This window comes from Varanus komodoensis, unplaced genomic scaffold (genome assembly GCF_004798865.1).
Source record: "Varanus komodoensis strain SLA01 unplaced genomic scaffold, ASM479886v1 scaffold42, whole genome shotgun sequence".
Lineage (NCBI taxonomy): Eukaryota > Metazoa > Chordata > Lepidosauria > Squamata > Varanidae > Varanus > Varanus komodoensis.
Genome location: NW_025335972.1, coordinates 6,543,262 through 6,614,436, shown reverse-complemented (window position 1 = coordinate 6,614,436; position 71,175 = coordinate 6,543,262). Strand labels below are relative to the sequence as shown.

Here is a 71,175-nt window from a genome sequence, read left to right as displayed (position 1 = left end):
GTAGGTTCTAGGTGGCTTGTTGAGCCCAGCAATGCTTCCCCAGTTCTCACATAATGATAACTGATGGCGTGCACCTGTATATTCAAACTGGTGGCCAGTGCCACAACAGGAAGCCTTGTGGGAAAATTCACACAGAGTGGCTTCTTTTTATATGCAAACCAGGTCAACATGTGTTTAACATACCTGAGTACTGTCTGCTGCAATAGAAAAGCAATAAAAGGGACCTTGTATTTGTAATGAGTTTAAAGTTATATGCCTTTGCTTTTTTGGTGATTGGTAGATGAGAGGGAGTGAGAGGGAGGGTTCACTTAAAATTTTACCACTATAAACTTGAAGAGTTTTACAGTCTAAAAGAAATTACCTTTACCTGGGAACTTCTCAGCCTCTCAGAACTTTTTATCCAAAGAAACCGTCAGAGCTGCAGGTCACATCTCTATTGTGTAGGGCCTATTGTCAATATTAGTCAACCATATGTAGGCTATTGGAATGTATCTGAACTTACCTCCAGACTGGATCTAGACTTTCACTGCCTGTGTGGCCAGATGTTCTGCTGTCTATCTTAGGCTAGAAATTACTTTGCAGTAAATGGAACAAAATACGCTCTTCTGAGAGAATCAAATCCATTAGCTTAATGAGTCACACAGAACTGGATGAGAAAGATGCCAAGCAGCCCCAAAGCCCAAGATCTGCTGTCTCTTCTGAGCAATACTGTGATGTTCTAGAATAAAATGGCTTGGAACAGCAGCATCCAAAGTGTCTAAACACACCAAATTCACCCACCACTTTACACCAGATGAGAATGATTGACTAAACAGCTGTATATCAACACATTCCGTATTCTACGAGTAGTACTGCTGTAGGCCATTTTTGCAGAAATTTTCTCATAAGGTTCAGTGTACATAAGATTAATCTGTTCTGTAACTATTTTTTTTAAATCAGAAACATGTGAAGCAAAGTGACAAAGAACAACAAAGATCGCAGCCATCTCCCCACCCCCCACCTCAAGCACAACCGTGATTGCGCCCGTCATCCCTGCATGCGCCCGTCATCCCAGCGCGATGGGGTGGGGGGAGATGGGCACGATCACGGTCGTGCCCATGCAGGAAAGACGGGCACAATCATGGGTGCTCTTGCAAGAAAGATGGGCCGACCTCGGCCATCTCCCCCCCACCCGCCCCCAGCACGATCGTGGCCATCTCCCCACTTGGGTGTGGTGGGGAGATGGCCACGATTGCAGTTACTACCCAATGTGGAGTTCGTGTTCTGAGTCAAAATTTTTATGAAATTTTTGTTCGTGACCCGATTTGGTCATGAACCAAGGCGTTCGTGAGCCGAGGCGCCACTGTAGAAGCTCCCCCAGACAGCCACCTCAACCTGTCCTCCTAGGCTTATTGCCAATGACCAGGGCAAGGTTGAAAGCAAGGGTGTGGGATGAGCATTCTTGTCCCTGAAGATGAGAAAGTGTGAACCCTGGCCTGGATTGAGAAAAAGATTCACGAGGTCATTTGCCTGGGCCCAAGCATGGCTGAGTCCAGATGGGGAAATGTGATGATCAGGACATGTGTTAGTGAGAATCTTTCCTTCCCCATCCCACAAAAACGAGCCAGAACTGGGAAGTAAGGAAATGTGTGGCCCTTTAAACTGGGCTTGCAGATACAGGTCTTACCCAGTTTTCTGGACATCCTCAATATGCGTGTCCTGTGCTAGAGCCCTGTGAGCAAGAGGGGCTATATAGAAAAAAAATCTTTATGCAGGTCCCTTCCTTGTCAGAAAGTGGGAACACTGTTTAATGTTGTGCACGTTTCTGAGCCACCTCCATCTGCCTAACTGCCCTCCTAGGCTGGCAGCGCCCCTTTTTGTCAGAACTAACTGAGTGCATTTGCAGTTGCAGGGGAGTCAGATGAGCAGATGGATGATGGATGGAAAAAGGGGGAGAAAATGCCCAAAGGAAAAAAAGTTGAGAATTTTCAGGGTAGGAATCTTGAAAGGATTTCCAGAGAGAAATAAAGGAAAAAAGGGAAAAAAAAGGCAAAGATATAGAAGGAAAGGTTTTCTTTTATATTTTTGGGAACATGGCTGGAAAACTCCTGGAAATTTGAATGCTTGTGTTTGTTAGGCACGACTCTCCAGGCTATAGGTTAGCATGACAGGACTAGCGTATCAGGATGTCTATCAGCTGTCTCAGGGCATTCCCTCAGAAAATGGAAAAAGCTTGCCAAAGGCGTAATGGGCAAAAGCTTGTCTAAAAGGTGTAAATTAAAAAGATAGACTTACTGCTAACTGATCTGCTTCTGTATATCGCTTGCTTAACTGCTGCTATGTGATTTTGTAACTTCCCATTGTTGCCATTGTTCTCATTCTTGTCAAAAACTGATTGTATTGTTCCCCATTTGCCGAAAGCTGACTGTGAAGGTATAAAAATCTCGTTCCAACTCTGTTAGGACTGCATTCTTACTAGAATGTTGGTCCCTGCAGGTAATAAAACTCTTTAAATTTACCAACTGGTCTCTGGTCTCATCTGCAAAACCGCGGGATGCAACAGTGTTTAGCAAATATCCTGAGCAGTAGCAGGCTGGAGTTCGGTGAGAGAAACGGAAAAATTCAAAGGGGAAGACGGATTGCAGTAAGCCATTAGATGGCCCAGAGGCAGGGGGGTGGGGGTTGCAGGGCCTGAGAACAGCTGGTAGCTCTGGGCACAGGTCTTGCTCTTTCCTTCCCACATGACGGCTGCTAGGGGAAATCCACCTTGTCAGGCATGTAATACATACATTTTTGTCTCCCTTGGCTGGTTTGTTTTCTCCCCGTTGAACATAAAACTGTTTGGAATGTGGGGTTAGACTGAAAGGCGTTAAGAATGTTTTGCTGGATGTTGTGTATGTGCCATATGTGAATGAGAGTATGTAAGGTGATGCGCTTGGCAGGAATGCCTTGATTTAAGGGGTGCTTGGTGCCTGGTGTGTGAGAGAGTGTTCTTAAAAGTTTTGGTGAATGGTGATTAGGTGCTTTTGTGTAGAATGGGGAAATAATGAAAGAAATGGGTAAAGAATGCAGCTGCTGAAACTTTTGAGTAAAGAAAAGGAAAACAAACAGAAAAAAACGCCAGAAAGGTCTCAGTGAGTCTGACATTCCAGCTCTCATTGGAAAGGAAAAGTGTTGCTTCACATCAGCTTTTCTGGAAGAGAGCCCTGCCTCTTAGTCTCTGCCAGGAAACAAGGCAGTTCATCTGTTTCTAGTAAGCTGATAAAGTATGGAGTTGTTGATTATGTGGCAAACACAGGCTCTCATCTGTATTTTAGCTAATATCAATCTTTGGCCAACATTTGGTTACAATCATAAAACTTTTAGCTTGTGGCGGGAAATCTCTGTTCAGGACCGGAGAGAACGAACATTCACATTCACATGGAAGTGCGGTGCTCAGTCCCAGGAACCCATTGGGAGCAGCCAGGAAACCCTTCTCTGACACAGAAAACACCAGCACTGATGGGTAGCTAAACTGCTTTACAGGTCAGGGTCACATACACATGGCAGGGAGGAGAAGGAGATTCTCAGTGGGCGTTCATCCGAGAACAGTGGGCGTTCATCCGAGAAGCCTAGAAACATTCAGAAATCATTGCAGACATCAGGAAAAATATCATCACACATCCAGATAAAACAGTCAGGAGTTACTGAATTTAACAGGTTTTGTTATACCTGACTCCCCAGGATCCTGACATAATAGAAATACCTATCAGCTTTCTCAGGGCATTCAGGATAGGCATGACTCCTCTAGGCTCCAGATAGGCATGACACGGCCAAACACTAGAATAATCAGCTGTCTCAGGGTATGCATGATAGGCTTAGCTCTCCTAAGCTCTAGCCCATTCAAATGTCTAGTAACTGCCTCAGAGAATTCCCTCAGAAAATGGAAAAAGCTTACCAAAGACGTAATGGGCAAAGATTGCTTAGAAGGTGTAAATTAAAATATAAAACTTACTGCCAAAATCTGCTTCTGTGTATCTGCTTCTGCTTCTTGCTCAACTGCTGCTTATGTGATTCTGTAACTCCCCATTGTCACCATTGTTCTGATTTCTGTCAAAAACTGATTGCATTGTTTACCATTTACCGAAAACTCACTGTGAAGCTATAAAAACCTCATTCCAACTCTGTTCAGGGCAGCATTCTAACCATGAATGTTGGCCCCTGCAGGAAATCCTGCAGGTAATTAAACTCCTCTTTATTTTACCATCTGGTCTCTGGTCTCATCTGCAAAACCGCGGGTTACAACAGTTTCAATGTTGGCTTTTTTCTATCTGAGGTTGGAAGTTCTGGAAGACCATGAAGATCTGGCCCAGTATTTGAATTATTCAAACAAGTTGCCTTGCTTCATCTCCTGCCACATTTCAGAGCAAATTGCCAATCATTGCAGATCAGATCCCTCCCTCCCCCCTCCCCAATTCTGCAGGGTTGTTCAATTCAGGTTCTTTCTATGGGAAAAGGATCCCCACATCTGATCTGCAATTATTTTATCTTGATGTTTTTCCTGATGTCTATGTTGGGGAAATCCGAAGAAATCTTTATAGAAAAAGGTTGCTTACATGTTACTTTGCAATATAAAATCAAACTGCAGTTTTCTTGCTCCTCTTGACCAGAAAGGAACTAGAAATATTCACCAAGCTGCACATGCTTTGGAGAAGCAGGCAGCCTCAGGCCCCTATTATATATGCATTTTCTTTCAGAATTAGACAAGCCATGGGGAAGTGGTGCTTTTTTTCCCAATGTGAAAATTCCTAGGCAGCCCACCTTTGCCTTAAGCGATTCTGTATCTCTAGTTGCAAAACCCATTACATTTTATACCTGTTAGATTGCTATAACTCCTGATGGTTTTATCTGTTACCCAAGCCTTCAATGGGTCATGATGTTTTTCCTGATGCCTATAATTATCCCTCAGCACTTCTCACCCATTCAGAATCTCATCACTGCCTTGAAACTGTGCGGGTGACTCACAACTTATGAAAAACTCTCTCTGTGTTTATTTATTTATATTTATTTATTAAAATTAATATTTATTTATTTTTATGCCGCCCCATTCGCCGAAGCCTCGGGGCGGCTTACAACAAAAAATTAAAATAACATTTTAAAATATATACAATAAAATACAAATATATAATATAAAACATACACTATAAAACAAGCCGCCCTGGCCAAATAAAATTCAATAATATTAACATTTAAAATACTGCTTAAATAAAAAGGTCTTCGCCTGGCGCCGAAAAACAAATAACGACGGCGCCAGGCGGACCTCTCTGGGGAGCGCATTCCATAACTTAGGCGCCACCGCTGAGAAAGCCCTCCTCCGAGTAACCACCCTCCTAACTTCTTCCATGGAGGGCTCCCGGAGAAGGGCCTCTCCCGCCGATCTCAGGGGGCGGCTGGGCATATAAGGATGTAAGCGCTCCTTCAGGTAACCAGGACCCAAGCCGTTTAGGGCTTTATAGGTCATAACCAACACCTTGAATTGGGCCCGGACTTCAATGGGAAGCCAGTGAAGCTGACGGAGAACTGGAGTCATGTGAACATAACGTCCAGTCCCCGTCAGCAGCCTGGCAGCTCTATTTTGGACCAATTGAAGTATCTGGACCGTCTTCAAGGGTAGCCCCACGTAGAGCGCGTTACAGAAGTCCAAACGGGAAGTCACCAATGCATGTGGCACTGTCGCAAGGCAGTCATTCTCCAGATAGGGGCGCAGCTGATGAATTAGCCGAAGCTGGAGGAAAGCGCTCCTCGCCACTGCTGTTACCTGAGCTTCCAGTGAAAGCTCTGGGTCGAGGAGCACTCCCAAGCTGCGGACCTTGTCCCTAAGAGGGAGTGCAACCCCATTCAGGACAAGGTTCAATTCACCCTCTCCGAAGCCCGGTCCACCAACCAACAGGACCTCCGTCTTGTCTGGATTGAGCTTCAGTTTATTGGCCCTCATCCAGCCCATTACCTCGGCCAGGCACCGGTTCAGCACAGCCACTGCCTCACCTGGATTGGTGGAAAACGAGAGGTAGAGCTGGGTATCATCAGCGTACTGATGGTTCCGCAGCCCACACCTCCTGATGACCTCTCCCAGCGGTTTCATGTATATGTTGAACAGCAAAGGGGACAAAATGGACCCCTGCGGTACTCCATGGCATAGCTGCCATGGCGCAGAGCCATAGTCCCCCAGCACCACCTTCTGGAACCGGCCATTGAGATAGGAGCGGAACCACTGCAAAGCAGTGCCTCCAACCCCCAATCCTGCAAGCCTATCCAGAAGGATACCATGGTCGATGGTATCGAAAGCCGCTGAGAGGTCCAGCAGAACCAACAGGGACGCACTCCCCGTCCTTCTCCCTGCACAGGTCATCATACAGGGCGACCAAGGCAGATTCAGTACCGTACCCGGGTCTGAAGCTGGACTGCAATGGGTCCAGATAATCAGTTTCATCCAAGAGTGCTTGGAGTTGTCCCGCCACCACTCGTTCTAACACCTTGCCCAGAAACGGGATGTTGGCCACTGGTCTATAATTAGTGGCCATCTCTGGATCCAGTGACGCCTTCTTCAGGACCGGTCGGACTACCGCCTCCTTCAAAGGGGCAGGCACCCGACCCTCCCTCAGAGAAGCGTTAACCACTTCCAAGATCCAGGTTCCAATCCCGTGCTTGGAATCATTTATTAACCAAGACGGGCAAGGGTCCAAAAGGCAAGTGGTTGGACGTACTCGCCCAAGCACCTTGTCCACATCATTGGGCCGCAGTAACTGAAATTCATCCAATAAATCTGGACCAGACGGCAGCGTTGGTGTCTCCTTTGAAACCTCTGAATCAATAGTGGTGTCCAGCTCGTGACGAATCTGAGCGATTTTCTCCCTGAAATGCCTGGCAAAGTCGTCACAGCGGGCCTTTGAGGGTGGAATCAGGTCTTCCTTTGGACCTGGACGGACCAGGCCTTGCACCACTCGAAAGAGCTCCGCCGGACGGCATTGTGAGGAGGCAATGGAAGCGGAAAAGAATCTCTTTTTTGCCGCCCTCACCGCCACAGCATAGGCCCGATAGTGGGCTCTTAAGTGTGTTCGGTCAGATTCATCTCGTGATTTCCTCCACCTACGCTCTAGTCGTCTCCCAACCTGCTTCATCGCCCTCAATTCAGGTGTATACCAAGGGGAAGAGCGGGCTCTGCCCGGTGGGAGAGGACGCTTAGGAGCGATCGTGTCTACAGCCGTGGTCATCTCCCCATTCCACAGTTCGACCAGAGCCTCGACAGGAGCACCCGTCTTGTCAGCCGGAAACTCCCCCAGGGCCTTCAGGAATCCTTCTGGATCCATCCGGCTCCGGGGGCGGACCCACATAATTGGGTCCGCACCCTTACAGAGGGAGAAGTCGCTCTCGAGCATAAACCTCACCAGGAAGTGATCTGACCATGACAGGGGAGTCAAGCATAAATTACTCACCCTCAGACCACCCTCTTCCTGCCCCATCGAGAAAACCAGGTCCAGAGTGTGTCCCCGTTCATGGGTGGGGCCGATGACATGTTGAGACAGCCCCATGGCCGTCATGGAGGCCATGAAGTCCTGAGCCGCCCCGGTCAGACTAGCCTCGGCATGGAGATTGAAGTCCCCCAGGACCAACATCCTGGGGGTCCTCAACACCAGGTCCGAGACAGTCTCCGTCAGCTCAGGCAGGGAGACTGTTGGGCAGAAGGGTGCGCGGTACACCAACAGAATCCCCAGTCTGTCTCGGTCGCCCAACACCAAGTAGAGACACTCCAGCCCTGGTCTCGAAGGGACCGGAAGTCCCATGAGGGAGATGGAGGCTCGGTAAACCAAAGCGACCCCCCCTCCCCTCCCCTCCGGCCGTGAGCAGTGCTGGACCAGATACCCGGGCGGGCACACTTGGGAGAGGGCAACATCCCCCCCCTCTCCCGCCCAGGTCTCCGTTATGCAGACCAGGTCGGCCCCCTCATCCACAATCAGGTCCTGGATGAGGGCAGATTTGTTATTGACCGACCTGGCATTAAGCAACAGCACCGTCAGGCCGGAGGGGCGACTGACGAGACTCCCTGGCACCCTCTGGCTGGGAGCAAAATCAGAAGTAGGGACAGGTGTCAGCCATCTGTCCCTCCTTCTTCTATGCGGACACGTTAAGCTCCCAACGCTGTTACGTCCCCTGCCCATAACCACCTCAATGGCGGCACCCGTGCGCTCCCCAGGAAACATAAGCGGCAGCATGGCCAGGGACGACTCCATAAAAAGATTTAAAATACTACTAAAAACACACACACACACACACACACACTCACCCCTCACTCACAGCCCAGCAGGAGGGCCTACCATCGCCAAGCGCAAGCCCCTGGCCAGCCCCGCCCCCTGCTCGGCCACCCGAACGGCGGCGACCGTCCTTTGGCCGACGCCCTTTGTAGCCGCCGGCCCTGCGTCCCCCGCCTCGTCCAAAGCACGCCTGCCACACGTGCTGGGGCGTGGCGGAGCAGCCAAGTGGGCGGTGGATGGCGGCGCGGTCTTACGCGGCAAGGCAGCGGCTCCCCTCCGGCGCGGCGCGGTCTTACACAGCGAGGAGGCGGCCCTCCTCCGGCGTAGGCTGCCGGGCGCAGTTGGTGTTGCTGTTGGCGCGCTCCTCCCGTGGGCTTTGTAGCTGCCGGCCCTGCGTCCCCCGCCTCGTCCGGAGCACGCCTGCCACACGTGCTGGGGCGTGGCGGAGCAGCCAAGTGGGCGGTGGATGGCGGCGCGGTCTTACGCGGCAAGGCAGCGGCTCCCCTCCGGCGCGGCGCGGTCTTACACAGCGAGGAGGCGGCCCTCCTCCGGCGTAGGCTGCCGGGCGCAGTTGGTGTTCTGGAAACTTGTAGTTGGAGGGCATACCTCTACCCAGCAGCACTGTTGCACAGGTTTGTCTCTGCAGAGGGGTTTACTGGGGTATTCTCACCAATAAAACTACTGAGGTTCGAGGCGAAGGTGTCCCACTTTAGATCTGAGCATACCTTCCCATGGATGTACTTGTGGGTGTTCCTGACATCTGCAATGATTTCTCAATGTTTCTTTGTTTCTACATTGTTCACACATTATTTCCCGGTGGGAAGCTCATTCTTCTCCCAGCCATGTATATGTGACCCTGACCCCATGAAACACTCTTTCCATGCTCAGTTCCATGTAGTTGGTTCTGCATACTGATTACCCATCAGTGCTGGTGTTTTCTCTGTCAGTGTCCTGGCTGTTCCCAATAACTGCTGAGACTGAGCATAGCACTTCCATGGGACTCCAAACATCTATTTTTTCCGGCCCTGAAGAGAGATTTCTTGACATGTGTTTGTCATATTTTTGTTTTTCCTATTACCAAACATTCCTTCGGTGGATTGTGAAAGCTGGAGGAATAAACAAAAGAAAAGCTAAAAAGAAAAAAAATGTATGAAACAAGCAAGGGTACAAGAACTGAATATGTGAAAACAGCCAACCATATTAAACCCTACAAGACCCAAAAGCAAGTCGGGAGAACAAGGAGGGGGCTGCCTGGTAAGTGTATTTAGGATTGCAGCCCAGGCCATGACTTGCTTTCGACAGGGGCAGAAAGACTCTGTGTGAGGACTTGCCCAGAGGTGGTTTAAGATAACAATGATCTAGGGTGGTGTTCGGAAGGATAGGCGGGCAGTTGTAACCCAGGCATCCAAATCCACTGGTAAGCACTCCAACTGGATCCTCCTGAGATCAATGGGCTGTGCTAGTGGGCAGGAAGCATTTCCCAGGGAGGCTGCCTTGGAGCGGATGTGGGTTCCCCCCCTCAGGCCTCGGAAGGCTCTGGGTTAGCATTTGTGACCACCCTACCCAGCAGACTATGTCACTTGTGCAACATGCCCATGTCCACTACCCTGAATTGTCATCCTCATAGAAACGTAGAAACATAGAAAAACAGAGCGAGTCAGAAGGGGGCCTCCCGGGCCATCTAGTCTGACCTCCGGCACCAGCCAGCTCCGCTCACAACATGCCCACCATGTGGACATCCAGCCTATCCGTGAACACCTGCACCGATGGGGCCTCAATGACCTCTTGTGGAAGCCCATTCCACACCCTCGGGGTCCTGACTGTCAGGAAGTGCTTCCTGGCATTCAAATGGAACAATGGTTCCCTGAGCTTTGCTCCGTTGGAGCTCATCCTGCCTTCCTCTGCAGGGGAGAACAGGTCTCTACCCACCTCCGTGTGACACCCCCTCACATACCTGTATGTCGCCAACAGATCCCCTCTGAGTCTCCTCTTCTCCGGGCTGAAGAGACCCAGTTCCCTCAGTCTCACCTCATACGGCATCCCCTGCAAACCAGCCACCATCCTTGTGGCCCTGCGCTGCACTGACTCTAACATGCCTATATCCTTTCTGTAATGAGGGGCCCAAAACTGAACACAATACTCCAGTTGCGGGCGCACTAGAGTCGCGTAGAGTGGTAGTAATACCTCTCTTGACCTAGAAGCCACGCTTCTGGCTGTGCAACCAAGGGTGGCATTCGCCCTCTTGACCACGGCATCACACTGCTGACTCATGTTCAGCCTGCAGTCAACCAGCACCCGGAGGTCCCTTTCACAAGTGCTGCTCTCCAGCCACTTGTCACCTAACCTGTACTTATGACAGCTATTCCTATGCCCCAAGTGCAAGACCTTGCACTTATCCACATTGAACGCCATCCTGTTGTCTCCTGCCCACTTTCATAGTCTGTCCAGATCCTTTTGGATCTGGAGTACCTGCTCCTCAGTTGTGGCCTCTGCTCCAGTTTTAGTGTCGTCTGTGAATTTGATCAGCAGACTGTTCCCCCTTCTTCCATAGAGTTCCCCCATCATCCAGTTTGGCTTCCAGCCACAGCACTGCTTGGAACTTTCCGTGGTGATGACCTCCTTCCTGCACATTTCTTGAGCAACCTGACCCAGCTGGCCCCTGCTCAGGAACTGACTCAAAGGAGAACCTTGCACCCAAGCTGCATCCCAGGGAAGCCAGTGCATGAAGCATTACAGGCAGACAGTGCAGGGACAGGAGTGCTTGATGTGGCCTTTGCTAAGCCCACAGAATTCCCAGACTTATTCTTTCCAGATGTTTCAGATGATACTTCCCAGCATTCTTTACCTGACCACCAGCTGCCTCAGTGAGAGCAGCTGATGTCCAAACTCGCGAGGACACCAGGCTGGGGAAGGCTGTTCTGCACTGAGGCAAGGCCAGGTCAGGCAGCCCCTGATAAGAGGAAGGTGCAGGCCAGGCTTCTCATCCTTCATGTCCAGATCGTCCTTCATGTCCGAAGAGTCGCACGTCTCTCTGTATTTCTCCAGGATTCTGCGTCACGCCTTCTCCAGCACCCCTCCAATCACTTCCCCAGCACCTTTCAGAAGGCTGGGGCAGCTAGAGGAGCTCTGCGTGAGAAAGCGACTGGGGGATGGACCTGGAAGGTGTGAGATGCCGGTGCTTGTGCTTCCCGCTCGGGTGCATCACCAAGGGACAGCCGTTCTCCTTCACAAGACAGACAGCCTCTTATTTCTGTTGGTGGGATTGCAGCGACTTCTGAGCATGCTGACAAACCTCCCATCTTCTGAGGGTGCTAGAAGCGCTCAGAGCTCCACGTGACCGAAGCTGTTCCTTGCACATGCTTAGAGCCAACAGGAGCGGGAGGTGGACGGGGTGGGGGGTGAGTAAGAATAGGAAAGTACAGTCGAAAGAGTAGTTTAGGCTTGGAAGGGGCCTTGGCTTGAACAGTCACCTAACAAACTTAAAACAACTGCATAAAACAGAAAGTGTGTGGAAACAATTTATACTTTTAGGCTCACAAAGGGAAGGTTAATGAAAGGACGCGGTTGACGGGAAAAGGCACCAGATTTGAATAGGGTAGAATTTCTGCTGGTAGCAAGAAATGGGGCTGCACACTTGACGTGCATGCTAAGAGGAAGCGAGGGGCGTACACCTCAACGCAATTTTGTTTTTTAAATGCATCGTTTGATTTTCATTTACAATTTTTACAGTTTTTATTTTATGGTCACAGACTGGGAAGATTAAAAAACAGATAAAATGACAGTATAAAAATTAAAACACCGTTAAAACAAATATAATTTAAACAATATTTTCCCTCAAGCGGGTGACCACATTTTTTCCTAATCCGCTTTGCAGTCATTAAAAGACTGGCAACATTTCTAGTAACGTAAGAGGATACATCCCTTAAAAAAATAGATGCCAGAGTGGACGAATTATTCCACAGAGATCTGTTATTAGTGGTATCATCAATTTCTCTCTGTATCCCCTACAAAAACTGCAGTAGAGGAGAACTTGTCCCACTGCTTCAACCGCTCTTGTACGCTGGGCTTATGAAACTTACTGAGAACCAACTGGGGCCGGTTAATCATTAGACTACAGAGAAAAGAAGACCACGCAGACCAGTCCCAAATCCAGTTGATTTCAGTGTGGTGGAGCCCACCTCCTAACTCTGTTGAGCTGGGGCTTAAGCAGTAAAGAACCCATCTGAGCTTACAGATCCACCCAGATCTGCAAGCTCATGTGAACGTGGAGCCACCTCTCACACACTGTGGCCCTGCGCCCAATTGTGCGAGGCCAGCCCTGCCTTGAGCAAGAGGCTTCCCCCAAGAACATGAGGAGTGAGAGAGCTGGCAGTGGAGGGAAACCAAGCGCGCTCCAGATGTTTTCAATTGCAGCCTGCCGCACAGGCTGCACACCGGCGGATCCTAATGACGGGTTACAACTTACGTCGTAAGCCGTCCAGAGACACAAGTAATTGGGTGGCATGCAAATTTTATAAATAAATAAATAGAATGACAGATGATCAGAGTTGCTGTGCAGAACATCTGGGGGGCATCAGGTTGCCTGCGCCTGGTGTGTGAGGACTCCTTTCCCTGCATCTGGAAAAGTGTCTGCTTGTCAGGGCGAGGGACATGCAGCAGCTGCTGCACCTCACCCTGCTTTGCCTGCAGCCATCTGCTCCAGAGGCCCCTCCACGTATCTGGGAGCTCTGGCGCGGTGCCCACACAGAACACACTTGCTACTGTCTGGGCACACACTACTGAACGAAGCAGCTTCCACTGCGTAAGAAGCGTGATCTTGCCTCACTCGCAAATGCAGCTGTATCTGAGTGTGGGAGAAAAGAAGGGCTATAAATGTAACAGAGTAAATCACATGCTGCATCCTTCCCGGAGGTGTTTGGGTCGGGGGAGGTAGTGGCATCCACCCATTACGCTCCACTGAGTGGCCCCTGCTTTTGTCTTGTGGGGCAGTCCTGACAGATGGTGGGATTCCTGCGGAAGGGCTGTGTGTATCTCTGCTCAGTTTTCCCACCTCCCTGTCCACCACGTGCCTCCCCCCCATGGGAGCACGGCGACTGCATCTCGCTTCAGCAAGCCGCCCTCGCCATGCCTCCCTCACTCCCTGCTCCTTGGGGCAGAGGGGAAGGAAGAAGAGAGTGTCCTGAGAGCAGCTCCCTGCGTCTCCCGCAACTTGCTCATCTTCCTTGTGTGGTTGCCTTTCCCATCATGCATTGAAGGCCCAGCAGGGTTGAGTATACCAATAAAAACCAGCCATTATTTACCCATGCACAAGAGAAACTTGTCTTTCTCCGTACTCCCAGCCTTCTCTGCAGGGAGCATGTCTCAGTGCAGAGAAACCACTGTTAAGGCTTGAGTACGGATTCTGTGTGGGTTAGTAATGAAAACAATAAAGTGAAGCAGCGGGGGAGGATGTTTAAATGAAGGAAAAAGGGGAGTCTTTCAGTTGCTAGTCTCTTCTTAAGTAAAGCCCTTTGAAGAATTTATTCAGAATTTCTCCGGAATATTCAAGGATTTGCAAAAAGTTCTCCCCGCTTTTGTACCACCAAGAATAGAGAAGGACTACTAGGATTATAGCCCCAAATCTCAGGGAGGTCACCTGCCCTGCCACAGTGCTGTCCATAGGTACTTGCTTCACCAAAGGTAGGGGGACTCTGAGGTATTCTGTTACATCTACACCCCCCCCCCCCAAATAGCTTCACTCCTGCTGCCCTCTCTCCAATCTTTCTGCCTGGGGATTTTTTTCTGAAATAGAAACATAGAAACAGAGTGAGTCAGAAGGGGCTTCCCGGACCATCTAGTCTGATCCAGCTGGCTCCATTCATGACATGCCCACCATGTGCATGATTAGCCTATCCATGAACACCCTCACTGATGGGGCCTCAGCCACATCCCATGGAAGCCCATTCCATACCCTCGGGATCCTAAATGTCAGGAAGTACTTCCTGGCATCTAAATTGAACCTTGCTTCCCTGAGATTCACTCCATTGGAGTGCGTCCTGCCCTCCTCTGCAGGGAAGAGCAGGTCTCTACCCACTTCCATGTGACACCCCCTCACATACCTGTATGTCACCAACAGATCCCCTCTGAGTCTCCTCCAGGCTGAAGAGACCCAGTTCCCTCAGTCTCGCCTCGTACGGCATCCCCTGCAAACCGGCCTCCATCCTTGTGGCCCTGCGCTGCACTGACTCCAACCTGGCTATAGCCTTCCTGTAATGAGGGGCCCAAAACTGAACACAATGCTCCAGTTTTGGGTGCACCAGAGTCATATAGAGTGGTAGTAATACCTCTCTCGATCTAGAAGCCACACTTCTGGCTATGCAACCAAAGGTGGCGTTCGCCCTCTTAACCACGGCATCACACTGCTGACTCATGTTTAGCCTGCAGTCAGCCAGCACCCCGAGGTCCCTTTCACAAGTGCTGCTCTCCAGCCACTTGTCACATAACCTGTACTTATGACACCCATTCCTATCCCGCAAGTGCAAGACCTTGCACTTATCCACATTGCATGCCATCCTGTTGTCAACACACAGCACTGGTCGACTGGCAACACTGGTGTCAGTCAGATAGAAGAGGGACCTCTTACAGCTTTCCTTTCCTCACTTGTGATTTATACTTGTGAACTGTTGACCAAAAGGTCCATGTCGTGGTGTGCATATGCCTTAAATACACAACAGGGGAAGGTTTTCTTTTAAAGGATTTATTCTCAAGAATAACCAGCTGCAAATTAATCATTCCAGATGGCGCACCTGAGCAGTCCTCAGTTGGCCCTTTTATACATTGAACATTAAAGCGTTACACATAACACAGTTAACACTTTCCAATAAGTTACAGAAGTAAAAAGTTGCAATGGCTTGATCTTTCCCACTTGCATACCAAAAAAGATGCTCCAGAGGAGAAGGGAGGACAAGGTGCTATAACACAGAAGAGGAGGGGGCTAGACTGGACTGGTGTGAATTGCCCTTTGTTTGCGTTGCTGCTCTCTGTCAGGCGCCAACTAGCTTTCTCAGGACTGGTGCCTGGTCAGTGTCCGCTACATTTCAAGGAAGCACCCATGCTGATTTCCAGAAAGGAGGGTTTTTCTCAGGCCTGGTTATATGTCAGTGATTGCATGATTTGTGCATCAGTTTCTCCCCTTCAGAGCTACGTAAGCCATGCATGTGGCTTTTATGCTGTACTTATCTAGTTTGCATCTCATGTCTAGGTCAGCCCTATGGAGAATGAGGGTAGGCTCCTTTTCCTTTTAGGAGCCCCATGATTCCCCCCCCCCACCTTGCCTAATTTAGTCTTGTAGAACGTATGTTTAAGAGGTAGAAACAAGTAAATCAGAAACAGGAGAACAGAATGGAGTCTGTCTTTTAAGCAGGAAACCAAGATCTTCAGTAGCCTCACCGGCCATGTCTACTCCTGGAACACCTTTGATGGTGAGGTGCACACATGTCAACCTGCATCTGCTTCTGGGACCCGTGGGCCAATCAGTGTCCCATGTGGCATCCTGTGTCTGCTTGTGGGGCAATCCTTGCCGGTCACATCACCCTGCGTGGCTCAGCACATTGTCACCTAGCGCCCTTTCATAATAAAGAGTTGGTTTCAGCTCCTCTTCCTTCATTTCAGACATCCTTCAAGGTAGTCTGCAGATCTTTCAGGCTGGACAGTCACCGACCGCTCTTTTTGGATGAGAAGTCACAGGCACAGATCTGGATCAAGGTTGCAAGAGGGCTAGGAAGGCTGCCCTCTCAGTGCCCCTTCCTGGACACTCAGGAAAGGGTTTGTCACTAGGATCACTCAGAATGGTCCTTATCTGGGCATAAGGAAATTTCTTCTTTTGCAGACCTTTGGGATTGGCAAGGCAGCATAATTTTGTTTGTTTGTTTTTGCTGTTAAAGCAAAACTTGAACTTAGGTCCAGGAATTTATTCCAGTGGAAATTAGCTTTTTCTGCAGGGAAGGGGTTGCCAGCACATCACACTGGCCCTATTTTCTACAGGTTCAGAGGTTTCTTACACTGTAACATAACTTCACTTCTTTTGGAATTTTCACTGGACATAGCTCCCGGAAACAAAACAAAATCCTGTCACTCCATTCAAGACTTGAAAGGTTCTTTGGTGCAGCATATTTTTGTGAATCAAAAGGCTTCTATGCATTTCATTAAGGATTTACAGTAGTTTCTTGAGATGAGGTGGAGGTGCACTGCCCTTTCTTTTTGACTTTATACATTTGTCTACATTCCAGTTCTCACAAATTGGGTACATACAGCAAAAGTGTTAAGCTTTTATAAGAAAATTTGTTGTAAGTCAATCAAGCTTCTCACCATCCTTAATAGGGATCTTAGCACAAGCAGGCAGCTCATGCTGCCAACTCTCATTGTGGTACAAAACACACCCTTCAGTTGCTTGGACTCTTTTACTTTTTGGTACATCTTTAACCAAGGGAACCTCTCATGTAATCACCACTCCAAGCACTGGTAACTGTAACTCATGCATTCACACAAAGACCATTCTCAATCTGACCTTCACATGAAGCAAGAATTCTTCTATGCTTAAAGTTTCATCTTTCTTATCTGAATATTCAGACCTGGTATTTCAATAGCCAGTTTGCAGTCTCAGGATTCAAAACATGGATTTAAAAGTTACTCAGGGTTGTTGTGGTGGTGGTTTCACCCTCCCACCCCCAGCCTGTAGTCAAGATTTTTAACAGAGTTTTCTGTTTTAAAAAAATCATTTCTCCACAAAGTTGTTTTTCACTTGGCAATGTAAGCTTTGAACAACTCTCAAAGGCACTAGCCATTTCCTTATGCAGTTCAGGAGCTGCATGCGTGTGCTGCTTCTGCAATTCTCACAAGTGCTGATTTTTTCCAGAGCATCTCTATGTTCCTAACAGTATGACTGACTACAAGCTTTTCTAGATTGTTGGGGCTGGCCATTTCCCACCTCCAGGAAAAGCTGTAGTTTCACTCAAGCCCCTTTCTCCCCCCTCCCCCCCCATGAGCAGCAATTTCTCCAACACCTGCTGCATCGTTTTACTCGTTTCACCAACCAAGATCCAAACTCTCAAGTGTTAAGCCTTACATTCATTATCCAAGAACCTCAAACTTTCCCAATACGCCAAGCACTTCAGCAATCTAGATTTTCAAACACATGCTCAGTGGTTCTGCCCCCATGCCATCCAGTCAAATCCACTACCTCACTCCCTCTACAGGATCACCATGCCAACCAAACTTGGAAGCAACGCACCCTAGAATGGAAGCACCTGCCCACCAGAGCTCCCCACCCACACACACACAAAAGCCAAGGATCCCCTGCTAAGGCTTCCTCACACACTGTCAGAGAGAACAAGTCCTGTCTCGAGCCCCTGCTGTTTCTAATTCTGGCATACAAATGTGCATATGCTTTTATCTAAGTTTCTACTTTCTCACAGGACCCTCACACAGGATATGCTTGTTAAGGTCACCCAGTTTGGGGTAGAACCTTTGTTTTAAAATCAGCTAAGACCATTGCATTAAACAATAGACAAAAGCATACAACAAACCACAAGTGGGCCATGTCACAAATACTAGGGTTTTTTGTTTCTTTGGTGAGATATCTCCCTCCTGAAGCCTGAAAAGTGTTCACAGCACATATTAATGGGGCCACTTTCGCACGCTAGAAACATTGCCCATCCTGCTTGGTCTCGAAACGTGCCCTCCGCTTCTTGCAGCCTGCACAAGTTTACTCAGCAGCCTTCACCTTACACTCAAGATTTGGTACCTGCACTCCGCTTCTTCCAAGCAGTTGATGCACACACTTGCAGCCTTCATCCTACAACCACTTTGGGGTGCACACTCTGCTTCTTGCAGATGGTTTATGTGGGCTTGAGGATCCAATCATCCCTCAACAGTCTTCACCTTCCAAAAAATGAAGGGTACTTGCCCCCTACATCTTGCAGGCAGTTTATGTGTGCTCACACGTACAACTCCAACCTTTGCCTCACCACCAGTATTACACAAGCCTTTCGGAATAATGAGACTAGGCTACCCCAGCTGGCCTGCATTCAGCCCCTCACATTTGTACAAAGCACATATTGCCGCTCCAGCCAGCTCAGTAGCCTTCCTCACCTTACGACCACTGAGGTTTCTTTGTCTCCTACTGACAGCAATCCTCAGTTGCTACTGTGTAGCCCTTTCAGAAAACACCATGGCCACGGACAACAAACCTCACATGGACCTTTTCCCATTCTGAAGTCTTAACCTCCAGCAGCCTTGTTCCATGCCGAACTAAGCAGCTGCCTTCTTGGCCTTTTAGATAAATAGGATTCTCACCAAGGTGCTCTTCTTCCCCCTTGGCCTATTATTTGTAGAAATTCTTCACTTTAGGGTGTTGCGGCTTGGTAGACGATCCAGCTCTGCTGCCACAATCAAAAGGGAATTTCCCAGAACCAAATCGGTTCAGGGCCAGCCTGGAGTTCACTCGACTGGGCAGGGCAGCAGAACAGCTCAGAGTAAACCAAGACAAGTCCTCCTGGCTTGCTCACCAAATCGCAATCCCATGCCAGGTTAAAGTCTTTGACAAACCTGATTCTACCCTATCTAAGATTCCCATGTATCCCAAGCAATTAAAGTGACTGTCACCTTAACTCAGTCATCTTGAAAAGGACATATACATAGACTAATCATCCTGACTTTGGAAGACAATCTCCCTGGACTGAGGGAGTAACATGTTCAGGTCTGGGGTGGAACCTGACTAGCAACCTTCACATGTATTCTTTTGGTTTTCAAATTTTTATTATTTCCTATACAGGTTTAAACTAAAAGAAACAACAATTATTTCCAAGGCATCGGACATACTGGGTTGACCCCTTATTCTACTTAAAATTAATAACCATATTCAATTCTACATATAGTCCCATTTCTCTAACCAATGATAAAAAAAAGATTCCAAGTTTGGTAGAAGTATGTATCTTTCTTCTCCTTCAAAGACAGAGTCAGTCTATCCATTTTTGCACAGTCCAAAATCTTTTTTAGAATCAGCTCTTCAGTCAGTGGTTCTTCACTCCTCCAAAACTGAGCAAATACAATCCTCACCGCAGTAATTACATGTAAGATCAAATATATACTTTGTTTGTCAAAATCATCAGGAATGATGCCTAATAGAAATACTTCATGTTTGAATATTAAAGATTTTTGTAGCATTTCCTCAAGCCATTTTTGTATTTTAACCCAATATTTTTTTTCCTTAACAAAAGTCCACCACATACTGTATGATAAAATGTAGCAGGTTTTTGTTTGCATTTCCAACATCTGTTTGACATATTTGGAAACATTGTTGCTAATCTATTTGGCGATAAATACCATCTATGAAACATTTTATAAAGATTTTCTTTATATGAAGTTGCTAAAGTTATCTTAATATTTCTTTCCCACTGCTTTTGCCATTTCTGTAACTCAATATTATATCCGAAATTTTGTGCCCAAGTTATCATAGTTTCCTTAACCTTCTCATCTTCTATTTTCATATCCAAGAGAAAAGTATTTAATCTTTTAATCATTTTTTCATCTGATTTTAAGATTATTTGGTCAAACATTGTTGTTCCTTATAAAACCATACATTCTATAATCTTTAGCATGTCTCGATTGTATTTGCACCTGGTACCACCGAGAAAGATCAATGCCCTGTTCCTGTAATTCTTGATTTGGTTTCAGTTTTCCATCATTATCTAAGATATCATCGCACCTCACAATCATGCTAAAGTTCAAAGCGTTTGGATATACAAGGGCTTCCATAGAAATCTACGCATGTATTCTTGAATGGAGGTTCCAACGGTCCTTGTTGCCAGGAGAGCTGGTTGCCTGGAACAGAAGGCTCTGGCCTTGCTCTCCATGGTGACTGGGATGTGGAAGTATGCTTCATCTCTGCACCCATCCATGTCTGGGTTTCACTGGTATGGTAACTGATATTTCAGGTATTTAACTAGCTTAACATGAGACCATCCTAATATAAGTGGATTCTGATACCTTCTCAACGAACACTTCATTACCATATTAGAAAATGCCAGTTTAAAAGTTTGCAGATTCAAACAAAAGGACAGTATAAGGGGGACTTACGTTGCAGCAAAAAGTATGAAAATGGTGATCCTAGAAGGTAGCTCTAGTATCTGTGATTCTTCTGTAAGTTTGTTAGGTCTAAACTTCCTCAGTTCCTCGGGCTTTATTGGTGTCCCCTGTTCAAACTATGTCTAAAAAGTAATTTATCTCAGGAGTCTTCTATTGCTGACAGGGAAGGCTAAGAAGAACAAGCAATCCTGAATGATGCATCGATCAGCTAAGGTCTCCGATCGATATGGCAAAGGCCCTTTCGTGTGCACTCCTTGAGAGTGTCCTCACAGGCCATCCCTTTTAGCCCCCACTTCCTCTCCTGGCCTAGAATTCTCCAGAGGAAATATTGTTTGGATATGACAGGGAAGTATGAACCATAGGTAGGCAAGTCCTGGCCCTCCAGATGTTGCTGTTATTATTAATTTCATTTCTATGCCGCACCCCCAGCTGAAGCTCTCTGGGCAGTTCTCAACAAAATGCAAATAAAAGGTACACCCCTGTAATCCCCGAACACTGAACATGGTAGATAGAGCTGCTGGAAGTTGAAGGCCAAAACATCTGGAGGGCCCCAAGTTGCTCCCCCTGTTTGAAACAAGCACATTCCAGAAGTGGGGAGGCAGCCGTAAGCACCCTCCCCCCCCCACCGGTTGCCACCCTCCAAGCCTCCTTTGCAGGTGATGCTCAGAGGAAGTCCTCACATATCAAGGTAGTGTCTGGGTACATTCACTTTGCAGGAAACTTACCAGTTTATTAGGATGGGTTTATTTGTAGCATGCCTTTCAGAATAAAAATCATCACAAGGAAACATCATGACAACAAGGGATCGATTGTCCCACTGGGGATGGGTAAGGAATGTTTCCTTTGGTCACATGAGCTTACAAGCATGGGCAGGATCAGGCTCACTCTAGAGCAATGAGAGATTAATTTCAGACCTGTCAAAGCTAATTTGCTTTTTACTAGGGAAAAAATATACTGATTTATTTGCATTATAGCCCACCTTCTTCCTTTTTAAAGAACTCAGGGCAGCTTACATCATTCTCCTTGTGCTCTCCATCTTATCCCCACACCAACAACAACCCTGTGAGGTAGGTTGGGCTGAGGGTCTGACTGGCCCAAAGCCACCCAGTTGGCTCCATGGCTGAGTGGGGACGAGAACCCAGATCGCCTGAGCCCCGGGCCTGTGCTCCTAACCACTGCTCCACACTGACTCTACACCACAAATCCACCAACAGAACCAAGCACAAAAGAAATGTATGTTTAAACTGAAAGAACAGGGTGCCTGTGAGCACATTCTGAGTGCAAGGTTTGGTTTCACTACGAGAATGAACTGAGCTCACTGGTCTTTGCACACACAAGTACACTCATAGTGGCCCTCCCACAGCCTGCCTTCCTCTTAGCAGCTCAAGTGAGGTGGAGAAAAGTTGTTTTACTGTTCTTACTCTTCAGTGGTTGAGAATCAGAAGCCCTTACCAATGTATGCAGGGATACAGGGATAGTATCCAGATACTGGATATCTCCCAGTATGTTCTGATCTACTACTTTGGCTCTTAAAAGCAGGTTTAACTCAGATTTAGGAGGTAAGTTTAAACTCATTGATATCAGCTAGATTTGGGTGCTGGTGTGCACCTTTCTTTTCTCACCAGACTGAACAGATAGGAAGAGGATATTGGATATGCAAACAGGATATTAGATATTCTCAGAATGTTTCCATTGGCACAACAATGGCAATGCCATGGCTGGGCATCCCATTACGGTGAATGAGGACTGTCCCCTTGGATTCCCTCTGTGCACTTTCTTTCCCCTCTTTCTTCTTTTGGCTCAGTTTGCATATAATGAGCTTGTTCCTCACACTGTATTCATTACTCATGGCCTGAGGCAATGCTTGGAAGGGGAAAAGTCCCCAGCAGGTGGCACTATATAATCACTGATCTCCAGATCAGATGCAAGAACCAGGCAAACAAATAAACATAAGAAAGAAAATGCAGTGTAGAAGTTCATTATCATTTGACCCATTGTGATAAATAGTCTTCGGCACCACTTGACATTGGGCCCATTTGCACTGAGTTGCTTCTGAGCTGAATATGCAACCAACAACTGGCCCAATTTTTGGTTCTTAAGTGATGTGCAAACCTGGGCAGTACAGTTTATTTGTAAGTAAAACAATATAAAGTTGACCTCATAACTAATCTTGGGTTAACTTTGGGTTGATTAGCCCACGGACAACCCATCCTGTCCAGGTTTGCACATCACAAAGCAACCTATGCCAACCAAAGTTGACATATTCAAGCCAATAGATGCACATGCATGGCATAGTCTTATTGGCAAACCAGGTCTGTGTCAGTTTATGTCCAGCACCTTTATGCAGGACAAAGTACGCAGTTGTTACAGAAAGCGGAAACAAACCAGAAATATGAGTTGATGAGCTGATGAGTGTGCCCTTGTTGTATGATGTTTAAACTCGTGTTGTTGTTCTTGTTTTGTTTTGTTTCTCTCCCCACTTCAATATCCCAAAGGCAGATCAGTGTGCATGAATTATACTTCCAAACATTAGAAGTAGGCAAAGCCTCCATTTCAGGCCTCTCTGCTTATGATAACCATAGTTTTCACCCAGTCCAGGTGGACGTGACAGCTACTTTGTCCGATGCTGAACTGATTTTGTGTTTGCACGGCCATGGACTGAGGTCAGGCTAGATTTTACTCAAATCAGTGTTGAGTGCCAAAAGCCCAGCAAGGTCCATATTAGTAGAATCACGCATGTGCTGCACCATCCACCAACACAGCTGAAAGCCAGCACTGATTTAAAAACTGCAGCTGTTACAGGGTGAACCAGCCATGTGAATTGGGCAAATCCTTACAGCACAAAGCGCTGACTTTGAGCTGAACTGTAACTGGTTGCTAAACAAAGACAGGATTGTCTCACAGATGCAAAGAGGTTGGCTGCCCATTGTTCAGAGAGCAGGCTGAGAAAATACATATTGTTATGCGAAGAGAGTGAGGGATAAAGGAGCAGAAAATGGATGGTAAAGAACATTTTGTTGTTGATGCTACCCTTTAGTGAAGGCAATTAAACGGTATGTTCCCTGCGCAGAATTGAGTCGTTGCTTTTGTAGGGTTGAGAGCTGCTGCCTTGGGCCTTATGCCTGAGAAGACTTGCTTAGAAGTGAGTCCAGCTTCAGCCTTAGCCCTGCCTACTGCTGGAGTGTGGCTCCTGAGACCCTTCCCAAGTTGGAATTCAACCCCTGGGCCAAAACAATTTCTTCACCCTTGATATACATGAAACTACAAGCAGGAGCTCTGCAGGTAAGATGGTGCTGGTCTGCAGGTGACTCCCAACTCTGCCTCTCCTTCCCAGCTAATCTGGGTAGGGCAGTGGATGTTCTAACTGGTGTCTGGGCTCAATAATTAACTGGAGGAGTGCAGAAAACTCAGACTCCATCCAGATATGCCAACAGAGCTGTTATTGGATGTTTGTGCACCCAGTCAAATAGTTTGGTCTAAAGAGCACAGCATCCCCCCTAAAGCATCAGCTTTATGCTTTCAGAGGGCTCAAGGATCCAGCAGCATGGCCTCCGAATGCCTTTTATCAGCTTGGCCTGGTATCTCAACTGCTACCTTATCATGACAGAGAAAGCCTTGCTGCAATTATCTGCATTCCTTGCTGGATCCCTGTAATGCATAATATGTGGGACTGCTTTTGAAAGTGGTATGAAAACTTCAGTTCATTCAAAACATTGCAGCAAGATTGCTAACTGGAACAAGATGGTATCATTGCAGACTAGTGCTCTGGCTGCCTCTCCATTCCTAGGCCCAAATCAAAGTGATGGTATTAACCCTTAAAAGGCTTGGAGTTGGCATACGTGAAGCATCTCCTTCCATATATTTTTTCATGTTTAAGCCCTCAATTTTGAAAACACATTTGTGCTTTTTAGATCCTTGGTTGATGTTATCATCTGCCTTTCGTTTTTACTTTGATTTTATTCCAAGGCTGCCTTAATGTGTATTCATCTTTAAATTAGCTCCATTTGCCCATGACAGTGACAAATCATGGGCTAATTGTGGGTTAATTAATCCACAATTAGGTGATAATGTCCAGGTATGAATGTCATGGAACAACAGTAAGTCTGATTGGTGGTTATATATATGCAAAATGGGGGTGACACAATCCTGGCATGGACCACAACAAATCATGGCTAATTAACTCATGTTTTGCCACCATTAGCTACCAACCAGGTCATTACATTTTATTGTTCTTGTATTCCATGGTTTTACCTTCATTTTCTGAACTGTCTAAAGAGCTCCAGCTGTTGGACAGTATAGGGCGAAAGTTAATAAAAGAAATAATACTACTATTAGGACTAACTCAAGTGTCATGAAATTAGCAAGCAAGTTTTTGCATTCTCCAGAATTCTTTATCTAGCGGTATGTTAACCAAACAAGAAGTGGGGAAGGAAGAGAAAATGCTGGGTATAGTATTAGTACCCAAAGCCAGTTTGTCAGAGTTGAATATGGTAGTTGTACAATACCATCATATACATGTCTACTCAAAATAAATTCCATTAAGTTGTATAAGGCTTGCTCTGAGAAAAGTATGTATAGGATTTCAGGTGTAATTGGATCAGCCCCTGTTAGATGCAGTATGTTTTCAGAACACTGAGACCGCTGTGCCAAATAACACTGACTGCTGCCTCTTATTTTTGAATCTATAAAAGCTACCCTTTAGTTGGATTTATCTTCAGCTCAGATCGCAACTCATGTGTCCCCTGCATGAAACAGAGCAGAAGGGCAACAGAATAGTCTGTGCACTGCCAAAACTGGAGATTAATGTTAGGTTAAAAGAGTCATTAGAAGCCACAGTGGATGGCATTACCTAGTGGCTAGAATAAAGTCGTATCTCCAGGTGGTAGAAGATCAACTTCCTCCGGTTTTAAGATTCCATTTCTGGGTCATTTGAGCCACAATCCTATGCAGTTGTAGAGTCAGAATCAAAGTCAGAGTCAGTAAGTTTATTATATTTAGCCATGGGCCATTACAAGATAACAAGGTAAACATCAGACTAACAAATAAAACCATAAATCAAGTATATCAAAACATAATACTAAAAGAAGGACCAGGCATAATTCATGATGGTGTCCCCTTTAAAGCCTCCCAGCTTTTATCTTTTTAGCTGCAAGAGCAAAAAGAGAAACTCAATAAGAGACATATGGATCAGCACGTGATAAGAAAAACAATAATTTCTCAGAATCAGAGTAAGCATTAACAGCAGGTAGCATACGAGTCAAAAATTTTCTCTAGGTTTACAATATAAAGAACAGTTTAGAATATAATACAAGAGGTTCTCCTCTTCAGGTCATCCACAGGTAACAGACATGTTGCTCCATTGGAATATGAGTTGTAAGACTTTTTCCTGTCTAAACATACAGAAGATTATGCTCTTGACAAATAAATTATAATCTGATGAATTGGTAGAAGGTTCAGGACAGAGTCCCGACTGCCGTATGCATGAGGGTGCTGCTCTACTCATCTCCTTTTTGTGGCTTTCCTGTGAGCAGCGGGGGTGACGCTGTGTAAACAGAACACTGGACTAGATGGACCCTTGGCCTGATCCAGCAGAGTTACTCTCATGTTCTTAAAAGAAGACAAATAATTAAGGATAAATCACTGAGTTTGCACCCTTAACTGATTATATGTCAGGATAAATTACGATAGGATAGATCTCGCCTTTTTAATTAATTAATTAATACATTAAAACCCCCTTCCGGTTGACTGATTTTGGTATTCTTCAAAACATACAGACAGCCTAGGACTGATCCATTGGGAAAAACACTGACCTCTCACTTTTCTTTATTTTTTATATTAAAGAAATTAAAGTCTGCATCTGGTTTCCCTCTTAATACTTTGGAATGTTGGGTGATCCCCTTCCTCTTTGCAGTGCTTCCCTTGTGTTTATTTTCAGTTTGGTTTTGGTTCTCTATAATAGTAGACTTGCAGTTTTGATGTTCCAGCTAAATCTAGCTCCCTTGCAAAGAAATGCTCCACTGCACCATGCACCAGACTATTACTGCAGGGGTTCCCTACAAATACTGCCATTGTTGTTGTTGTTGTTAGTCGTGAAGTCGTGTCCGACCCATCACAACCCCATGGACAACATTCCTCCAGGCCTTCCTGTCCCGGAGTCCACTTAAGCTCACACCAACTGCTTTCAGTGACTCCATCTAGCCACCTCATCCTCTGCTGTCCCCTTCTTTTTTTGCCATCTATTGTTCCCAGCATTAGGCTCTTCTCCAGGGAGCCCTTCCTTCTCATTAGGTGGCCAAAGTATTTGAGTTTCATCTTCAGTATCTGGCCTTCTAAAGAGCAGTCAGGGTTGACTGACTGGTTTGATCGTCTTGCAGTCCAGGGGACTTGCAGGAATCTCCTGCAGCACCACAATTCAAAGGCCTCAATTCTTCGGCGCTCAGCCTTCCTTATGGTCCAGCTTTCACAGCCGTACATTGCAACTGGGAAAACCATAGCCTTGACTATACGCACTTTTGTTGGCAGGGTGATGTCTCTGCTTTTTAGTATGCTGTCTAGATTTGCCATAGCTTTCCTCCCAGGAGCAAGCGTCTTTTAATTTCTTGGCTGCAGTCCCCACCTAGCCTTCCTTAACTGAAACCATTGGATTGGGCAACATATTAAAACAACACATTTATAAGAGTACTCTGTGTGTGCAGGGGGAGGTGGTGAGTAGGAAATCCACATAGTACATATACCAAAACATTCCTTTCAAATCCCTTCAAGATAATTTGGTTCCCCGTTTGTCCACAAGTTGGCACTGTTTATATTCTAAGCCAACCTGTTCTACTTTATTCCCTTAGCTCAGCCTTCCCCAACTTGCTGACTTTCAGATTTATTGCACTGTAACTCCTAGAATCTCCCAGGCAACTATGCCGAGTTGACACAGTTAAACTAAACTTTTAGGGGAAGACTTTGGCAGGTTTGGGAAGGGGAGCAATTTTCTTCTGGAAAGCAGCATGTGAGGAAAGATTTAATACCTCTTCCTCCCCTTCAGTTCCAATCTGAATTTTTATCCAGTTGCCTCCTGTAAGAATTTGGAGAGGAGGGAGATCCAATTTTGTTCCCTGCTACAGTTGCCTCCTGTTCTGCCAGGTCAAGCCTACCATTAGCAACTGTGAGGCAGGTGCCTTGAGCAGCAGCAGATCTTGGTTGACATTGAAGTGAAGCAAAGTAAGAATGCCATTTGGATTGCCTGCCTCTGGTGCCAAATTGAAGTCAGAGCCCATTTGGGTGATCTCATACACGTTTTATGGCCTACTGGGCTTACACTACTGAGATGAGTTGCCTGATAAGAATATAATTTTGCCTACCGGGCAAATTATGTGGCCATGTGATTCCCACTTCACCTCAAAACACTAATCTGCCCAGTAACTACCAGTCCTCCTTTCTAGACTGATACAGGCATTTAGCCTTCAAGCAAATGGCCATGATCAGAGTTCTTGTACGTGTACAAGCAGAAATCCAGTATCTTAGCAACTTCTGCTTCTCCCCAAACCAGCATTTCTAGAAAATGGAGGTGAGTGCATAGGAGAGTTTGGTTGGGGAACAGCAACGACTTTACTCGTGGGACCTTGAGGAATGTTGCCTGGGGGGCTACCACATTTTCTGTGGCTGCAGCTTGGCTCTGGAACGCCTGTCTAGTATCCTTTTTATTATCATTTAGGTGCTGGTTAAAGATGTTGATTTGTGCAATTGCACTTTGACTGACTGATTATATTGATGGTCTTATTGTCTCTGACTCTCTGTGATTTTAGAGTCTTGGGTTTGATGTTGTTTATGAGGCATCTTGTGTTTTCTATCAACTGTTAGCTGTCTTGGGCTCTTTCTGAGGGATGGTGGGATAGTAATCAAAGATATCAATAACTTGTTACTTGTTACTGTTGGCATGCAGAGGTGCAGGAACTAACAGGTCAGGAGTGAGTCCAGAGAAAGAGGGCAGAGCAGGCCCATGGTGCTGGGCTATTCCACCGCTGCTGCTGCTGCTTGAAGCCCCTTTGTGGCTCCTGACCAGCAGAACCACAGAATCATAGAACAGATGGGTCAGCAGGGGCCAAGAAGGCCATCGAGTCCAGTCCCTGTTAGTGCAGGATGGCAGTTACATCATCCCTGTCAAATAACAGTCCAATTGCTTCTTGAAAGACTTTAGTGCAGAAGGGCACACAAACTCTCTTGCGAGCTTGTTCCACTGTTGTACTGCTCTCACAGTCAGGAAATTCTTCCTTGTGTCTAGCCTGCACCTGGTGTACTGTAGTTTACGTTCATTGTTCTTTGTTCTACAATTTGGGATGAGTAAGAATAGTTCTCCTCCTTCTTTGTGACAGCCTCTGTGGTATCTGTAGAGTGCTATCATGTCACCTCATAGTCTTATTTTCTCAAGGCAGAACAGGCCCACTTCTTTCAGCTTCTCATCATAAGACTTAGTTTCCAGGCCCTGTATCATTCTTGTTGCCCTCCTCAGAACTGTCTACAGATTAGCAGCATTCTTTTTAAACCTGGGTGCCCAAAACTGAACACTCTATTCCAGGTGAGGTCTGACAGATGCAGAGTAGAGGGAAATTACCACTTCTGTTTCTGGAAGTGATGCCTCTGTTTATGCATCCCAAAATAGTGTTTGCCTTTTTTGCAGGTGCATCATATTGGTGGCTCCTATTTAGCTTGTTGTCTCAGTGTGGGAATTCTCAGGGTGGTTCCTGGGCATCATTCCCAGCTACTAGAAGCCCTCTTTTATTGTAAATCAGCATGTTGCAATACTGATAAAGTGATTCATTTCCCTTTAGGAAATCTCTTATAAGAAAGATTTCTTGACTTAGGCTGCAATCCAATGCACATTTACCTGGGAGTAAGGGCCACTGAAAGCAGTGCAACTTCCATCTGAATAGCCCTCTACAGGATTGTACTCTGCTTACCTTAATGTCCAATGCTCTTTCTGGAATGATGGGATAATAGAGTTTTCTTGGCTTCCACATGATTGGGCTTGGGTTTGGTATTCAGCCCTTTCAGTCATGAATCACTGAATTCTTCTCAGCATAACACAGATTCTTCCATGGATTCCCTCCACGATTCTGGCCAAGGTATTGCACACACAGGAAAAGTGGAGAAACAATATTTGCTATCCGGATAGGGGAAGGAGAATTAAATATGGCAGAGGTTGATGGATCTTAAAGCTATCCTTCCAAGGTGTAAGTTAAATGAGAGATAAAAGTTCTGGGTTTTGTTCAGGTGATTGGGAAATGTTGCACGGTAGTGAAAATTAGGGGCAAGAGGAACAACATGATGTACTTTTCCCTGCTCTGCATTTTAGTAAGTCAACTCAGAACTTGAAATACAAATAGGTTTGGGAAGGAGCACTTCCCAAACTTCATCGGTCATTGTCTGTCCACTTTCTACAAGTGGCAGCACCTAGAACATGCAGGTTTTCTCCCAGCCTCTCGGCTGCTCCATCTTCACCGCGCGCAGAATCAGTCTCGAGTCCTGGATGTGATAAAACTACTTGCTGGTCCGCAGAGACTGTGGAGAGAGTGGCGGCCCGATGGCTCCGAAGGCTGTCCCGCTCGCCTGCCCTTCTAGCCCTGCCGATCATTTCTGCTCTCGCCTCCCAGGATTTTGATGAACCGCCTCCTCCTCCAGCTGCAAGTACTCAGATGCTGGAGCGGCTGAGCTCCGGGAGCTGCCTCCCAAGCGCACGTGAAGAGCCGGGTCGCAGCCGTCCTGCTCTCCTCTCCTCCCCTCCCCTCCCCGCCTGCCTCCCGTGCTCTTTCCAGGAGCTCAGCTCTGCGGGGCAGAGGGCGGAGCGGTGACCGTGTGCCCGGAGAAAAAGGGAAAGCGGCACGACGGAGCTCGGGAGCATCCGCGACGAGAGACACCGTGTGAGTAGATACCCGGCGGGTCAGTTTGCTTTCTCGCCTCAAGGGCGCGCTGGGTCTCTGCCCCGAGGCAACCGCCTCCCACTGGCTGCCCACGCCTTGGAACGGTTCCGCGCCTCCCACCACCACCGGCTGCGAGAGAGAGACTGAGCAGAGCTGCGCGGCTCCCCGCCGCGGTGGGGGCGGCATCCGAGCTGCTGGGACACTCGCTGGCCGCCCCCTGGCTTGTACTTTGCCCTCTCCTCTTCCACGCCTCTAGAAGGGGGCGGAATCTCCGGGGGGTCCTCCCAAGGCAACCCCGGGCAGTCTGCCCTCCGGCAGGGCTGCTCCCCACCCCCATTCTCAGGGCTGGGAATATTCCTCCGTACGTTTCTTGGGGGGAAAAAGCTACGTTTGTGCGCTTGTCCGTTTGCGTTCCTTGTCAGGCTGCCTGCCCCTCCCCGCCCCTCCCCTCCCCTCCCCACAACTCACAGGCCTGGATTCCAGAGGGATATTGCCACTCTCCTCCTGGACTTGTCAAGCTGGAACCGAGATTTATTACCTTCTCCATCCCGGTGCTCAACGGCTGGATTTCGCCCTGTCCTCCAACCCACACGAAGGGCTAGAATTCTGGATCCTTCCTCACTGCGCTCCAGGAAACAGTCAAGCTCCTCTCCACCTGGGAACCCAGGCTCTGGAGGCTGGATTTGCCAAAGGGCTGAGTAACCTGACCCCGCAGTGGCAAGTTGACTTGAAAAGATCATGCCAACAGAGTGTGCCGGACTTCTGAAAGTTGTGCCACAGCAGAGTTTGGGAGAGCCCAAAGATGGAAATGTCCAGGTGACTGTGCGGAGCTCAAGAGGGTTGGATGGTGGTAATGTGACCACTCAGAGAAGCCCCATAAAGAAGACCTGGGTGGCTTTGGATATCTTCTGCTTCCTTGTAGGTGAGTGGGGCAAGAAGCGGGTGAGGGAGAGGATAGAAACATACAAAACACAGGGTGAATTCAGCCAGCCGCTCACAAAGGGGCGATTTCTGCCCCTGCCAGGAAAAACCTGACTGGATTTCTGCTGTTAATGGGACAAGGGAAACGTCTTGCGAGTAAGAAAAGTTACCTCTGACCAAGGGCGGTGGTGGACCATCCTCCTCCATGTACTTTGCCAAAGGGTGGATGGGTGTCTGTCCTCTCCTACTATTTCATCCATGCAAAGCACAGCAAAGTGGGAATCTGCTGGGTACACCAGTTAGGCTTTTTAGGCTGAAAGCCTGGATCCAGACAAAGGTTGGGCAACTCTAATCCTCCTAACGTGCAATTGCTTAATATGTAGCGTGTGTTGCAATTCATAGCTTGGTATTTTATTTTAGTGCTCTGATATTTATGTATTAGGTATGCTAAAGCAGCCAGCTTGTTATGATACAAGGTAGCCAGTTGCTCCAAATAAGTGTGCCAAACTGCCAGTTTGGCGAACCAGAAATTAGTATGCAGGGAAAATTTCTGCGAAAATATTCATTTAATCCAGAAAGTACTGAGGTGGTGGGTGGGACACGGCAGGGCAGGACAGTGCAGTGCAGAACAGCTATTTTTGGCTGGGTGGGGGAACCCAGGGCCTGGACAGAATCACGTCTCCCATATCTTTAATGTGGCTTTAATAAGAATACGTCATTATTTGCCTGGGGACAAGCAGTGAGACTTGCTAGCAGCAAAGTTTCCTTCCTCCCTTTTACCCTCGAGTTTCTCTGCCAGAGGCTGCTCTTAGGAAAGCAGCTCATGACTTGGTGGCCATGCCTTTTCCTTCTTGCTGTCTGGGGCCACATGGATGCAGCAGGAGGGATGATAGCGAGTGACCATTCACTGGCTGCTCCATTGCATGCCCATGTGATGCCGAGTGAGACTCAACCCTGCGTGCAAAAGAGTATCAGATCTGCCACGTGGGTGCATTCCTGACGGAATGGTTGCACCTAGTTGCACCTGGCAGGAATTTTAGCACAGTTGATAAAGATGTCTTTTTAGGCACCAAACCATCCGGCCCTGGAGGAGAGATGCCTTTGCCTTGAGGCAAGGTGAGGGAGCTGCTTTATGCTGTACCCACAAATGGGTGCTTCTGGATTAATTAAGCTTGAGAGGTGAGGAAATCTTCAGGAGAAATTGGTGGGTGGGAGGGCACCCTCCGCCAGGCTTGCTTTCTTCCTCTCTGGGCTTGTTTTTGGTGATAGAGTTAGCAGTCCCAAGAAGGTGTAGAGAAGAATTAGTGGGTGGGAGTTCAGTTGAAACTCCACTTCTCACTCACCAGTCCTCCCCTGCAAATGCCATCCACACCCTGCACTGGCATTAGGGAGAATTGATGGGGAGGGGGCCCCTGGGATATCTTTTTCTGCAGCAGTTGATTTTGGTCACCATTTAAGGTGGCAGAACAAATCTAGGCCCAGGGGAACAATTGGCTGAGAATTCCTTGCCTTATGCCTATTCCATCAGAATCATTTTTGTGATCCAAATTAAATGGATTGTTATGGCAGAGCCATTGTCCCAGGCATGGGTTGCTAAAGCACAACTCCAAACCTTAAAGCCAGCTTCCCCAACTTCGGATGCGTTGGATTGCAGCTCCCATCATCCCTGACCATTGGCTATGTTGTTTAGAGCTGATGAGATTTTGAATCTAGCACCATCTCTGTGCTCAAGGACGTTGGTGAATCCATACAGGCATTCAGGGGAAACCAGCATGGCTCTGGGGGAAGCATTTCAGTCCCAGTCAGGCCCGTACACTGACGTTCCTGCTTTTCCCTTGTTTTTTAATTGCCTTCTGGCATTGTTCCAGCAGGAAGCAACTTGGAGCAGAGGTCAAGAGAAGGACAAGGGTGGTGCTGAGCTGGAGGGAGGTGTTTGGATACGGGGGACAGATGGGAAGGTGAGGTGGTGGAGATTGGAACTGGGCTGGTCCTCTCACGAAGCCAGGGCTCTACCGCACGTGGCAGAGCACGAGCAGCAGTGAACATGCCGTCCTGGCCCTGCCGGGAGGACCTGCTGCCACCACGTGCCTGCCTTCATGTCCACCGACACACACCAACTGTGGGGGGGTCTCCCCCCCCCATTTCCCCATCCCATTGCTGCTGCTGGCTGGAAAAATGCCTGGCATGCATCTTCAGGTAGCCAGGCCAGGCCCCAGCGCCAGGCCCTGTGGGGATGCTGGACCATGGGTGATCTCCAGGCAAACCAGTTCCTCCCACAGTGCCAGGCTCTAAGGAAGGACACACGCAGAGCTAGCTGCTTGGGCCTGGCCAACTGCCTGAAGGGGTGCACTGGCCACTCTGCTAGCCAGCGCAGCTTTGCCGAGAGCCGGGATGCCTGCTCGGAGTGGATCCACAGAGAGACTGGGCGGGGGGGGGGGGCAGGGAGCAGGGAAGTGGCAACAGCATGGGGGGGGCAGTGGCCCCATGGCAGGCAGGGTGCGTGTGCTTTTCTACTCCACTTGGCAGGGGAGCTTGCGCTGGGTGGAAACAGCAGGACAAGGTGCCAGGTGGGAAGAATGTGAAATCCCCTTTTCTAGGCGCAGCATGACGGGAGGAGGACAGCTCTGCGCACTTTCCCCTTCGTGTTCTGCTGCTGCCCTAAGCCAGCCGGCCTCAGCACGATTCCCTCCAGATGTGCCGAACTACAACCCCTCGCATTCCTGGCCATTGAACAGGCTGGCTGGGGCTGATGGGATTGGAGCTCTGGAGTGCCCCAGGATAGGAAAGCCCTTGAGTGAAACCCAGCAGGGATCAGAAATCATCGATTATTTTAAAAGTGGCCATTTTTAAAAAAACATGAAATAGCGCACCACAAATTGAGAAACCAGTTGAGACGCTGTGTGTGTGTCTGTGTGTCTGTGTGTGTGTGTACGCGCGTGCACAAGAGAGCAAAAGGGAGGAGAAAGGAATTGGGACAAAAGGAAGGAATTGTTTCTACACTCGTTGCCACTGTAGAGATAACAGTTTCAACTGAGTTTGAGGAAGGCTGTCTCTCAAGAGGTGTCTGCCTGTTAAAGGTAATCTGTTTGGAATACTAATAATTAGCAGTTATACAGTGCTTTATAATGTTTAGAGAGCTTCCATTACCTTTTTGGCCGTTAACCCCACAAAGTCAGGAAGTCTTAGTGTCCACTGTTGCAAATGAGAAAGCAGATCGCCAAGGCAAAGACATGCACCAGGTGGTTCTCCAAATGCTGGTGACTGGCAGCTTCCATCATCCCCACCACTGGTGTGGGCTGATAGAAGTTGCTGTCCAACAGCATCCTTTGAAGTATTGGCTTTGTACAGCAATTTATTTAATTTATTTACATTTGCAGCCACCAAATAACTGAACTTTTATCAGCAGCATACAAATTAAATGTCTAAAACATGGGTCCTCAAACTAGGGCCTCTGGGCCGGGACCGGCCCACTATGCCCATTTATCCGGCCCGCCTCAGAGGTTTTGGACTCCCTGCGCCCGCCGCTGCCCACCCCGCCATGCGTGCACTCGCCGTCACCTCGCCACATGTGTGGTGAGGCAGTGGCTCGCTCGCTCGGAGGTTGTTTTGGACTCACTTGGAGATCTTTGAGCGAGCGAGCCGCTGCCTCACCGTGCGCGCCCACCACCTCACTGGCCCGTACCCACCGTCGCCACCTTTCAACTGGCCCCCTGTTGAAAAGGTTTGAGGACCCCTGGTCTAAAATACGAAATAGCAAAAAAACAATAACCATGAGCAGACTGAGAGGGGCCTTCATGGCCCCTTCCAACTGTAGTATTCTATGATTGTATATCATGAACCCTAAAATAAAGCCAGCTACAGAATAAAAGTGCTAAGAGCTAAAAGCACACACGCATGTGTGCGCACGGGTGCACGCACACACACTATCCCTAAAATGTCAAGGAAAATCAAAAGGCACCACTTCTTTCCTGTAGCTACCTGCCTTGCCTCATTTGGTGAGGTGAGGGGCAGCTAGAGAAGGCATACCTGAGTTCATGCCATGAGAAAAGGAATAGATTGGGAAATGCTTATACCAGGACTATGAACTACTTAGTAAATTCTTAGCAAATTCTTCGGTTAATATTTGTGTTCATTCATCAGTACAGTGCGCTCTCTAGGGCATGCTGGTTTATTTTGATTCTGGTGACTTACTGCGCTAGGGAATGACGACAATTGTGCCAGCCTTTTCTTACCTATCAATGGAAAAGTTTAAGTCATAAATGTTATCTGACTTTTCTTCCACTTCATGTCTTTGTTTCGGGGCTTCAGCCAAGTATCAACTAAATGTTGACTGTTGAATGCATTTTCATCAGATAACAGGTGGCAATTAATTAATGAAAAATTCTTTTACCAGCTCAGATTTATACAGAGGCAGCCTGCTGTCAGCCAGCATCTAGATTTTGTTGGTGTTCTGCCTGTGCGTATGCAGGCTCATGTGCTCCCCCATTTTGAAGCACTGCTTCGAAATAGTGAGCTGTCTGTCTGGATCATTTTTGCCTGCACCGGCGTTGAGAGCTTAATTCCCAGTTCAGATCATGCACGTGTACATGCACAGCCACCCAACTCTTTTTTAGCTTCAGGGGCAGTGCGGGGACTGGAGCCCTGTGAGACAGCAGGTGCTTTGCAGAGACGCCAGCATGTAAATCCTTGGCATGTCTATTTCAGAGGTTCTTGGATAGCAGGCCTGGGAAAGAAACTTTCCTGGAGAGCTGGTCAGGGTAGGCCTCCAGGTGCACTGCACCATAGTTACCATTATCCCCAGAAAGCAAGGGCTGGCTGGGGTGTTGGGAGCTGTAGTCAACACATCTGGGAGGTACCATGTTGGGGAAGACTGGGGTAGATAGTGCCAAGCTAGCAGGAACCAATAGTGTGATTTTGCATATGGCATTTTCAGTTGTTTATACAAATGTGGGCAGGCTGCCGTTGATTCCAGGAAGCACAAGCAGGCCTCTGGCACATTTGCTGGAAATATTAAAAGCAGAAAAAGACAGGAAGTTTGTGTGTGTGGGAGAGAAAATACCTGCTTCCCAAAGAACAAAAGACTGTTTCCCAAAGGACAGCAGTGATTGCTGTCTTTTCTGCCCACTTTACACAGGACAAGGTAGAGAGAGTCAGTGGTTCCACTTTGCCCTTACAGAAATAAGTTTGCTCCTCAATTAAAATTAGCAAGCACAGGCATGGGCATCTCTGAATGCCCCAAAATGGCCTATTGATATTTAAGATATTTATAGACCATCTTTTGGGACAAATGGCCTTAATGAGGCAATTTCCATTAAAAGGAACAATACAAATGAAAATTATAAGTAATACTACAAAAGTCTACCAAAATATTAATCTAATAGCCATTAAAATGATCACAGCAGTAAACATTGCTGTACCAAGTTAACACATGGCCAGTAAAACTAACTAAATATGTAGTAGGAATTTTATGTCAATAGGAAACCACAGCACCACATACACAGGTCTTGGAAGGCCACCTGAAAGTACAGACTTGGCTGTGAGCCCCTAACATGGAGCAGAATTTCCCAGTACAAAAGGTATTGGACATGTTGATTCAGCCAGCTAAGAGCTATGGAAAGGAACCTTTTAGATGGGGCCAAGCTACTTGGTGGGGCCACACAGATTAGCCACTTCGAATGCAACTCAAAGGACAGACCACCAGAGGTAAGGCAAGGTGGGCCATTTTGGGAACTTTTAACACTGCTAAGAAACAAATTTGAACCAAGAAGCATAACCTATCACATTCAGGGCAGCTCCTATTCATTTTGATTAAATCCGTGCAGGAAGATGTCCTAGTTCAGGGAGGATCAACTTGTAGGTCAAAGCATCTCAAAGGCTACAATTCCTATCATACTATTGGTTAGACTGACTTTTGTTGATGGGAGCTATAGGCTAAAACATCTGGAGGGCCATAAGTTGCCTGCTTCTGTCTAGCTGATTATAGTTCATCTTAAACTGCGTATTTTAGGGAGATTTGGGTTTTCCATTTCAAGCACCAAAATGTCTAGTGCTTTCATAGAGTATACATTGGCTAACTACCAATGTCTCCCTAGAGTCTTCAGTCCCCAGGCTTAATATAAAACCAGGGCTTTATTTGTTCTAAAATTATGGTTTCTCTTGTGCCCCAGCTAGGAATTTGGAATAGATCCTTAATAAACACCCCAGAGATAGAAAAAGATGTTCATACTCCTGGGCATATGTCAGATGAAAATAGGCACACTGGCGTTGTTCCATGAGGGAATAGCCCCCTGTCATGCGCCATGAAGTCCAGAAGCTGTTGCCCTGGGCAGGCTTTTGTGGACGGGTTTCGGAAACGGTTCTGTGCCCAGCAGCGGCCGGCCAGAGACCTCTGGGAAGCCCACACGGCAGCCTAAGCCAGCACCTGGCACACAGCAGCTGCCCTCCATGCCGTGCGAGTACTGCGGAACAGCATCCAAACGACTTGGAGCCTGGCAGTGCCGGATTTGCTGCTCATTGCGAGTGGCACGTCGTGGCTTTACCTGGTGGTGCCCAGAAATAAATAAATGTGCCTGGGTGTGGGGAGGGGCACCTACCAAAGAGAGGAATTAATTTGCATGAAATTGGTATATACTGATGTGTATGTAGAAATGGCACTCTAGACCTTATGACTCTAATTGAAAGAGGAATGTGGCACGTTGCACCTCAGAGGGCGAGATTGTGGCTGGGTGACCCAGTGCCTGCCTGTGCTGCCTGCTGCTCCTGTGTTAATCGGTGATGACAGCAGTTCTCACGGTGCTCTTGAAACCAGAGCTGGTCCGGGTGGCCTTCTGTGACAAAGGCCACAGGGCCACCCTGGTCACCAAATTCCAGCAGCCAGTCCCCGGAACCCACAGGCTGGTTGTCCCCCTCTACCAGCCCACTGCCTATCCAGACCAGAGCATCTTGGGCAGGAGGCCAAGGTGGGAAGGCTGTGGGAATGCCTCGAAGCAGCCAAGAGCCATGTGTATTAATAGCCTCTCCGAGTGCCAGGGAAGATCTGCGTGCACAGGAGGGCTGAAACACCATATAAGGTGAGCTGGGGGCGATGGTTCCAAGCGAGGGGCTAATTGTGGCAACCTGGAAAGTTTTCTGAGCTGCCAAGCAAGACCTGAAAAAAGCAAGAAGGAAGAAATGTTTCTGGAATGGTTAGCAGTCTGCGGCACCTTAGAAGTACTGAGAGATTTCCCTGCTTGCACAGCTACGACTGGTGGTGCGTGTTCTTGTACACTTCTCAGCCAAGTGGTTCTTCGGAAGCAGCAGCAAGACGAAGTCAATTCACAGATTTCAGAGCTGCCTGGAAGCATGTGGTCCTGGCGTCCCTAACCCCAGCCACGCTTTCTCCAACCCAGCTCCCTGCAGATGTGCTGGACTGCAACTCCCATCATCCCCTGCCTGCATCTGGACAATGCCAGGCTGGGGGAGCCTGCCCTATTCAGTCCCCTCCCAGGAAGGAGCTGACTCACTGCACAACTTCCCGCATCTCTGTGAAGAAGCAGGCTGTAGTAGGCTACATGTTCCTCCAGGCCAGGGGTCGGCAACCCGCGGCTCCGGAGCCGCACGTGGCTCTTGGTCCCCCCTGCTGTGGCTCCGTCGCTCAAAACATGGCTGGCACAGCCGCTGATCTGCTCGAAGCCCCACTCAGGAACTCAGCACTAGCTAGTTAAGTAAATGGCTACATTCCTCTGCTAAACAAACTTCCTGCAGGCTCTCATGTTACAGGAAACACTGCTGAAAGGATTCTCTTTGTCCCAGTGTAACCTCCTTCATCTGCACGTTAAAAGCTGCTCTTGGGACCTGTCACAATTCACAGTACTTGACTGTTTATCTGCTAATCAGTCACTAAACACACCTGCTGGTTGACTGGGAAGCCCTGCTTGTCTTGGCCTGTGGCATTCTCTGCCTTGGCGGCTCCGCTGCCCCAGCTGTCCATGCAACTTGGCCCAGTGAGCACGCCCCTCATGGGACCGGAGAAGGCATCCACTCACCTGCAAGCATGTTTGTTTATTATACATGTATACTCCTCCATGCTGCGGGAGGGCAGGAGATGGACCTAAGCAGAGGGCAAGGAAGTGACTTGCCCAAGGCCTCCTGGGCAGCCCTGTGGTCAGTCAAGGCATTAGGCTTCCCACGCCGCCACTGTTGTTGCACTCTTTGTCCAGCACTCCCTGCTGTTAAGAGGACCCCGCAGCTCGGATGGGAATTGGATCCCGGTGATCCGGTTGCATAGCAGTTTCAGCACGATGATCCTCTCCTGTTCACATGGCGGGGGGAGTTGGAATTAGTCACTTGGGAGTACAAATAATGCTCCATGATGCACTGACAGAAAATGGTCCACTGGTCATTCGTTGTGCTGACTGGGAATGTTGGAAGTTGCAGTCCAGCACAGCAGGAGAGCCCCAGTATGGGAAAGGCTGGTTTCTAACATTTTCCTAATAGCTGACACAGTATGTTTCCTCTCTAGCTGCAATATATACATGCATACCAAATAGGTCAGCTGTGATCCACAAGGTCTCTTGTTCGTTATGATACACCAGACAAATGTGTGAAAGGTCTCTCAGTACCAGCTAATGGGACATTCAGTCAACTGATGAGGCCTCCCATTGCAGTTGGTTTATGTGCCAACGTTGCCTGTATAACTGATCTCAGTCGAGGCTTTCCATATGCGTGTACTGATGGGATTCCTTTGGAAAGTTCTTTGCTGGTTCCTGCTGTTGCCTGGGGACCAGCCCTGGGTGTGGTAGCTGGTACATCCTTCAGGGTAGGGTGGGGATTCTTTGTGCCAAGACCTCATTGCTGGGACAAATGACATGCTGTGCCCCAGCAAATGTATGCCAGGGCTCTGGAGCAGAAAGAGCCAGGACTGAAACACTGTGCTCATGCCTCAGGGCTTCCCAGCTCGGTTTCACATTCCAATGCCCTGTATGTGGCTGGCATCCTTTAATCTTACTGGGGAATCTGATGAGTGTGGAAGGAGGACTTAATTTTTGCAGGCTTAGCTGGTGCTTTCCCTTCTGCAGCCATCTCTATCCTTCCAGAGCCAAGTTTTGGGAGCTCAATGCTCATCCCTTTGGCTGAGCATGGTAGGCGCAAATCTGCTCCCTTCCCACACCTGGTGCCCAGAAATCTTTCTTCTGCAGGCCGCTGCTCTCTGCCTCTGTGTCCACACCTCCTGCAGCCTCCAAGTCCTCCCAACATGGATGTGGTAGAAGAAGGCCTAGTGCCAGCTAAAGGTGGAAGGAGAAGCACCTGGGGTTTCTGCTCCAACAACTTGGAGGGCTGCTGGGTGCTGCTAAGAGCCTTCGGCAACAGCTGGTCACCGAGGTGGCTTTTTCTGCAAATGATGAACCGCAGCAAGGAAAGTGTCACTGGGTGAAAACAAACCTAATCTTAAAAGAGAATGGCAGGTGTGGACACAGAGGCAGAGAACAGTGGTGTCAGGCTCCGTGGTGGTGGTTTGAGCTTGCTTCCCCTTGGCTTTGCAGTATGAATATCCAGAAGTATAATTCCATGAAACAAATTCCAGTTCTGCCTTTGTCCCTTCACCCTCCCCCATGGCTCAGGTTAGCTGACCATTTTGCCAAGTTTCCTTTTCAAAGAACTCTTTTCCCCCCTATTCATTTGAACCTTATTTAATTTCTGAGTAGGTACTAAACTGCTCCTGGCACTGGAGTAGGAGGTTTCTTGGTGAGGTCATGGATGCCAGCCTGTCAGTAATGCATACAGTTGTGTTTTTTAGCTGCAGATTTGGAGAAATGTTTTCCTCCATTTAGAGCTGGGAAGGAAATGTAGATTTCGATTGAACGTAGTGAGGGTGATACCAGACCCGCCACTCCAGAAAGATGACATCTGCTTGCTTAGTTCTTCTGAATGAAGACAAACACAGGAATGCTGTCTTAAGTGCTGTCTTAAGAGTGGGGGGTGAGGGTTGGGAGAAAGATATTGCTTTATCCCAGAAAGCAGAGAGACCCAAAGTCAAATCATTCAGTGGTGGATGACCTTGACTGTCTGTATCAAACCCGGAGACAGTTGTGCAAGAGACATACAGAACTAGATACAAAATTCAGCATCTTGCAGATCTTGGCTGGCATTTAAAATGTATCTGATTCTTGCAGCTGTGGAAATAGTTGCAAAATTATGTTGCCACGGCAAGTGGGCTGCGCTGGAGGGAGCATCCGTCCAACTGTGAACAGCACACTCCAGATAAATTGTGGTCAGCCTTAACTATGATTAGTTGAAGCAAGCTAACCTCAAGCCATAGTTTATGGAGCTGCTTTGTTTCAATAGACAATAGTTAAGATCATTCGCAGTTTGAGGACTGGGTGGCACGCTCGGTTGTGGTCAGTCGAAAGCAGAAGCCTCTAATCTCTGCTGCCCCAGAAGAGGAGTGAGTGCAAGCCTGCAGTGTCCTGTGGCACATCCTCTTAGTGGCAAACTGTGCAGTAGTGTTACATGTGACTGCAGCCAATGTATATAAAGTACTTCGAAGAACTGGGGGGAGTACTGTGTGAATATGGAATAGCCGCTTCCGTATCCACCAGCCAAATGTTTGTCTTCATGGCAAATGTTATGCTCATCGGTATCGCAAGGGACCCGGAGTGTGGGCAGTATGTCTCTGTATGATCTGTGGACAGCCTTGCACAGTGCTCCCTCCCTGTTGGCTATGCAGGTTCAAACACTGAAGGGAGGTGCATCCCTAAGGGCAACATCTTACATCTCCCCACAGGAACCAGTGGTAGCAATTTGCTTATCCAGGAGAAAGTATCAGGATTCACTTAGAAGCTCTAAAGCTGCTTCTGGCCACCAGTGAAATCAGCCCCTGAGAATCAAGCCAGCCCCAGTTTGCTTCACCCGCATCCTGGTTTCTGTTTCTTGCTCATGAGCAATGTCTGTCTGCACCTGTCCATCTGTCTGTCAGATCGGCTCCATGCTCTCCAAAGCTCCAGGTTCTGTGGACCTGGTCTAGCTGCTGTCCTGCAGCCTTGCACCAGAAGAGCATGGTGACCTCAGAGCTGTTCCCTTTCCACAGCTGAGCAGATTTTGTCCTGTCCTGTCCTGTCGCTGCAGCTTCCATCCCGTTCCTTGTCTGTGAGATTAATATCATCCCCCCCGTACGCCGCGGCTTCTTCTGCAACGACAGCAGCATCAGCTACCCGCTGCAGCACGTTGAGACCATTAGCGACCTGGTGCTCATCACGGTGGGGGTCCTCATTGCTGCTCTCATGGTGAGTTCTTGCACGGGGGAGGGAGGATGTGCATTGGCACAGGGTGCTGGGCACTGCTTCCGGCTCAAGGCACCCCTTTGCATGATGTTTCGAGGGTCACCTCTGAGGCTGGGAAAGTCCCCCAACAGATGTCCCTCCTTGGACCCTACGGCAGCCTTCCCCAGCCTCCTGCTGTATGGATGTTCCTGAGCGCCTCCCATTGGAGCAGGCAGGAACTGAAACAAGTCGGGAAGGCTGTCTTAGGGAGCGTGGCAGTGCCCGTGGCCTGCTTTCTGCCACGGGTGCTTGTGCCAGTTCCCTGCACCTGTTTGTAGCATGGCCCCACAGGGCATATCATTAGGACTGTGCCCTGCAGGGGCCCCTTCCATTTTCCTTCAGCAGAGATTGCTCCCCATCTCCCCTTCACAAAGTACACATTGCCAGATCCAGCACAACAGTTGAGCCTGGTTCAGAGGGGGAACTTTCTTCCGGACCTCAAACATTCTGTCACATCTAGGCCATAAACTATACTCTGTGGAAGCTTGCTATACCCACGTGCCCATTCAGGCAGATCTTTTCCAATCTTGCTTCTCACTCACAAGCTCAGGGCTGGCTTTGTGCCCTGTTGATTGGGGCAGTGGGACCTGCTGCTAACAATCAAAGAGAAATGCCCCCCGACCGGCACTGGAATTGCTTGCAGGCCAGCTTCTCTGCTTCTTTTCCAACACAGATCATCCTTGGCGAAAGCTTCCGTGTGCACAACCTGCCCCAAGGTTCACGGTCCACAGTCCCCAACCCTTATGTGGTTGCCCTGTACAAGGAAGTGGGAGCCTTCCTTTTTGGCTGCACTGTGGGCCAGTCGCTCACCAACGTGGCCAAGACTGCTGTGGGTCGCCTCCGCCCATACTTCCTGGCAGCGTGTCAGCCGAACCTCACTCATTTCAACTGCAAAGATGGATACCTGGAGGACTATGTCTGCACTGGTGGCGCCTCTTTGGAAAGAGAGGCTAGGTGTGTATTGAAGAAGTCCCCCCTCCCCACACTGTTGGAAAATCAGTGCTCCCTGGGGACAGCCTAGAAGCAGCAAGCAGCAGGCTTGCGAGAAATGGCATGTGCAATGCCAGGCACCTTGCAAGAAACTTCACGAGCGGACCAGCCTCCCGCTGTGCTTTTTGCATCTCATACAGTGCAGTGCCATACTTCTGGCATGGTGGCATTTCCCTTTGTTTCCTTTCCACTTTTGTCTCCAAGGTTCACCACGTCATCATCTCCCCAGGGTTCGTTCTTTATTTACATCCCTCCTGTTTTGCTGGAAGGAACCTAAGGCGACTCCAAAATACTCCTTCCCATTTTATCCTTACACTAATCCTGTGAAGTGGGTTAAGCCGAGGGTCAGTGACTGGGCCAAAATCACCCACCTGGTGACCCTCACAGCCAAATGGGGGCCAGAACCCAGATGGCCCAGGTTCCAGTCCAGCCCTCCAGCCACTCCACCATGCTGGCTTTGTCCTGTGAGGGGAGAGAGCAGCTGATCTGGGGAAATGATGACGGTGGAGACTTTGAGCCAGGATATCCCTAGAAAGGGGAAGGGGAAAGATTTTGGTGCCTTAGAGATGAACATCAAATGGGTTTGAAGAGTTAGCCGTGAGAATCCTGCCAGCTAAAATGGAAGTGCCATACCTCCAAGTGCCGGATGCAAGAGAGAGTAACACAAGAGGAGGGCCCTCCCCTGCATCCCTTGAGACACACTTCTCCAAGATATCAGTCTTCGTGCTGTTGCAGACCACATGCTGACCCAGGTGGACCTCCCTCCGTCTGGACCCTGCAGGGCAGTCCTTATATATCGCTGAGGCTGGAGCCAGCCGGAGCCATTGTGTGGAACAGCAGTGTTTTTCTGGTTGTGCCGGTAAAGTAGCATGTGACACATTAGATGTGCTCCATGCCCAGACCCTGGGTGGAAGAATCGCAGGAGGCACCGCTCAGTTGCTGTCAGTCCCGCTGGTCTGGTCAGTAAGAAAGGAAGTGGACCCTGTGTTAGTGAAACGGTTTGGACTGCCCCTGCCTGAGCTCCTGGGAAAAGTGTCTCTCACCATAGCAAAGCTTCTCCTAATGTTCGGCCAAGATTTCCCCCCTTGTGCGTTCTATGCATTGGTTCTAGTCCTTCCCTCTGGCCCTTGGCCAGAGATGCTGTGCTAACTTGTTTTTCTCAGCTCTGGAGGGATTGAGATGGGATGGAGGCGAGGCCTCCTGGCGAATAAGCTGAAGGGCACAGTAAGAGTGCAGGTGGCTTACCCCGTCTGGACTGGAAGCGATGGCAGCAGGTTGAACGGCGCTATCCCAGCATGTAGAAAGAATGAGAAGAGGAGTTTCATTTTCACGGCCCAACAGGCCCATGGGCAAGGAGGGCAGAGCTCCGCCCCATCTGCCTATAGGGAACCTCCTTCCAGCCTCTCCCCTCCAGCCCTGCTCTCTGTGCCAAGACACTTCCAACAGCAATGTTTATAGGTTTGCTGTCAGCTAGCTGTGGTCCCTAATTAAATAGAGTCCTCTCCCCAGACTTAGCTCTCTTTCCTGCGGAAGCTGGGGATACCTAGATCTTGCTGGAGGAGGGGTAAGTGAGCACTCATCGCTGCCTTTCATTCAGTGGGCTCCATGCATGGATGGCTTTCTCTGGACGGTGCCTTCTCTGGACACGCAAGCAAGCCCATCACATCGGGCAGGGTTGGCCCGCCAGCTGTTATTGGCCCATCACTTCTAGACATTCGTAACTCCTGATGGCAAAGGGACCCGTTTGGTGCAACAGGAGTGAAGGGGGTCTGCAGGAGTGTAGCTAACAGACTGCAAGGCTGGGGTTGTCAGGGGTCTGTGAGCCAAACTCACTGGGATAATAATCTAGCTGTTGCTTCTGTAATCTCCCATGCTCCCAACTCAAACAAAGCATGTCCTTTTCTTTCCAGAAAGTCCTTCTACTCTGGCCATGCCTCCTTTGCCATGTATACCATGATGTATCTGGTGGTAAGTCCCTGTGCCGGAGCTTACGAGTCTTCAGTGGGGTCATGCCGGCCATGTTTCTGGCCCCCTTGTGAGTCACAAGGCCTGAGGCACGTGTGCACAGCTGCACAAAGAAGCAGCCTTATGCTGTCGGGGTGAGCGGATCCCTCCACTGTTCCAGCAATGTTTGTCCCTGAGCTTTGCCTTGGTGTGGCGGATGCTGATGCCCTCTTACGAGAAGCCATATCATGTGGGTGCTTTGCCATATGGGGGAGCCTGGGCACAGGTTCATTTTGCTGTGGCTGCCTGGATGTGTGAGATAAGCCCCAGAAGCCCTGTCTAGTAGGGCAAGCCATCCTAGCTACCACAAAATCCCGTAAAGGGATGGAAATACCGTTTGCAGTCACACGGAGCTGCAGCAGCAACTCTGTGAAAGCTAGCAGTGCCTTTTTTCGCATTCCTGTCCCACTGATTACATTAAACTGGGCTTCTAGACCAGCTTTCCCCAACCTGGTGCCCCTGTGTGTTGGACTACAGCTCCTATCATTCCCAAGCTGATATGGTTGTGGAAGGCTGGTCTAGATGTTTATTGGCTAGAAATTGTGAAGGAGCCTTTCAGCTCCCTTTCCAGAGTTGGCAGGTGATTATCGGGTGCTCTGCTGTCCATCCTGGCCAAGGAACATATCTAAACCACAATCATAATCTGGTTTCATTATTCTCTGCTTTCCCCAGAAACCTGAGAATCATAGCTGGGAGTGCACAGCCGAGCATCACCCACACAAAACTCAGCACCCTCTCCAAAGTGCAATCCCAGGGCAAGCCCCGCCAGTGTATCCAATTTGTTATTTCTTAAGCAGCAATGTTTGTGATGTGACTAAGTTGGAAAGTGAATAGTCAGTGAAGGGGATCGAGATGATCAGGATCCTGGAGGGGAAATGGGCCAGGCGACAAGCCAAGGAAGGCATCTAGAAGCTTTGGACCTTTTCCACTGGGGCAGGAAAAGGAAGTTAAGGGGGCTAATTTCCACTGTTGACCAAGCTACCTAAATTTAAATCCTGGTTGTGTGAAGAATTCCAAGGATAATTAAAGCAAAATAGTTAGGGGCAGGAGATGTCTTGGTTCTATCAGGCCAAGCTCCGTGTTGTCGTGCATTCCACTGGCTGACCAGGGAGAAGACCCTCTCGTCTGGAGCCTGCTGCACCTGCCGAATCACTGGGGCTTTTTGCCTGTTCATGGCATTCAGGGCTTGCCCTTTATAAAGGCTGCTCAGGTTAGGTGTGTTCAGGTGTCAAGCTCATCCCCAGCTTTCTAAAGTGAGGGCAGCTGCATCTCCCTGGTCCTTGTGCGCAAGTAAATGCATGCACCTTGAATGCTGATGTGTGCCTGGATGTGCGGCCAGTCATTTCAAATGCAGGGTTTATTTTGATCTGTGGAGAAACATCCTGGTCCTAAAACGATGTTGCTCAAATCCTGTGCATTGGCAAGAAGGAACAGACTCCCTCTTTGCTCTCCAATGGGCCCAGAGGGCACTGTGCCAGAACACATTTGCACAGCAGTGGAGGCGCCCTTCAGTGGTGTTTCTGTGGCGTGGGGAGAGCTTGTACTCCTTGTGAGTAGACCCAGCTGCATGATCACACACGTGCCAGAACGGCAGAAGAGCCAGCCTTAGTCTCTCCTGTGAAATGTTGGCAGAGATGCCCTTTATCTTTGTTTGGGGAGATGAGGAAATACGGATAATTTAGTTCTGCCTTACCCAGCCTGGTGCCTTCCAGCAGTGTTGGACTGGAACTCCCATTGTTCCCAGACAGCACAGCCAGTGCTCCTAGCAGCTGGGAGTGATGGGATTTGTAGTCTAATGTGGCTGGAGGACACCAGGTTGGGGGAAGGCTAACTAGATCTAAGAAAAGGAACCCAAGGCTTTTGTCTCATGGTGCAGTTCCTTAATACCCCATTTCTACCACAATTCCTTCTTAGGGTATGACCTTCCTGTGGAAAGCATTGGGCATGGCTTAATTACTAAAAGGCCTTGGAGCAGTTGGTCTTATGAGCTTTCAGGAATGGACACAGTACGGCGCCTGTGGCCTGTGGGAAAGGGTTCTGAGCAATCCCGTGCGAGAGATGCTGTTTTGGGGAACTTATTTGGGACTTTGGCTTGTCAAGCCCATTCCAACTTTTCCTCTATCTGCTATTGTTGTAGCTCCTGAGAAACTGACTCACGTTGCGTCATTGACCTGCCTATATTTAGAAAAGAGATTACAGCGGCATCCCAACAAAGCCTGTTCCCTTCTGGGTGGCTGTAGTGCCAGGATGTGGCGGGGGGCAGGGGGGGGTGTGCAGCTCAAGTGTAGTCTGTCTGTCTGGTTTTCCTGTAATAGCTTTCCCTGACTGGACACCCTCAGAATATGAGAGGTTTTTAAGTCCTGTTAGCCCCAGTGAACATGGCCAGTGGTTAGGAGTGCTGTGAGTTGTAGTCCAAATCATCTGCAAGGCACCAGGTTTGTGAAAACTGTCCTCAAACCTCTGACCTGTGAAACAGCTCCAGCCACCCAAGTTTGTGAAACAGCCACATTGACCTGGTCTGCATGTAACTGTGGCAAATTGTAGGTTATGTGTTGGGTGCATGCTGCTTCCGCTTTGCATAATTAACTCCCAACTGGCCCAATGGGGAGTGCTTCATGATATGCAAACCTATCGTATCACTGTATCACTATAGGTTAAGCAGTCTACAGATAAGGATTATGGTTAGCTGTGGGTAATCTAACTCGCGAATAACATGTAGTGCCTGGATATCAGATGCAACAGCAGACATGTTTTGCACATCAGAAACAACCTCTGATAAAGCTGCTTAGGGCTTGATTATATAAAGAAGCAGCAGCGTGTAACCCAGCAAATTATAGCTTAGATAACCCACAATTTCCCACCATCATGAGTGAACAAGCTCCAGGCAAGGCTGCAAGAGTGGCTTGACTGAGGAATTTATGGGAAAAAGAAGATTTGAGTGGGAGGCATTCCTGGTTCACAGCTCACCCTCTTAGTTTCTGCATGATACTGGTCTTCAAGACTTCACTGTGAACATCTGGGAAATACATATACACTTGAGTCTGGTGGAAGATCACTTAGTTTTACAAGGCAAGATGAAAAGGAACATATCTAAAAAGTAGACTGTCTATGCATCTGGCAGAGCAGGCAGTTACTTATTACCACATGTATACCTTGCCCTGCTTTCTCGGAGCTCTGGACAGGGTTACTCCATGTTATCCTTACCACAACCCTGCAATACAGGGCCCAGGTAACCCAGTCGTATTCCTGGCTGAGTTGAAATTCAGAGCACGCTCCAGATCCTCCATTCCTGTCAACTAGGCAGCAATGGGTCTTAGCCTCTCATTCTTCATTGCTGGTGAATTTTCATGCCAGAGTAAATGTGTTCATCTTTAAGATCCCATGGGATTCCTTGCTAGGCTTAACATGGTTGCTTTCCACACACTCTTGGTTAAACCTCCTTAGTCTCCGTAATCCCACATAGCCCCTTTACCCTTCGATAGTCGGGAGGGTGATCTCTGCCTTAGGTTCACAGGCTGTCTCACTTGCTGCTCTGAAAGGTCCCGCTTTCCTTCTAGACTAGGGCCCGTGTAGATCCCAATGGTCACGGCTGCCTGGGAATGATGGAGGTCACTAAGTTGGGGGAGGCTGGGCAAAACTTTTTGCCAGCATTCTGTTCACTGCATTCTGTTTTTCTGACCACCCCCCAGTTCTACCTGCAGGCCCGGTTCACCTGGCAGGGTGCTCGAACACTACGTCCGCTGGTCCAGTTTGTGCTGCTGATGCTGGCGATATACACGGGGCTGACCCGCATCTCTGACTATCGGCACCATCCCTCTGATGTGGTTGTAGGGCTGCTACAAGGGGCCGTCGTGGCTTACTGGGTGGTGAGTTCCAACCTTCATTTGCCTATCTGATGCTGTCCCAGCTGCTTGATTTGAGTGGTGGAAGTACAGGGTCATTTGACTTTTGGGTGAAGAATGTGGGAGAGAGACATCTAGACAGATCCTTACCAGGCTGTAGAATATGAACATTCTTCTCTTATCTGGTACCACAGCTTCCATAGGCCCCAGCTATCATGGTTAATGGTTAAGAATGATGGGTGTTAGACCTGGAGTTAATTTTTGTTAGTTTCATAAGCGACTGGGCCAGGTTTTTGGGGGGGATCCTCTGATCCACAGTATTCATAGACTATTGGGGTTATTCTCATTTAATTTATTTAAAATATTTCTAGGCTGGCTTTCAGAATAGGAGCCTTTGCAAGGCAATGTGCAATATTAAAATGCATATAATATGGCAAATGTTACAAGAATCAGCGAACGCCCACCTAAGTCAGAACCTACAGCACTACTGCAGTTACAGTCTAGCCTGATAAAGGTGAAGGCTAGACTAAACAGTCGTGGGGCCTTCTGAAAAGCCTGCAATGATGGAGCCAAGTATACCCCCTGAAGGCAACCCATCCCAGAAGTGTGAGGCCACTGCCAAAAAGGCCCTTTCTGTTGTACTTGGCCTTCTAAGTTTTGCTGTTTCTCCTCTGTCATCCTTTATGTTGGAGGGGGTGGGGTTCCCTGTTGCTTAAGTTAACATGCCCCAGGAAAGGTGCCCTTTTCCTGCTCCACAGCACCGTGTGGAGCTCGGCTGGGATGACAGGATGGTGGCTGGGAAGAGGAGACACGGAATAGTTAGGAAGGGTCCGCTCAGTGGGGTTTGGTGCAGTCTGCCAGGAAACACTAAGGAAGTGCACACCCTTGGCAGCATTGTGTGCAGGCGACTGGGAGGAAATCCTTCAGCTTCCTACCCTGGCTGTGGGATTCCAGCCCCACCCACCGGCTTCCACTATAGCAAAGGGGGAGGCGGTGCAGAACCCTTGAGCTGAGATGTCCTGCTGACGCCGCCACCCAGCACGCTGGCTACAGGAACTGGGAACTGAGTCAAGGCATCCGAGCTATCCGTAATCCTATCGGTCACTGGAAAGGAAGACTGGCTTCTTGAAGGCTGATGAAAGGGAGGGAGTCTGATGAATCATGTACTTACACACACAGCTTTAGTCATTGATGGACATGTGGCTGTCGAGTATTTTGGAAGGTTTTTTTAAAATCCTTTTGGACCATGTTCAGTAGAAGCCAATAATGGAGCTGAAGGCGGGGGGAGGGGGGGTTCTGAAAAGGAAATGGCGAAGTAGACGTCTGGGAAGAAGCCCTTCTTAAATCTCTGTGTGTGGGGGGAAGCTGCAGTTGTTAAGTGGGGAGGAAATGGCACTCTGCATGTGCTTGTAGGTACTCTTCTTCTATAATACAGTTTTCTTTGAAGAAGAGGCATAGTCTCAGATTGGAGGGATGGGGTCCTGAGTAGGTGTAGCTAAAGGAGATGTAAGTGGAGGAGGTGATACTTGCAAGCAATTTTTCCTCTTTGCCTAACCAGCCCCCTTGGGCTGGGCCAATTGGGCGAAGCGCCCATTAGCAATGAATGTAACAAGATCAAGCTCCAAGGACAGAAAAGCAAACTGTTAAGCAAGGTGGGCATAACCTAAAAGTCAGTGCTGCCATTTTTGCTGTGCATTCCTGGTCCAGAATTCAGCACAAATTCTGTTGGACTTAGTGAGATTAACTAAGGATTAGCTGTGCATAGCTTTGGTCTCCAGGATTCTCAGCTTTCATTTTTTTAAACCAAAGGAGGTTTCTCATTCATGTGCCTACTGAGAAACGCCTGAGAATATGCAGGTAAGCAGTACCTTAAAGAAAAGTCACACGCCAGAGAAGGAATTTGGCAGGGCTTGCAAAGGCCACAGGTTGAATTTCTGGCCCGTGTGCAACATTATGATGCCCCCCACAGCACGGTTACCTTTTGGGGGCAAAATTACATCTGCATCATTTTTTGCACCTCTGCCTTTCCCACCAAGTCCTAGTCCAAGAGTGCTCCCCCCCCCCCCCCTGCTTTCGCACTGGCAGATACAATTGGCGGTTTGAGAAAGTGTCTTGGGCTCCACTGCAGTCCTGCCTCTTTCCCCCACCACCCAGCTGAGCACGTTGCAGGTGCAGGCTGGGCTGGGCTGAATTACCCTCTCCATCCACACAGCTCATGCCTTGCAGAAGGAAACAGCAGTGGCAGCAGCCTGCGCTCCTCACCGTCCGTTTCCCTTCTCCCTTGTGGTGGCCGGAGAGTGAAAGCTGCATGTTTCCTTGGCAGGGAGATTTGCGGGCAGCCTGGCAGATCTTCGCGGGCAATGCAGTGCCTCTGGGACACACCCTGGGGAGAGTGGCCTGGTCAATGTGCCAAACTTATTATTTACAAGACTTATTTTATATATAATAAATATAATTATATTATATATAAAATATATTATTTTATATATAATAACTTATTTATAAGACTTATTATATATATATATATATATATATATATAGAGAGAGAGAGAGAGAGAGAGAGAGAGAGAGAGAGTGTTATAGTTATCTCTTGTATTTTAATCTATGTTGTGAGCCGCCCCGAGGCTTCGGCGAATGGGGCAGCATAGAAATGTTTTAATAAATAAATAAAATAAATAAAACTTCCTGGATTCTTTCAAAACACAGATCTTACAAATAGAAGTGGAATAAACTTTCCTTCCCCACTGGCTCCCCACACCCTGCAGTTTGAGAAGGGGGTGAACCGAGGTGATTTACAAACTTTAGAGTGAGAAATTTTGTGAGAGTGTGCATGCTTTTGTTTCAACGTGAGTTCTCTGTCCTTTAAATCAAGTATACAGGTTAAATTGGTATTACAGGACTGAAGCATAGACTTGTGACCTGAACATTTGTGCTAAATTGCATTCTAGTATCTCAATGTGCATAAGAGAAATCAAGTTATAAACAAATCAAGTTACAAAACAAGGGCTGTTGATGGTCAAGTTAAATCCAGTCACTTAGCTCGATTGCTTTTATGAACACAACTGTGCCAGGTTTTCAACTCTAGATATCTTTCCAAAGCACTTACATGCTACCCTCACTTGGAAATTTGGTTTTCCTTGGAAAAAAGCAATACAGGTAGCTTTTAAGCTCTTTCTTAGCTTTGGAATTAGGATGAAAGTCTGAGCTGTGTTACTAGTATCTGAGAATTAACAACCAAGGTAAGGTTTGAACTCAGGACTTCTGGATTCATAGCTTCTGTTCTTTGTCGATCTGCTAGGCCAGTTCTTCAATGGGTTCAGCAGGCAGACTCTCCTAGGAAGCCATATGCAGCCTCCCTGGTGAGATTACTTGCCTTTCCAGCTAGGCATGCTCTGGATGTTTTGGTCTTCAACTCCCATAAGCCCCAGCCAGCAGGGCCAATGGCCAAGAATGCTAAGAGCTGTAATCCTAAACATCTGGAGAACCTAGGTTGGGGAAGTCTAGATTGTGCATTGTGGCCAGAACTGGTAGAGTCAGAGGGAAAGAAGCGTATCCCATCTGCTGTGACTTCTCAGCTATTACGTCTCAGGAGCAAGGTAGGGTGGTGCAACCAAGCCTTACAGACTGTCTTTCTCCTCTTTCCTCTTTCAGGCCTTCCATGTTTCCAGTATGTTCCAGGACAAGTACCAGCTTCCCCACTTACCTCCATCCAGCAAGATCACACCCAGGTCAGACGACCACACGAACTGCTAGAGGATGTTGGGGACTGCCGGGGGAGAGTTGGGGTCCTCTGTTTTGTCAGCTGCAGCAACCTGGACCCCTAGTGCTCAGGGCCCAGCATGCATCGCCATGCTGACTGCATCATCTCCAGATAGAAAACTACAACCTGCTAGGGGTCACTGGAGTGATTTTGCCTGCTCTCGTGCTGCAGCATTGCTAGAAGCACCAAGAGAGTGATGTCCCAGTAGGGCAACAAAGATTCCTCACTGTGTGAACAGGGCAGTCTGGTTCCCCCCTGGAACTGAACACATGAGAACACTCTTCGGTTCCTCGTATGCTTCCTTTCCATCGGAAGACATGACAAGTGTGGGCTTTCTTTAGACTGTGCTCCCAGAGGAAGCTCCTGAGGGAATCCCATCTTTTTATTCCTGCTAGTCTACGGGAAGACCTGCCCTTCCTCTTCAGTGATATTGGATGATTTGGCCATTGAAGTATTATGTACCTGGACTGTGCTGCTAGGAAGAGGACTGCTAGCACAGACAATTCCAGCAAAGCAGCCCTGCTGCTTGAGAAGAAGTTGCATGCTTAGCAGAAACAGATACATGAAGGAATGAACTGAAGGTGGAGATGAGAGGAGGAGAGTGTCTACGAAAGCATGGAGTGTGGGCTGTGGATTCATGTACTGCACTGGTGTTGCCAAATGCTGCCAAGTATCTCAAACCCTCTCCTTCCTTGCCTTTTCTGTCCCACACCCCATAATGTGAATTGTTCACACACATGCACACACACATGCACATACACACACGCACACCCATGGAATAAATGGTACTGAGAATCATCTGGTTTCAAAACCAGGTTGGGAATCCAAAACAGGCTGCACCCGGGCTCAGAACATTTCTCTGTACTGTTGACAGGGTTGTTTCATTTTTGGTGACTTCACAGGCATGGGAGTTTGGTATCTGACACAGAATGGGTTCTTGACAAGAGTCGTTTGCATTTAAAGCAAAAGTGGGCTTCCAGTCCTTATGGACATGTCCTTTCCCTCCATCCATTCACACCTCCCTTTGAAGTCCCTCTGCCAGCTGCTAGAGGAGGCAGCAGAATGGATGCAGTGAACAGATTTATGCATGCTGATTTCAATTATCCAAAAGTTTGTTCTTGTGTAGTGAATTATACAGTGGTAGTGGCAGGCTCAGGGGAAGCCTGGGGGGGAATGCAAAAGGAGGAGAATTCCTAAATCAGCCAAGGAAGGCTGGTCAAGGGACGCTGTCTGCATGGGGAGGGGAGGGGATAGAGATAGATCAATGGGCAGGAGGGATGGAGCAGCCCTCCCCAACCTCCTGCCCTCCCGTGGTTTGAGTCTTCAACTGCAGCAGCCCAAGCCAGCATGTCTAATGGTCAAGGCGTGATGGAAGCTGCAATCCAAAACATCTGGAAGAAAAGGTTGAGAGGGCTGCTGGGGGGGATCCTCGGCAGAAGCACCCCACATTGCAGCTGCCTGTTGCAGGTCCCACTTGTCCCAGTGTAGAACCAAATGGTTCCCTGCCCCATTTCCTGTTCACTCATTTGGGAACCTGTCCACTTAAAAACCCACAGCAAGCTGCTCTCAAGCTTGGTACCAAAGGGAGAATGCAGCCTTGCCCATAAGGGGGGCTGCTGCAGAAGAGTGGCTTGGCTGGCCCCTCTTAAACTGCAGTGCCCAAGTCAGTTTCTAGCTCTGCGGAACTGACACAGGTCTGACTGGATACAAATGTGTAAGCTTAATCTATAGAATAAGTACCAAATTCTGTTTGGGCTTAGGCAGTTTGCTTGCTTCTGCTCACGCGAATCTTTGAAAGGGGTGCAGTGAGTCCTTAGGTTGTCGAGAGAGTTTTCAAGAGGGGTTCTTCCCAATAGGAAGGGAAATAGGAGAAATGTCTCTCCAACCATCCTGATGAACTTTCCTCAGCAACGCACAACTGCAGGGGAGGAATGGTTCTGCTTGAGTGTTTATTATTTCAAACTTTGGTCTTAACTTGGGACATACTTGTGCAGAAGCTTGGCTGCCAAGGCAACTTTGGAGATGGAGAAGAGGCAAGTGGAGGAAGCACTTCATCCCAAGGCTCAAAGATTTGGCAGGGACCACCTTAGGAGTCCCTGTAAAGAGGGCAGAACTCTGGAAGCAGCTGGGGGGTTGCCACCAGAAAGCTGTGCTTGGGAGAAGAGTGGAGAATCCCTCCTCTAGCTGCTGCTCTGCCCCAAATTACCTGCTCCCAGAGCTGCTGCTGCTTCTCAGAAGGGCTCATCAAGCCTTTGATAATGCACAAATTTGTTCTACCCTGAGGCAGGAGGCTGCCTCCAAGAAGCTACTGGCAGAAAGTCAGGTCTCATGAGAAGCGCAAGGGAAGGAGTGGCGGTATGTTTGTACCCCTGCTAACCTCTCAGTCAGCTTTCTGAAATAATGATAACAGAGGCAGTTTATGCTCAGTTTTGGAGTGCTGCTATGCCGGCAGAATAAAATGGGGGGGGGAGGGGGAGGTTGCAGGGGTTCTAATTCAAACAAAAACTGAGTCAGTACCAATAAGAGGATTGCAGCTTTATAGACAAGTATTTACTTGAAGGCACGCCTAGAAAAGACTTGGGAGAAAAGAAAGGACACACTTTGCCTAGAATGACATTACTCTGCTAGTGGAAATCCAGAGTTAGCAACAGAGAACGAAGGGGCATCCCTCACATGGCCTCACACTCTTCTCACCCTGCTACAGGTGCACATTTTTCTACCTGCACCTACTGAAAATTGGCAGGGGATCAATCAAGATTTAGCCATACTTAGAGTTAAGGCTATACGGATTTTGTTTAACCTGTTCCACCTGTATTCTGTGAATGATTAGGCATTCTTTATTTCGTTTATTCATTGACAGATCCATTTCCCCCCCTTCAGAAAACTTCTCCACAATTTATGACATTTCTGCTGGCACACAATCAATTTTTCTTAGCTCAGGATACAGTCAATGAGCAAAGGGCACACAAAAAAGATAGTTACACAGCAGAGGTTGAAAAAATATCAGAGATGTATAAAACATTGTTTATTTTTAACGCCATATAGATTGGGTTATTTCCCAGCAACCTTTATATTTTTGTACAATTTGTGTATAATTCTAGAAAGTAAAAAAGCCATCCACAAGTCCATGAAATCTGCACAACTGGGAAGATGCTGCTCCATTGCAGAATCCACAGGTCAGATGCATAAAGATCTGATTTCAATTGAATCTGTTGCAGATTTCTCTGACCTGCTTACTTAAGAGTATACCCATTGAAATCCAGGCCTTAACAGCAGTTCCACCGTTTTCAATTCGTTCACTCGAGGGTGGGCAACATCGTACAGCAGGAGCCAATGCACCCGGACACCTCCACGTGCTTCAGTTGTTCTACACTCTCAGTTCTCTGTTTTCATACCAGCAACTAGGAGTCCTGTAGAATAGGGCTAACTGAAACAGTGGGCTCCAAGGACTCACACCCACCTTCCCTTGTGCTCAGCATCTTCAGCAGGTTATTTGTGCTTTGTGACTAACCAAAGCCCCTATGACAGCCATTTGGTGCCAAGACCAATTTCTCAGCTTGCTCACTGTACCCATGGCCCGAAAGGTTTACCCCAAGTATGACTACTTCAGGATCTGTTAAAAAGCCAACAGTAGTAAAACTTCAGAAAGTTATAAGTGAAAGAGGGTGCTCTCTGGGTCCCCTGCAAAACCCCATGTAAGAGGAAGGGTGAGTGCTCATTAACAGCCTTGTCTGGAAGAGCCGACTGTGCTTCAAAACCCGAAAGCAAGCAGCTTTGGCGATCTGGAGATCTAGTTTGCCTAGATGGCATTGCGTCTGATGGATCTTCTTTCACGCCTGTCAGAAAAAAAGCCCTCTTCCAGGCAACTGCAAAAACTGCACTTCCTCCAGAAGCATGTATTTGTTTGATCTATGCCAGCTGGGAATGTGGGGGCTGGCATACACTGTTGGCTCCACAACGTTGAAATCTGGGGGTTCTGATGATCAGGGCAGCCCTTTTGCCAAAGGCGAGAGCAGTTTTTGAATGTGCATGTGGAGGTAACATGGTCATGTTTAATTGCCCCCGTTTGCTTATCTGAAGCCCCATCCCAGCTTCTCCCTTTGTCCACAGCCTGCTATGCCCCGCTCTCTGCTAGGTCCTATTTTCCTAGGAAGGTGTGTGAATCCAGTCTTCAGCTGAAGGGTGTGCCAGAGACAGCATGGCGAGATGTATGAGGCTTGGTCCGTTGAGCCCAGCACAGCCAACCTGGCTGGAAGCAGCTCTCCAACTGAGAGCCTTTTAACCGCCAAAGTTGAGGCCCTGCAGGGGGTGAGTTCACATGGTTCAGCCACCCCCTTTGCTCATCCCCAGATTTAAAACCAAACATCTTATACTCAATACAACTCTATTGTGTGCAGGTTTTGTTAAGCATGTTCACACACTGTTTTGTAGATTGTCAGATACCTTTCATTATATCATCAATTTATTGCTGGAATTGGCTTTTTTATTTTTTAGGATTGTATAATAATAATTTAATTCCATTTGTATAAACACGCATTGGCGCTACTGTACATTATTACAAATGTGAATTTGTGCAAATCGCCTCCATCTACCAGACTATACAACCTATGCAACTCAGAAAATGCTGGTCTACTGTGGAATCCACAGGTTGGAGTCAAAGAAATCCAAAGTCATTTGAGCTGGCTGTGGATTTTTCCAATACCGCTCGCCTTACACGCGTCTACTGAAATATCAGTCCCACTGGGACTCATTCACAGGTGAGTGGGTGTTTAGCTGCAGCCTAAGCAAGAATCCAGACTCAGAGAGGAAGTCAGAAACCACCACCTGATGCTTCTTTTGGGACCTTCTGAGGGCTAAAACAGACTTGTTTCCTGAGAGGCTCTCAGGAGGCAACAAGACGCAGTTGTGGAGCTGGAGTGTGGGACCTTGGTCTGGCCTTGCACTTCTGTGTACTTAGCTTAATTATTAATCCATCCCCGTGTGGGAGCAAAGGTATGTTGGGTGTAGGCGGAGCAGGTTAGGTGCTTTACAAGCAACTGCTCCGGATGCTAGGTGAAGAGGCAGCACATGCATGAAAGAGGAAGTTAGTCATTTTAGGCCGGGCCTGAAAATCCCATCCAGCCAAGCACAACCCCACAGCAAGGGATCCACAAGCCTGTTCAGACTGCTCACTTGGGACTGCGAGTACAAAAGAATGGGGTACTGAACATGGGATAATGTATGCCATGCAGGCCACAAATTGTGTAGCCTGAATCAAAAACTGCAGAGGGCAGTGAGACAGCAGCAAGTTTCAGTTTCAGTACACCAGCCTCTACTTTGAAAACCATGCAGTGAAAGTACATTGAGGCCCTTCTGCTGCACTTAAAGGGATCCCTCTGCTTCAACCCAAGTTAAGTGGGAGAGCTCGTGAGGCCTGCCATGTGGATGCTGTGGACCTCAGGTTGCTCTGAGATGAGGCTGAACCAGCTTACCCTGAGTTTGAGCCTTGAAGGGCAGCCAAGCTCCAAGGAGTTGTTTCAAGGGCCTGTTTGGGAACACTGACAGAGTTCACATGTTACGCCAAGCTGCAATGGGTTACAAGCCTGGTTAGCATTTGCATGCCTTGCCATGATATCTGAAACCAGCCTGGGTAACTGAGCATGGATTGTTTTTTCCCCCAACCAGCCCCGCTGAGAAACCATGGCTTGGAGCAGGGTTGTTCCGGATATCTTGTTCTCAAGGTAGCTTGTTGTGGTGGCCCACCCAGAACCACAGCTTGTTCCAGGGGGCTACAGGGCCACTGGGCAAAACCAGCAAAGACACCCATGCCAGTCTTCTCAGTCTCAGCAGTGCTGCCCCCTGCCTTGCTCACCCATGACTGCTTTTCCACCAAAAGACACTTTGGAAAGACATTTCTTTGCCACCTTTTTAACAGTTTTTTTCCAAAGCTCTGGGATAACAGAAATTGAGTCTTTTTTTTTTTTAAATACCCACAATCTTTTACAAGATTGCAGATATGACTGCCCATATGTGTGGATTTCTCTTGGGAATTTCCTTGTAAGTTACAGCTGTCAAATAGAGTTTGGAACTGATGACAAACAAGGAAATTGGTAAGAAAGGCTTGCATGTAGGGTGATCTGCACACAATTGCAAAGAACTAGGAATAAAAACAATACTAAGAGAAAGCAGAAACCCATCGGTGTCATTCAGAGGCAATGAAAAGGAAAATAATGAAGCCAGAGCCCCAAACAGGAGTATGAAAGGAGGATTCCAGGACCAACTGTTCTAGGGCACAATCATTCAGGACATCAAGAAATGTAACCTCTTTGCCATGAGTGCAACATCCATCTACCTGGTTAGTGTGGGAGGAATAGAAGTTATCTGTTGTTAAATACTTTCTCATTTGGAGGCCCCATCTTCATTTTGCATCTCATGATCAGCCTGAGTGTTCTGGTCTGGGGGAAATAGCATGTTCCAAGATGGTATTAGTCTGGAGCCAGGGATTACATACCCAGAGTGTTTCTGTGGAAGACACAGCCCCTTTAAAGTTTTCTAGCCTACTAGTCATTATACCCTCTTGGACGTACAGACCAGCACTTCCTCCAGTATCACCTTCCTGGTCCTTCTTATAGTGTGTACATCCAGAAACAGCAGTATCCCTCTGGTTCTCTCCAATCCACCAGGTTTCCATTTCCTGCTTTGGCATAGAGACTTCTAGTGGCTGCACAGAAACACCTCTCCATGGGGTGTCTCTGGGTGTCCCTGATGGTGTGCATCATCTGTTTAGGCACCTGAGGCCTCTTTGGCTATCATATTTCACCATATGCTCATGACCTATTTCCTGCCTTTCTACATAGGGCAATCAGAAACCTTTTCATCTTTAACCCCCAGGGACGAATTGCTCTGAACTGAATGCTTCCCAGCGCCAGTTGGCTTTTCCCCAGGGTTCAGTCTAAAAGCTGCTCTGCCACCTTTTAAATGTTTTACTCTGGTAGTCTGGTTCCATTTCTGTTCAAGTGGAGCCTGTCCCTCTTCTACTGGCCCAATGTACCCCATAATGTTCCCTGGTACCTCGCACGTCTGAATCCCTCCTCCCTGCACCCACACATGTATGCTGTGTGTGGAACTGGTGGCATTCAGAGGAAGCCACCGGGGTGGTTCTGCATTTTAACCTTCTAGCCAGCAACCTAAATTTGGCTTCCAGGACCTCACGACTACATTTCTCCACATCACTGGTGCCAACATGGACCATGACTGCTGCCTTCGCTCCAGCACTATCCACAAAGCTATCTAGATGGCATGCGATATCCGCACCCTTCACACCAAGCAGGCAGCTTGCAATGCAGTCTGCATGCCCACTGCGGACCCAGCTGTCATGTGCCCAACGATTCCCGCAGCTGCTTATCAGCTCTTCCACTTATTTATGTCTCCCCATGCAGCCCACTTCCCAGGCTGGGGTTTCATCAGGAGGGCAGGGGAACTCTTGATCGGCAGCACAGGTGAGGCTTCCCTGCCTTCTCTGCCCAGCTCCCACAACCCCTCCATGGAAGCGATGTCACCATCCTCTCCCAGTCCCTGCCAGTCTGTGCTCCGGAACAGCCCCCTCCAGGATAGTGGCTGGCTCTGCCGAAGGCCCCTCTGAATGGCTCCTTTATGTGCACTCGTGTGCATGCGCGGGGGGAGGGGGGACAGCTCCCAGAGATGCGGCTGGAGGGAAAATAGCCCAAGCTGGCACTGCCAAGTTCTTCTTGGCATCCTGCACAGCCCCTGCTTGGGGGCGGGGGCAAGCAGCACGGATGCCTGCTGTTGTCTCAAGCAGAGGGTCTCAGACGGGCCACAGAATGGGGCAGCTGCTCTAAAGAGGAGCCGCTGCTTGCTGGGTGGGAACTCCTCTTGCTTTCATCCCTCGGGAACAGGTTGTTTTGGATTTCCTTTTAATTTTTTGTTTGGTACCGTTGGTATTTTTGAAAAATCTGTTGGACCACAAGTGAAACAAAAGACATGTGCATGATATAGAAAGTCATGGATGGTGGCTTTTTCCACTTGACTCTAATTTCCATGTGTGTGTGCATATAAGTACATGCATACCTGTGTAAATTTATGAAAATAGCCAGGCAGGGGACATTTTAATCTCTCTTAGCTATCCATAGTGGTCCAGATCTGGATCAGAGCCCCATGTGCTTACCTCTAAGCAGAGAAGATTGTAAGCAGCACACAATGTGTTCAATGTATTCTGTAGCTCAGACCGCCACCCACAAAAGGTGTCAGTCGAACTGCAGCGGTATCTGCGGTTCCAGAGCCTAGAAATCAAGCTATGTCAGGAAACAAGGGCCTCTCCCACAGGAGTCCAGCTGCTTCTCTACAAAATCTGCCCAATGCACATTTTGCTGCTGTCTGCAGGAAACAAGGTATAAGGTTAAAGCTGCAATCCTATGCATGTGGAGACAGTGGAAAGCCCTACAACACCCACCATTCCCAGTTTTTTCCAGTCTAAACATGCATTGGATTGTGCTAAAAAAGCACAAAAACCTATGTAGGTGTTGAAAGAGTGAATAACTCTCTCTCTCTCTCTCTCTCTCTCTCTCTCTCTCTCTCTCTCTCTCTCTCTCTCTCTCTCTCACACACACACACACACACACACACACACACACACACACACACACACACACACAGTTCCAGAGCCTCTAACCAAGAAAGAGGGAAGGAGGATGGTCTTCCCCAACCTGGTGCCCTCCAGATGTGTTGGACGAGGTCAAAGGTTTCAACAAGAGAGGAAAATAAAAGTTACTTGTGAGCACCTGAGATTATTGTTTTCCTCTCATAACTGCCTTCCCCTCTGAATTCTTTTCACTGGGGTTTTCTCAAGTAACAACGCCTCTTTTGGAAACCTCAGGGCACGCACATCAAGCACGTTTCCTCCGCACTGAAAATGGTTACAAGGCCGCGGGCACGCCTCAATTCCAGAGGAGCTGGAACACAGTCAGCTCTGCAATGTCAGATGTGGTATCAAGTCTCAGGGTTTGGCTCCCAAAGCATCTCAGCTTTCTCAAGCAGCAGCTTTCCGACCCGGATGGTTGCAAAGATACATTTGAATGCACGTGGGCAGAGCGGCTGGCCTCTCAGAAGCCGAAGCAGGTGCTGCACGAGGCCTCCAGTATCAGTGGGGAAGCAGGACTCCGGTGCCCCACGCAGCTCTTGACCCATCCGCCCGGCAAAGCAGGAGGGGCGGGGAATGTGCAGGCTGCAAGGAACGCTATAAGGTAACTCACGTGCATTTGCTTCTTCTGCGCTGGTTTATACCAACTGCAGGAGTCCGCCAGTGCGGATCCAGGTTGCAGGCGCGCTTGCTTGTGCAAGGCATCCGCAGTGGCCCCTTGTCCCTGCGCTCTCAGCTGCTGATGCCCCTCTTCTTCATCGCAGCAACTGAAGGCAGCAAAGGAGCACACAGGCACTCACTGCTCCCTCGCACTGCAACTGGCCCAGACCAAGAGGTCAATGGGAAAGCGCGCTGCAACTGGGAAGAAGAAGCGCTGCCCAGGGGCTCTTGTCCGTGTCCCCGGCCTGGCGTGGCCCCTCAGCAGCCGCGCAACCCTGCCCACCTTTGAAGCGGCCCTGGAATTCAGTTCCTCCTGCCATAGGATTATTTATTTGTTTGTTTGTTTGTTTATTAAATGTATATGCTGCCCCACTAGTCATACGCTCTCTGGGCAGCTCACATCATTGAATTCCATAGCAGCATAACACCATCCAAAACATACATGACAATACACAATTACGAAAAGCAGTAACAATAAAATCATAAAAAACCATCAAAATTCGGTCAAACCAAGATAAGCAAGATGCAAATAATAAATAATATAGATACATAACCCCAAAAGTAAAACAAAACCATTAAAATTTAATTATATCAAAAATCTAGCATTAAAACAAAATTGGTGGCAGCACATTAACATAAAAATGAAGACATCAATAAAGATCAAGAAATCATCTAAATAAAATAACTACAAAACATATATGACTAGCTGGCACCTAAAGGCCAGGAGAGTGGGTGCCAACTGTACTTGCAAAGGAACTGAGCTCCAGAGTGTGGATGCGCTGCTCGACAATCTCTCCTCCTTGCAAACTGCCCCCCCCACTCCATTACGAGGAGGAAAGCAGAAGAGGACTTCAGATGAGGACCACAGTGACCAGGCTGGTGTCCGTGTGGAGAGGTGTTTCTTTAGATAGTCTGGCACCAAGCTGTTAATATGTTACTGCAAGCACTTTGCATTGGGCCTGGACAGCAACCAGTGCAGCCTGCACAGGGCCATTGTGATACGTTCACAAGGCATGCCACTAGATTTTGGACTAGTTGCAAGGTCCAGACCATTTTCAAAGGCAGTCCCACACAGAGAGCATTACAATAATCCAGGTGGGAGGCTACCAGCACATGGCAAGGCTCCACTCATCCAAGTAGGGATGCAGCTGATAGATCCGCCAAAGCTGATAAAAAGCGCTCTCGGAAACCAAGTCCACCTGAGCCACAAGTGACAACATGGGATCCAGGAGCACTCCAAGGCTGTGAACCTTATCCTTTAGAGGGAGTGCAACCCCATCCAGAACAGGGTGAAAATTCCCCAGTCGAACTGATGGACGCCACCAACACCACCTCCGTCTTATCTGGATTGAGCCTCAACTTAATGGCCCACATCCAGTCCATTACCGAGCTCAGACACTGGTTTAGAACAGTCAGTGCCTCACCTGGAGATGGTGAAAATGAAAGGCAGAGCCCAAACCTCCAAATGACCTCTCCCAGAGGTTTCATGCAGATGTTAAAGAGCATGAGAAACAAAATAGAGCCCTGCGGAACTCCGTAGCGCAAAAGCCATGGCGCAGAGCAATAGCCCCCAGCACCACCATCCGGAGACAGTCAGTCAGGTAGGACCAGAACCACAGCAAAGCAGTGCCCCCAGCTCCCAACCTCTCCAGAAGGATACTATGGTCAATGGTATTGAAAGCTGCTGGGAGGTCAGCAGAATCAACAAGGATGCGCTCCGTGAATCTCTCTCCTGGCAGTGGTCATTCTACAGGGTGACCAAGGCAGTTTCTGTTCCAAAATCATGCCTAAAACCTGACTGAACTGGGTCTCAATAATCATTCCTCCAGGAGAGCCTGGAGCTGCCCAGCCACAACCCGCTCAATCACCTTACCCAAAAAGGGGATGTGAGTAAGTGGCTGGAAATTGTTCATATCAACTGTTGTTTTTAAAGCGAAAGGCACCACTCCCTCTCTAAGGATTTAGGTTCCTCTGATGCAGAATTGTAGGTATTGGGTTTTTTGCACATGGATTATACACCTCCTTGGCTTTGAAGCATAGTATCACCACATTGTCCTTCTTACCAGCTTCTCTGCCCCCTGTTCTTTGTGCTCGTGGCATAGCATGAGCAAGCAGGGCTCAGGGACCACATCTGTGACCTTAGGAACACCTGCTTCTGAAGAACTTCTGCAAAGAGTAAAGCATCACTGATGTCTAAAATGCTTTAAATTTTCATGCAATTGGCCACACCCTCCCCCAAATATGAACATTTTCAGAATGTCCAATTAATGGGCAAAACTGTTGAACTGAAACACCACTGAGGCAGACTGTACAAAAAGAGGCACTGATCAGGTCAGCTCTACTCCTCCTCTACTAGGACAACTTCAGTACTGCAGCAGCAAACCAGGTTCAAAAACACGGGAAACTTCACCCAAACAATGTGTGTGGCAGGGCAGGGGAAATAAGCCTCCAGAGCTTATTTTCCTAGCTGCAATCATATGAATCGGATCATGGCCAATGTATGAGTAAAGCATACGAGGGTCAGAGAAATCATCTTCCTAGCCTGTGTGCAGAACTGAGTCTGTATCCTGTGATACTATTCAAGTTTCCTTTTTCATACTGGGCAAGTACATGATTAATCGGTGAAACTCATCAGCAGTGGATACTGTACAAGAGACGATAGCCAAAGCAAATCTGGAGAGAGGCTGCTAAACTGTGGTTCTGTCTTCAACAGGTTGAGGTTGAAGTTCAAATCTGGATCTTGGTTGACTGTCAAATATGAAGTGAGATATAGGTGGGCTTGTGTTGCCAACAGGCAAGAGATTTTTTAGATTTGAAAAGCAATAAGCACACCAGTGTGGAAAGAAGAGAGACTGACGCTAAGAGATTTATTTTTAAACAGAAATAAAAGCAACAAGGATGCAACAGAGAATATACTTCCCATGCCCCTTCAGCATGCCCCTTCTGCTCTTGAGACCTCCAAAGCAATCACAGGTGGACTCTTTCGGCCAGTCTGCACAGCACAGCCCTGCAGCTCAGCATGGGCTGAGGTTCAACTAAAAATGGAATTTCCTCAACCTATATTGGTATAATGACCAAGGTTACACCTGATACTGATTACAGGTGAGAGTGGGATTGGATGCTCAAGTGCTTGTACAAGGTCAGAGAGTCAAGGTCAAATGATATGAATATCTGACACTTGTCAGAAATGAAGATTACTTTTCATCCTCTCCAAACCTCATGTCAAGTGCTAATCTAAAGAATACAACAGGCTGGTGCCAGGCTTACACGGATTAATATTAAAGCAAAATACTCCTTCAACAGCAAAATAGCCAAGCAAGTTCCACCCAAGTACCAAACAAAGTAGCAAGAATTCATCCTTAGACTGATACTGGGCATAAGATGGAGGAACTGTGGCACACCAATAGTTCCTCAAAATCACAATAAGCTTCTGCACGAGTGCCACTACAGGGTTCTGGAAAGTGCACAGATGCATCATTGCAAGAGTGTCAGATGCACATAAGCAAACGTAGTTCTCTTTTGAGGCAAGTTTGAAGGGAAGATCAGCATGTTTTCATTTGTGGTGGAGCCCACATGGAGCAGCTCCCACTAAGACACCTGTTGGCTGGCCAGTGATAGCATCAAACTGTCTTCCTCCAGTCCTTCAAGGAGTCTTCAATGTACGTGTGTGTGTGTGTGTGTGTGTGTGTTTCTTTATTCCCCACCACCACTTTTTTATCTTTGGTAGGGACAAGCCCATGGTGGTATAATCATGTATGTGCCTCTTTTGAAACAGGAGGCCTATTTGACTCACAAGGGAAGGGAAGAGGCATGTGGGAGAAGCAGCCGAGACCCAGCATGTGATTGGCCATGCAGAAGAGGATGATGGGCATCTTCAGGGATGAGCAACTTGCGCTCCTCCAGATGTCTTGGCCTACAGGTCCCACCCTCCCTCGCCATTGGTTATCCTGGCTGGGGCTGATGAGAGCTGTAGGCCAAAGCCAGTCATTATCCTTGTTCTGCTCCCAGTCCTTTGACATACTCGGAGAAGGATAGATTAAGGCACATCATTATACACTCCAAGGAGGTGCTAAGATTGGCCAGCCAGCCCTGGGCATTCACCAGCTGGCGTCTTTTTATTAGTCTGGGAGTTCAGCTGGCCACCTGCAGGAGTTCAGCCGGCCTGTAGCTGTGAAAGCACCTGTGCCTTACTTAAAGAGCCTGTGGCTTGTTAAGGGCTACAGTACTGGTGGCGTACAAGGTAAGATGTTGTGAACCACACAAGGATCGTGGGCTATTTGGCAGAACAGAAATCTAATAAATCAGTTGTCGTCTTTGTCATGGTCGTCGTCGTCGTCGTCATCATCATCATCCTGTAGAAAGGCTACTGGAGTCCCCCAGCCTTTGGCCCCCTGCCATAGTTATGATAGGTTGACGCACATGGTGGGCATGTCATAAGCGGAGCTGGCTGGAGCTGGGGGCCAGACTAGATGGCCCAGGAGATCCTTTCCAACTCGCTCTGTTTCTCTGTTTCTTTGTTTCTATGTAATGAGGCTCAGGAAAACACCCCAGTGGAGGGGGGACAGGTGGCATGCCCACAGGAGCAGCCCGAAGACCTGGCATTGGCAGCGCCATTTATGGTGAGAAGCCAAACCCTCGGGAAAGGTGACCTTTGACATTCTTCGACTGCCACCATTCTGTGCTCTTGAGGACGTCTCCCAGGTCTTGTGGGTCCCACTCTGAGAACGACCTTTGTGGACATTTGCAGGGACATGTGCAGCAGCATCTCCTGGCACATGGTCCCCAATCTGGATCTCAGTTCCCCTCTGGACAACAGTGGTCATCACCATTCTCTTCACACAAAGGTGCTGGTGCCGGACAGAAAATGCCAGACAAACTGAATTCAAAGTAGGGCTGCTGCTGCACCCCCCATAAGCTGAAGGCTGATTTGGTAAAGGTCTCCTTGCACCGAGTGTGCATCTGTTTCATTGTTCCTTTCCACTGAACTCCCATCAAACAGGTTTTGCAGGCTTATACTGTTTCAAAAAACGTGCAAAACTGTTTGCCTGAAGATAACAGTGGCGGCATGCATCTTCTGATAGGTGAGGCACACTTTTTTCTGCCTTAAATCGAAAAGCGCCCTGCACGCTTTACACCTGGCAGGTGACTGGCACTGTCCTGCACCCAGCCTGTTGGAATCAATCAAGTCCCTTGCTGTGCAGGTGTAGGAGAATGGCCTGCCCTTGCACAAAGCTGCCTGGAAGGAGCCCTGGCCTGAGCCAAGCAGGCTCTGGTTGGATTCAGGGAGTGCTATATTCGGACTGGGAATGAGCTCGCCTTTGAGGCCTCGGGTGCCATCTCCTGGTCGTAATGCAGAAGACACCCTCTCTTGTTTCCCTCTTTTGCTAAGGAAGTTAGGACAACTATCTACCTGCCGAGTCCCCAGTTCTTTACATGATAGACTTGCTCTCCCCAAGGAAGCTCACTGGATGGCATCTCTGCCATCTTTGCAATGGCAGGAGAAGAAGTTCCTTTCCCTCAGGCATAACCTGGCTTCAGCGGCTACTTCTGTTGTTTGCTCCTGCACGAGGGAGTGGGGGGATTCCTTTACATGAACTTCAAGTGGGGCGAGTATGGTTTTGAGATATGTGTCACTCTGTGCTACATTTGTTTTTGTTAGGGTTTTGGCTATCACTTAGGGGATCTTTTCAGCTGCATGAAGTGAGATAATTGCCATACACTCAACTAATTATACCTAACAACTGGCTGAAAAATTGCACAATACTTCAAGCATTTTTTAAACAAAATAATCCATACCAAGGCTAAATTCACAAGCCCATCTTTCATCCTCAAATGAAAACACTGCTTTTAAAACCTCAAATATGGGGACTGGTTGAGATTTTCCTTATTATGTGTATGTTCCAAAGCTGGCATGATCTAAAGTGAAGGTTCCAGGGCGAAGCCTTGGCATGTTCTTATTTACTTTACAAGGCTGTTTACTGCAGCCTTGGCTGCAGTCGCCCAACGCTCCCTTGAGTGCTTACCACTCAAGAGGTAGTGCCATGCAGTGGTTAAGCTGCAAGCGTTCCTGATTCAAATATTATCATGTTGTGACCACATTAGTTAGTCTTAGACCAAGGTTGGCAACCCACAAACCTCAACATGGCTGGCCGGGAATGCTGGGAGTTGGTGGATTTTTTTTATGTCTAAACCTGCCTAGGATTGTGCCTCCAATTTCAAAATCTGTTGGGCAAGCGATTGCTTTAGACCATTGATGAGCAATCTGTCCCCTCCCCTGGTAGCCTGCTGCCATAGGTCTGGCCCATCTCTTCCACAAGCCACAGGGATTATACAGGGTGTTATAGCCCGGTGGGCAGCCAGCACCAGAATGCCTGTCTCTTCTCTTACCCTTTATGGATGCGCTATGTTCCCAGAGTCAGCAGCTGGACTCTGTCTCTGACCAGATGCCCTCCCCGACCTCCCACTGGCCAAGCCAAAAGCTCAAAATGCAATGTTCTACAGTTGCAAAATGGAAGAAAGAGGGATAATTTTCTGCAAAGCATGAAGGAGAAAGCACCTCCCCTAGCACACAAGCAGGTGAGCACTACAAGGATATAGTACAAGTAACAAATCATGGCATTTGTCTTGACATGCACATGGATGTGAAATTGAGGGTTTGTGCAATACTCTTTTGAGAAGCCAACGCCAGACCAATTGAGAACTTGGAGGGAGTGGAGGGATCAAATGTGCATATGACAGTAAAGTCTGGCGAAGTCGGTTGTTAGTAAGAGTTGGTATGCACAGGATGTCTTACTTACATGAAATCTTACCCCCTGACTCTATCGAGCTTCAGCAGAACTGTGACCCTGTGGGATGGGCTGAGCTCAGTATTCTCAAGCCCATCCCCATGATTTACAGTGGGGATGGATCAGGGCAGCTTGAGGCCCATATGTTGTCCCCACCCTAGTTCGGGCAGCCTGCACTGTTCCCAGCCCCATGCTAGCCTGCCTTGGAGGTTGGTTCACAACACAAGTGAAAGGAGAGGCCCAAGTCCTCTCCACAGAATCTCGCTCTGAGGCACCCTCCCTCCCTTTGTAGGGATGCGGGACCAGCCCAAGGTGAAAGGCACCGTGGTGCCCACCCCCATTCCACATGCTGGGCTGGCAAGTGTGTGTGACTTCCACACTGGCTCCGAAGCAGCACAGCCTGGGGCAGCCAGCTCACCAACAGACGGAGAGGCAGAGCAGTTTGTGAAGCACACAAAGCTCTGGCCTCCAGCACCTCACCACAGCTCTTGCCCCTCTGCATCCGCTGCGTGAGGCAGCCCCTCACTCTGCCTGAGGGCTGAGCTGGCCCACACCAGGAGTGGCACCGCCCACAGTGCTTAGCTGAAGGGAAGGCTCAGTCTCCACCAAGTCTGGTGTGACTGGGATGTCCAGTCTACTTAGCATGGGATTGCTGCAGGGTACAAAGGTTCACTTTGCCTACTATCTGCATCACTGCTAAGGAGGCACTTTTAAGGCAGCATCTCCCCCCTCTTCCTCATCCCCCCCCCACACACCCCTGCAGTGGGTGGATGCTTCCCTCACTCAAGGGCTGGGCCAGCCCAGACTCCCCCACGCACAACAGCAGCTTTGCAAGTGGGTGAGTTCCGACCCATCAGCAGTTTGGCTGGGGAAGAGCTGGACTTCCAGGCTGAAGGAACTTGAATTCAGCCCTTTGCTCTCATGCTGTGTGGGCTACATCCAAGTGCCAGCCAATCCCTTATTAGCACCTTTCCTGGACAGCTTCCCTTAACAATTTGCCCTGTCACTCAATGGCTTCCACGGTCCCCTCTTCCTTCCTTTCTCTGCTGGCTAATGTGTTCTCTGGCTCTCCTGTGCTCTAATACAAGCCTACCCAATTTGCAGCTCCTCTATGACAAGCCTGTGGGCTCCTCCCAGTTCCAGCATCCTTCCAAAATCACTAATGGGCTGTTAATTTGTCTCCTTCCTGCTTCACCCCACGTCACCCTACCCCACTGCCCATGTCTTGTAAAAAGCTAGCATATGAAAAGAAGGATTGTAGCTCACAAACAGTGTTCTTGACAGTCTGGAGGGTTTTCTAGAGGGCAGTCCTCTGTTTGGTTCCGTGTAAAGATAAAGCGCCCTGAGAGCTATTGCCCATGAAGAATCAGCACCTGGGCAGCAGGCTAACCACCTTCCGCAGATGCACCACAGCTCTCCTTCACTGCAGTTCTTTCTAAATTTGCATCCAGACATATACATGAGTGTATGCAACTGTTATGCAAATTGCTGCCCTCTTTGGTGGCTTTTCATTTGCAGCCACCCTAGGCGGCCACTTGGATGGGTGATGATAGGTGTGAAAGGATTATTTGAAACAAGGGAGTAGCAAGATTTAAAAGGTAGCAAGTTTACTTGGCCTAAAGGAGGGGAGGGGCTAAAATCAGGTAGCACAAAGTGGGAAAACAGGCACGTAGGCAGGAGGGCCAAGTACTTCCTGATTGTTTATTGACAAGCTGGGCAGAACAAAATGAGCCTATTGTAGCCCACTGGGGGCAGGGCTGGATTGGGATGAAGGGCCAGTGTTGGAGCAGCGCGGAGTAGCCAGGCGGGAAAGATTGTAAACTCCCGGTACCCCAGCCAAAGTAGGAGGGAAGAAGCAACCGGGAGCAGGGTTCAAAAAGGGGAGGCAAGCATGTGCTCCCGTGAACAGGAAAATGAGAAGGAAACCATCTTTCTGTTCCCTTCGTTGCAATAAATTTTTAAAAAGAACTCTCTGCATGCTTGGAA

The 71,175-nt window shown here is 48.3% G+C and overlaps 1 protein-coding gene and 1 long non-coding RNA gene across 3 annotated transcripts; one reads left to right on the top strand and one right to left on the bottom strand.

Moving 5' to 3' along the window:
* Positions 1-25,354: 25,354 nt before the first annotated feature.
* LOC123030045 lies at positions 25,355-30,107 on the bottom strand. The gene is made up of 2 exons (XR_006416029.1): positions 29,336-30,107; positions 25,355-25,997 (listed from the first exon to the last, which is right to left on the bottom strand). It is a non-coding gene; the product is annotated as an uncharacterized LOC123030045 (long non-coding RNA).
* Positions 30,108-30,272: 165 nt separating this feature from the next.
* On the top strand, positions 30,273-57,659 carry LOC123030044 (phospholipid phosphatase 3-like). Of its 2 annotated transcripts, XM_044443601.1 has the most exons (6): positions 30,273-31,217; positions 42,320-42,477; positions 43,187-43,467; positions 45,414-45,471; positions 49,197-49,373; positions 53,001-57,659. In XM_044443601.1, exons 1-6 carry the CDS (start codon positions 31,034-31,036, stop codon positions 53,100-53,102), a joined length of 960 nt encoding a protein of 319 aa, XP_044299536.1. In that variant the 5' UTR covers positions 30,273-31,033; the 3' UTR covers positions 53,103-57,659. The 2 variants fall into 2 exon arrangements, with proteins under 2 accessions (XP_044299536.1, XP_044299537.1); XM_044443602.1 differs by lacking the exon at positions 53,001-57,659 and having other exon boundaries at positions 45,414-45,602; positions 49,197-49,334.
* Positions 57,660-71,175: the final 13,516 nt, after the last annotated feature.

Bases quoted from the DNA above. Each gene is read 5' to 3' on its own strand.
- LOC123030044 (XM_044443601.1), top strand. From the start codon at position 31,034: ATGCCAACAGAGTGTGCCGGACTTCTGAAAGTTGTGCCACAGCAGAGT. The intron at 43,468-45,413 runs GTGTGTATTGAA...TTTTCTTTCCAG, and splicing joins TCTTTGGAAAGAGAGGCTAG to AAAGTCCTTCTACTCTGGCC. The intron at 49,374-53,000 runs GTGAGTTCCAAC...TTCCTCTTTCAG, and splicing joins CCGTCGTGGCTTACTGGGTG to GCCTTCCATGTTTCCAGTAT.